Here is a 72,089-nt window from a genome sequence, read left to right on the forward strand (position 1 = left end):
TAAATTCAGAAAGGAGTTTTGCAAAAATAAAAAATGATAGCTTTCTGTTTTCTCAATGACATTCAATTCAGCAATGAAAAAGGTGCAAGTTTAAATTTGTTCCACCTGAGCGAGTCTGACCACAAGTCAAAGACCACTATGATAACACACCAAATGCTTTTGATGGATCCTTTTTGTCTTCTTCTAATGCCTCTTAAGGGGAAAGTTATCCAAAAGTAACTGAAAGTAATCAGATTCCGTTACTGAGTTTGGGTAACTAGTAACTGTAACGGACTACATTTAGAAAGTAACCTTCCCAAGCCTGTGTGTGCGCACGTGTGTGCAGGTGTGTTTTTGTGTTGGAGAGGTCTGCGTGTGCCTGAGAGCCTCTTGAAACCTTTTTTGTTTGTTGAGCATTTGCACACCCATTGTGTAATAAAGTATTTACTAAAAGAATAACGTTTCCTTTCGTTTTTCACAGTATGTAAAAACATGACTATTACAGCCCCCTCCCACAGGAATTTGGGGGCTAAGGAATGTGCTATCTTATTGTTTGTAACAAGTACTAAGATTAATTAAGGTGTTATACAGTATGTGGGGTTGTTTGTGAATGGAAATTTGAACGGGTTAACTCTGCTTCAGCTATGAGAATTTAGAGAATGGATCTGAGAATGTATCTTTTGCAATCCATCTTGACACACCATGCAGATAGCCTACATTGGTAAAGACACTCCTCCTGTGTTTTTACGTTACAGACGTATTGTGGCTCTGTTGATTAAACAAAACATCTGGTAAAAATGTTTGAATTATGCAAAATGTAAATCAATATGAGCCCTTATTGTTTGTTTTCATTTAAGGAGATTATTCTGTTCCACAAAATTATGTATAAAAAAATGGCGTACTGTATTCACATGATTTTGAAATAAATCTAACCATTAATGTTCCTAAAGACATATTAGGAGGAAATAACCATACCGGTTGCTTGTACATAATGTTAACTCGCAGGCCTTACAAAATGTGAGCGGTGGCTGTATTAAATTCAAATAATAGCTCTATAGGAGCAAGCAAATAAAATTATTCTAAAGTTTAAATGTTGACTGAAGTGGTCTTACTGAATATTGTTACACCTGGAGAAAACAGAACCAATTCCCTTGAAATGATTCCCAGTTCAATACATAATAACTTTAAATATATCTGTCACGATCGTTGTAATGAGCGGACCAAGGCGCATCATGAGTATAGTTACACATATTTTTAATCTCCGTGAAACAAACAAAACAATAAAGAAACAACGAAACGTGACGTCATGACGTTCACACGGGCAACTAAACACAAACAATATCCCACAAAACACAGGTGGGGAAATGGCTACCTAAATATTTTCCCCAATCAGAGGCACTGATAAACAGCTGCCTCTAATTGGGAACCATATTAGCACCAACATAGAAATAGACATGCTAGAACACCCCCTAGTCACGCCCTGACCTACTACACCATAGAGAACTAAGGGCTCTCTATGGTCAGGGCGTGACAACATCAACACCAGTGAAGGCTCCTCAGAGGAGGACCATCCTACTCAGTGAATTTCAGGCTAATTCAACTAGAGAAATATTTTTAAAGTAATCCTTTTTAGATAAAAATATACTAAATATGTGCATATGTCACCAAACAATATACTAAAACACGCTGTTTTGCAATGAAGGACTACAGTAGACTTCACTGCACTCTCTGGGGAGGCACCATGGTGTAGCTGGAGGACAGCTAGTTTCCATCCTCCTCAGGTCACATTGACCTCAATGCAAAACCTAGGAGGCTCATGGTTCTCACCCCCTTCCATAGACTTACACAGTAATTATGACAACTTCCGGAGGATGTCCTCCAATCTATCAGAGCTCTTGCAGCATGAACTGAGATGTTGTCCACCCAATCAAAGGATCTGAGAATGAATCTACTTCTGAAAGCATATACTCCAGTTAGCTAGCAATACAGTGCATACAATGTGATGAGTGGTTAACTCAAAGAGAGATTTCTAGTAGCTATGTTTACTATGATATTAGCTAATATGGTAATAATGATGTAGGCTATGTGTAGCGGTTAGCGGTTATGGTATGAAGGTTTAGCTTTTAGAGGTGTTTTTGTCTGGTCACAGACAGTTACAACAGTGCATTGAAGTCCACAAGCAAAGGGAAAAGGTGAGAGGATGAATTATACAAGGAGCAAAGTGATGATGCTGTTTGAATGTGGCTGCTATGAAAGTAAACTGTGTGTGTGGGTGATCAGGGGTGTATTCATTCTGCTGATTCTGTTGGAAAAAAAAGTTTAAAAAACTGAAGCAAAAGGAACAAATCCGGGATAGACCTACCTGAATTTGTCCAATAGAAACTCTCCTCAAAATGGAACGTTTTGCAACAGTTTGGACTAATGATTACACCCCAGATCAGCTAGATGCAGGCAGGAGTGAGCAAGGCCGTATTGAATGTTTTACTGCTGTCACCTTGATCACTCCAACTTGTCTCTTGACATGTGCACCTACATTATAAACTTTAATTTGTAGGCTAGGTTGAAGCAACCTCATGATGGGTAAAGGGAAAATGTGAGTATCATGTACACACAGTGCAGTGCTATTGAATTTGACATGAAATTATCACCATTAAACTATTGATCTTACAGTATCCAGTATTCATCGATGTACAGTCGGATATTCATCACCATTTACATTTGATTTACCAAGAGTTGTGGACATGGTGTTTAGAGAGTTTAACTGCATAATTTATTCTCACGTGTTGAGAGGAGTGCAGAAGGAGGGGGGCATCCAGCCAGGGTGGAGGTTATCAAGTTCCTCCTGTTCTGCCACATGAGTCTGGGGTCTGTCCCAAGCCTGCACATCCCCCAATCTGCGCAGACTTTTCACTTATCCCTAAACGTTTTTGATGCCAGAATACATGCAGGATCAAAGGTTCTGTAGTGGATTGTGAGGTCACTTAATGTCACAGAACACATACTGTGTACGTTTTGATTAATGAACAGGGAGCTGCAAATGACTTGACTGAACTCTGCAACTGAACAACAGCTGGATGTGTGTGACCTAAAGGTAAGAAGCTTATTATTGCTCCATCTTAGAAACTGTGGGGGAAATTATGTTTAAAAATATATATTTTTTCAAAGCTTTTTACTGTGTGTATTAATTCCCATTGATTGTTTTTCAAACATTTGTAGCGACGCAGCCAAGAGTCTTTGACGTTCTAGTAGCCTATTGGAGCTTTCACCGATGATGATGAGAACGAGACGTATTCTATCAGAACAAAATGTAACAAAGTCTCCAAAATGGTTGATTCTGCTGAACCGTTGCATGTTTACTGATTCACAAGTGTTGTATTATATAAACTGTAGATTATTGCAGTCTTTAAGACAACACAAATAACAAAAAGAGAAAGGAACTTCATGGGTCAGTGTGTTTGACACGTTTCCCCGCTCCATGTTTTTCAGAACTGTTGCATCTGTTGCATCAAGTTTGTTTAAAAAAACTATTTTCTACATTGTAGAATAATAGTGAAGACATCACAACTATGAAATAACACAAATTATGTAGTAACCAAAAAAGTGTTAAACAAATCAAATTAAATGTTACATTTGTGGTTCTTCAAATAGCCACCCTTTGCCTTGATGACAGCTTTGCACAGTCTTGGCATTCTCTCAACCAGCTTCATGAGGTTGTCACCTGGAATGCATTTGAATTAAGAGGTGTGCCTTCTAAAAAATAATTGTGGAATTTCTTTCCTTAATACGTTTGAGCAAATCAGTTGTGTTGTGACAAGGTAGGGGGTATACAGAAGATAGCCCTATTTGGTAAAAGACCAAGTCCATATTATGGCAAGAACAGCTCAAATAATCAAAGAGAAACGACAGTCCATCATTACTTTAAGACATGAAGGTCAGTCTATACGGAACATTTCAAGAACTTTTAAAGTTTCTTCAATTGCAGTTGCGAAAACCATCAAGCTCTATGACGGAACTGTCTCTCAGGAGGACAACCACAGTAATGGAAGACCTCGAGTTACCTCTGCTGCAGAGGATATGTTCATTAGAGTTACCAGCCTCAGAAGTTCAAGTAACAGACACATCTCAACATCAACTGTTCAGAGGAGTCTGTGTGACTCAGGCCTTCATGGTCGATTTGCTGCAAAGAAACCACTACTAAAGGATACCAATAATAAGAAGAGACTTGCTTGGGCCAAGAAACATGAGCAATGGACATTAGACTGGTGGAAATGTGTCCTTTGTTCTGGATTCCAAATTGGAGCTTTTTGGTTCCAACTGCCTTGTCTTTGTGAGATGCAGTGTGGATGAATGGATGATCTCCGTGTATATTTCCCACCGTAAAGCATGGAGGAGGTGTTATGGTATGGGGGTGCTTTGCTGTTGACACTGTCTGTGATTTATTTAGAATTCATAGCACACTTAACCAGCATGGCTACCACAACATTCTGCAGCGATACACCATCCCATCTGGGTTGGGTTTAGTGGGACAATCAAATGTAACTAGGCAAGTCAGTTAAGAACAAATTCTTATTTACAATGACGGCCTACCCTGGCCAAACCCGGATGACGCTGGGCCAATTGTGCACCGTGCTATGGGACTCCCAATCACAGCCAGATGTGATACAGCCTGGATTTGAACCAGGGGCTATATTGACACCTTTTATACTGAGATGCAGTGCCTTAGACTGCTGTGCCACTTGAGAGCCCAGGAAGGATTGTGATGAAGTGCTGCATCAAATGACCTGGCCTCCACAATCCCCCGACCTCAACCAAATTGGGATGGTTTGGGATGAGTTGGACAGCGGAGTGAAGGAAAAGCAGCCAACAAGTGCTCAGCATATGTGGGAACTCCTTCAAGATGGCTGGAAAAGCATTCCAGGTGAAGTTAGTTGAGAGAATGCCAAGAGTGTGCAAAGCTGTCATCAAGGCAAAGGGTGGCTATTTGAAGAATCTCAAATATAAAATATGTTTTGATTTGTTTAACACTTTTTTGGTTACTACATGATTCCATATGTGTTATTTCATAGTTTTGATGTCTTCGCTATTATTCTACAATGTAGAAAATAGTAAAAAAAAAATAAAGAAAAATCCTTAAATGAGAAGGTGTTCTAAAGTTTTTGCCCGGAAGTGTGTATTCACGTATATATTTCAAGAGCAATATTGAATGTTCAGACATCTCCTGAACTTGATATCCTACTCAAAACTTTGCTGACTACATGTCTTAAGGTCAACAAAACAATGATAAACCAGCAAGGCATGAAATTATCGTCTTTTATGATTAAATCAGCTAAATTTAGATGGACAGTTTCTCCACTGTAGGCTATGTAAGATCGCGTTATAGTTGGGATTTAATGAACTCTAAGGGATATCGGATTTTCCTTTCTCTGCTGTGCAATAATGTAGCGGTGGCCTTGGTGAACCAGCAGCCTGGTCTCATAGACTAGATGTAACATGGTAAACGTAATTCTGAGATACTTAAATTAGTATGATATGTAACGTTTGATATCATGTGAACGTCTGGCAACCCAAAGATTGTGTACTCGAATCTCATCATGGACAACTTCATGATTTTAGCTTATTAACAACTTTGCAATTACATACTACTTTTGAACTACTTTTCAACCACTTACCATATTAGCTAACCCTTCCACTAACCATAACCCTTTAACGTAACCCCTAACCCTAATATCTGGCCTAGCTAACGTTAGACACCTAGCTAACATTAGCATTAGCCACCTAGTTAACGTTAGCCTCAAGAAATTGTAATGTGTAACATATCATACATTTGGCAAATTTGTAACATATTATATGAATTTCAAATCATAACATATTGTACGAATTACAATTCCTAACGTACTATAATAGTAATTGTAATTTTTAACATGTCATACAAAATGGATGATGGATATCCACAAATTAATACAAACTACACGAAATGTCACATATCATACTTACATTTACTATCTTACGTTTACCCCTTAGTCCAGTTTGGAACCAGACATGTGGCTGACATGGGCTCAGCAGCTGGAACAATGAAACTATACAATTAGCCTTTATGGAGTCAAACAATTATGCAACTTTATATCCTCCACATTCTTAGTTTAAAAAGTTATTTATTTATTTAGTTTCCATACAAAGATATCATAGATATAGTGTGTTTGGTATCAGACTGAAATTCTAATTTAAAGGAAAATAACACTGGTATTTTCTTCATTATTACATTGTTGATACAGTCGCAACATGTTTTGCTTGTCAGCAGTCCAGTTTTCATGATATAGAATTTTCAAGATGCAAAGTGATGATGATGCATTTTGCATCATGTGGTTGGTGACCAAAAAAAACAACCAAAATATAGTTTGTGTGGATTTTTCTTTTACATACTGACATTAACTGACATGCATCAATCAAAACATGATTGCCGTTTGTTGCTACATGCTTATTAAGTACATTTCATAGAATTGCTGTTAAACTAATGGAGGGTAGCCAAGTCAAGTGCCTAATGGAACCAAAGCTGCAGAGATGTGTTTCTATAGGAAGTGTTTTAGAGCAGCACATGCCACGGGCTCAGAGAGGTCACAAAAGCAGACGGCAGTTAGGGTCTGAAGTTAATATTGTAATCGTCCCGAGTTATCCCTGACACCCTGGAAGTAAACACATCCTCTCATGGACTCCTATGTCAATAACCCTGTCACCTCACTGTTCTGCTTGGGCCGGGGGAGTAAAGTATTTCAACACACACATCAGCAGTGATTAGTCTTGTTTGTAGGCTGAGTCCTCAACAAATGCTGAATGGGCTGGACACGTTTCAGACCCAGACCCAGAGAAGATGTCTGAGGTGTTTTTGTTGATGCCTGTTAATGATTCCGAGCCACCTTTTGACTTATTCATAGTCTTAGCTAGTATATGTGCTTCTCCCTGTTTTCTACAACAGTGAACTGAACAGCCTCTTCAACAACCAGTGCAATCCCATGCTGGGTGTGACTGTGTCAGGCTGTCTGTCTGCGAGGTGTACCTGGGTCTTAACTGAGAACAGGAGAAAAACAGAGGGAACAGAAAAAGGATCTAAGCATGGTTCATGCTGCGGCTATGGCTCAGGGGAAAAAGAGACCAGCAGTCCCCCCTCCTGATGGGGGCTGGGGCTGGATGATTGTGGCCGGCTGCTTCTTGGTCACTGTCTGCACACGTGCCGTCACCAGGTAAGTCTGTCAGGAAGACAGGGTCATGGAGTTCCCCTAGCTTGGTCCTGACACAACTCTGAGAACTGTGGAGTGATAAGCCTGTGTGTTTATTTTACAGTATAAGTGGGCGTACCATCAAATCAGATTATTAGCATTTGTTTTTACATGTTTAAGTACAGTTACGTTTGTGGGACATGTTATAATGTCAAACAAAACTTAACCATACTATCAGGTATGAAGGTAAGACCCAGATGCAGACCATGTCGAATAAACAATAGTTTAATATTCCAACAGGGGCAGGCAATAGACAGGACAAGGCAGGTAGGGGTCAGTAAACCAGAGGTGGGGCAATGATACCGGGTGGTAGGCAGGCTCAGGCTCAGGGTAAGGCAGAGGTCGGTAATCCAGAGGGGGGCAAAGGCAGGATCAGGGGCAGACAGAGTGGTCAGGCAGGTGGGCTCGGAATCAGGACAGGCAAGGTTCAAAACCAGGAGGGCGAGAAAAGAGAGACTGAAAATAGTAGGAGCTGAGACACAAAACGCTGGTTGACTTGAACAAACAAGACAAACTGGCAGACAAACAGAGAACACAGGTATAAATACACAGGGGATAATGGGGAAGATGGGTGACACCTGGAGGAGGGTGGGGACAATCACAAAGACAGGTGAAACAGATCAGGGTGTGACAGTACCACCACCTGGCGTCCTACCAGGGCACATACCTGGATGACCGGGGTGTCAGCGCTGAAAATCCGCAATGTGGCCTGTGTCCAGGATGTCCCTGGCATCATCCCAGAAACCCTCCCAGTCAACAAGATACTGGAACCCCCAGCCCCGATGTCGAACCTTCAGGAGACGCATCACGGTGTAAGCCGGTTGGCCGTCGATGAGATGGGGGAAAGAGTTGGACCTGGAAACGGGAGACAAAGGGCTGTGAGACATGGGTTTGACTCTGGACACATGAACGGTGTGATGTATACGAAGGGTACGGGGAAACAGAAGATGAACACCCGAGTGGCTAACGATCTTGGAGATGGGGAAAGGGCCGATAAACCGGGGGGAGAGTTTGGGGATTCCACTCGGAGGGGCAAATCCCGTATGGATAGCCATACCTTCTGCTCGAGACGATACCGGGGAACCGGGGTCCGATGGTGATCCGCTTGTCGTCTATACCTGGAGGTGGTCTTGAGGAGGGCTGACCGGGCTCTCCTCCATGCATGGCGACAGTGGCAAACAAACATCTGGGCAGAAGGTATGCCGACCTCCTCTTCTTGCTCAGGGAAGAGCGGGGGCTGATACCCCAGGGAACACTCAAACGATGATATGCCCGTGGCAGACCAGGGAAGGGTGTTGCGGGCATGTTCCACCCACACCAGCTGCTGGCTCCAGGTGGTGGGGTTTGGTGGAGACCAGGCAGCTCAGGGTGGTCTCGAGGTCCTGGTTGAGGTCCTGCTCCAACTGTCCATTAGACTGGGTGTGGACCCCTGTGGACAGGCTGGCCAACGACCCAATGAGGGTGCAGAACGCCTTCCAGAACCAGGATGAGAACTGAGGGCTGCGGTCAGAGACCATGTCCACGGGCAGTCCATGGATCCGGAAGATGTGTCGCACCATGAGCTTGGAGAGAGGAATGAATGAAGTGGATGGCCTTGGAAAAGCGATCCACCATGGTCAGGATGGTGATGTGCCATCAGACGGGGGGAGACCTGTGACAAAGTCCAGGGAGATGTGAGACCAGGGGTTTTGAGGGACGGGCAGAGGAGGCCAGCTGGAGCTTGTCGAGGGGTCTTGTTCCGTGCACAGACCGTGCAGGTGGCGACAAAGGCGGTGACGTCCGAAAACATGGTAGGCCACCAAAAGCGTCTGCCGGGAGCCCGGGTGGCAGGCAAGCCTGGAGGAATGGGCCCACTCCAGGACCGCGAAGTGGACAGCGTCAGGCACGAACATCCGGTTATCTGGCCCCCCGCTGCGCTTCCCGAACCTGTTTCCCAATACCCCAGCTGAGTGCCGGCGCCAGGCACGAGGTGGGAAGGATGGTCTCAGTCTCTGGGGTGGTAGCCGTGGGGTTATAGCGGCGAGACAGGGCATCCGGCTTGACGTTCTTGGACCCCGGCTGGTAGGAGAGGGAAAAGTTGAACCGGGAAAACAGCATGGCCCATCTCGCCTGCCTGGAGTTTTTATGGTTGGTCCACACAATGATGGGAAGGGATGAAGCAGGACCTGAGCCGTGTTGAAGCGGTGGTTAAGGTCCCGGAACGCCCAGTCCATGGCCGTGGCCCACGTGAACAGAACCTTGGTAGAGGTGAGGGCAGGGGGAGGCCAGGGTTCTGTAACCCTGGATAAAGCATCGGTAAAAGTGGGTAACTGTGGGTAACTCCCGAGCTGCAAGCTCGTCCTTAACCTCCTCCGAGATGCCATGCAGGAACATGTCAAAGAGTGCTTCCGGGTTCCACGCACTCTTCTCTGCCTACGTACGGAAATCCACCGCATAGTCGGCCACAGTGCGGGAATCCTACAGGAGCTGGATTAGCTTCAGGGCAGCTTCTCTCTCGGCGACCGAGGCATCAAAGACCTTCCTCACCATGAACACCTCCAGGCTCGCGCATATGGTCGGCTCCTGTTCCCATACGACGGTAGCCCAGGAGAGAGCCCTTCCAGACATCAGCGTGATGAGGTAGGCTATTTTGGAGCGATTAGAGGGGAAGGTGGGGGCTGAAGCTTGAAAATGAGGGCACACTGAGCTAGAAACGCCCAAAACGTGCTCGGCTCTACATTAAAGCATTCCGGCTCCCGGGAAGGTGAAGTGGCCAGTGGGGCGGCACTGCTAACGGCCGAGTTGCTGAGGGGTGGTGGGGTTACCACCGTGGGAGGCTGCCCCCAGACGACCCGCGGAATTGCTCCAGCAGCATGTCCAAATCAAATCACATTTTATTAGTCACATGCGCCGAATACAAGGTATAGACCTTACAGTGAAATGCTTACTTACCCCTAAACAACAGTGCAGTTTTAAAAATATAGATAAGAATAAGAGATCAAAGTAACAAGTAATTAAAGAGGAGCAGTAAAAAATAACAATATATTCAGGGGGGTGCCGGTTCAGAGTCAATGTGCGGGGGCACCGGTTAGCTGAGGTAGTATGTACATGTAGGTAGAGTTAATTAAAGTGACAATGCATAGATGAGGGGGGCAATGTGAATAGTCTGGGTAGCCATTTGACCAGATGTTCAGGAGTCTTATGGCTTGGGAGTAGAAGCTGTTTAGAAGCCTCTTGGACCTAGACTTGGCTCTCCGGTACCACTTGCCATGTGGTAGCAGAGAGAACAGTCTATGACTGGGGTGGCTGGAGTCTTTGACAATTTTCAGGGCCTTCCTCTGACACCACCTGGTATAGAGGTCCTGAATGGCAGGAAGCTTGGCCCCAGTGATGTACTGGGTCATTCGCACTACCCTCTGTAGTGCCTTGCGGCCGGAGGTCGAGCAGTTGCCATACCAGGCAGTTATGCAACCAGTCAGGATGCTCTCGATGGTGTAGCTGGAGAACCTTTTGAGGATCTGAGGACCCATGCCAAATCTTTTCAGTCTCCTGAGGGGGAATAGGTTTTGTCACGCCCGCTTCACGACTGTCATGGTGTGCTTGGACCATGTTAGTTTGTTGGTGATGTGGACACCAAGGAACTTGAAGCTCTCAACCTGCTCCACCGCAGCCCCGTTGATGAGAATGGGGGTGTGTTCGGTCATCCTTTTCCTGTAGTCCACAATCATCTCCTTTGTCTTGATCATGTTGAGGGAGAGGTTGTTGTCCTGGCAATACACACGGCCAGCTCTCTGACCTCCTCCTTATAGGCTGTCTCTTTGTTGTCGGTGATCAGGCAACAAACACAACACACTGTTGTGTCATCGGCAAATTGAATGATGGTGTTGGGAGTCGTGCCTGGCCGCGCTGTCATGAGTGAACAGGGCGTACGGGAGGGGGCTGAGCACGTACCCCTAAGGGGACCCTGTGTTGAGGATCAGCGTGGCGGATGTGTTGTTACCTACCCTTACTACCTGGGGGCGGCCCGTCAGGAAGTGCAGGTTCCAGTTGCTGCAGAGGGAGATGTTTAGTCCTAGGGTCCTTAGCTTATTGTTGAGCTTTGAGGGCACTATTTTGTTAAATGCTGAGCTGTAGTCAATGAATAGCATTCTCACATAGGTGTTCCTTCAGTCCAGGTGGGAAAGGGCAGTGTGGAGTGCAATAGAGACTGCATCATCTGTGGATCTGTTGGGGTGGTATGCAAATTGAAGTGGGTCTAGGGTTTCTGGGATGATCATGTTGATGTGAGCCATGACCAGCATTTCAAAGCACGTCATGGCTACAGACGTGAGTGCTACGGGTCTGTAGTCATTTAGGCAGGTTACCTTAGTGTTCTTGGGCACAGGCACTATGGTGGTCTGCTTAAAACATGTTGGTATTACAGACTCGGACAGGGAGAGGTTGAAAATATCAGCGAAGACACTTGCTTGGTAATCCGTCTGACCCTGCAGCCTTGCGAATGTTGACCTGTCTAAAGATCTTCCGGTACTGCTGGTGCTCTCATGCATGTTTCAGTGTTATTTGCCTCGAAGCGAGCTTAGAAGTTGTTTAGCTCTTCCGGTAGGCTCGTGTCACTGGGCAGCTCTTGGCTGTGCTTCCCTTTGTAGTCTGTAATGGTTTTCCGGCCCTGCCACATCTGACGAGTGTCAGAGCCGGTGTAGTACGACTCGATCTTAGTCCTATATTGACGCTATGCCTGTTTGATGGTTCATCGGAGGGCATAGCGGGATTTCTTATAAGCTTCCGGGTTAGAGTCCTACTCTTTGAAAGCGGCAGCTCTAGCCTTTAGCTCAGTGCGGATGCTGCCTGTAATCCATGGTTTCTGGTTGGGGTATGTACGTATGGTCACTGTGGGGACGACGTCATCAATGCACTTATTGATGAAGCAAATGACAGATGTGGTGTACTCCTCAATGCCATTGGAGGAATCCTGGAACATATTCCAGTCTGTGCTAGCAAAACAGTCCTGTAGCTTAGCATCTGCTTCATCTGACCACTTTTTTATTTATCTAGTCACTGGTGCTTCCTGCTTTAATTTTTGCTTGTAAGCAGGAATCAGTAGGATAGAGGTCAGATTTTGCCAAATGGAGGGTGAGGGAGAGCTTTGTATGCATCTCTGTGTGTGGAATATAGGTGGTCCAGAGTTATTTTCCCTCTGGTTGCAAATTTAACATGTTGATAGAAATTAGGTAAAACTGATTAAAGTTTCCCTGCATTAAAGTCCCTGGCTACTAGGCGCGCCGTCTCTGGGTTCGCGTTTTTTTGTTTGCTTTGAGGAATCAAGCTCATTCAATGCGATCTTGGTGCCAGCCTCTGACTGTGGTGAGATGTAAACAGCTACAAAGAATATAGATGAAAACTCTCTCGGTAGGTAATGTGGTCTGCAGCTTATCATGAGATACTCTACCTCAGGCGAGCAATGGCTCAAGACTTCCTTATATATCATGTACCAGCTGTTGTTTACAAAAATACATAGACCACTGCCCCTTGTCTTTACCAGATGCCTCTGTTCTATCCTGCCGGTATGTCATATAACCAGCCAGCTGTATGTTGATATTGTCATTGTTCAGCCACGACTCCGTGAAGCATAAGATGTTACAGTTTTTAACATCCCATTGGTATTTAAATCTTCCTAATACCTCATCCATTTTATTATCCCAAGATTGCATGTTTGCGAGCAGAATTGAGGGCAGTGGAGGTTTATTTGATCGCCTCCTACTCCTCAGGAGGCAGCCCGCCTTCCGGCCTATCTTTCTCCACATCCTCTTCACGCAGATCACTGGGGGTCAGGGCCTGTTCCCGAAGGAGCCGTATATCCTCGGACTCATCAGAGTCGTGAAAGAAGAAAAAGGATTCTGCTAGTCCGTGGTGAGTAATCACAGTCCTGATGTCTAGAAGTTATTTTCAGTCATAAGAGACTGTAACAGCAACATTATGTAAAAAAATAGTAAAATAATACATTACAAACCACGCAGATAAACAAACAAAAAAACACAATCAGTTGGGGACACGTAAAACGTCTACCTTCTGCTCCGGCGCCCGGTCATGGTGCTCAGCCAACGTTTGGACCCATCCATCAGCCCACGAAGCAATTTCTTGTGCCTACCAATGGAGGCTCCTTGGGAGGAGATGGCGTTGTGCAGCTGGCCCGGGTCTGCTGGGTCAGTCATGGCCAGTTCATACTCTCAGGTATGAAGGTAAGTCCCAGATGCAGACCGCGTCGAATAAACAATGGTTTAATATTCCAACAGGGACAGGCAATAGACAGGACAAGGTAAACCAGAGGTGGGGCAACGGTATCGGGCAGCGGGCAGGCTCAGGGTCAGGGTAAGGCAGAGGTCGGTAATCCAGAGGGGGGCAAAGGTACAGGTCGGCAGGCAGGATCAGGGGCAGGGGCAGACAGAGTGGTCAGGCAGGTGGGCTTGGAGTCAGAACATGCGACGATCAAAACCTGGAGGGCGAGAAAAGAGAGACTAGAAAAGCAGGAGCTGAGACACAAAACGCTGGTTGATTTGAACAAACAGGACGAACGGCAACAGACAAACCTTGATCAAAGGAATAAATACAGAGGGGATAATGGGGAAGATGAGTGACACCTGGAGGGGGGTGGAGACAATCACAAAGACAGGTGAAACAGATCAGGGTGTGACACAAACTTGATGTAGGCTATCCATCCATTCTATAATGGTGGGCTATGTATTTAGTGTATGAGGTGAAAAGTGTTCAAAAATCTGTATTATCTTACACAGAAACATTGTACATCCTTTTCAATACAATTTTTTTTAACAATAGCACGGTTATAGTATGATACAAATGTTATTACATATGATGTAATGTTTATTCTATATGATGTGGGTCTGGAGAAAAAAATGCTTGTTACGTAAAGAACGTTATAAACCATTTCTAATACTTTCAAAATAACGGTTCTGTTCGGGAACAGTAAAGATCACTTTTGTTTCTGGTTCTGTTCCCTGAACCGGTTCCAAACTGTGTATGTAATATACATTACCAGTCAAAAGTTTTGATACACCTACTTATTCAATGTTTTTTCGACATTTCTGAAATATTAATGAAGACATCAAACCATATGGAATCATGTAGTAACCAAAAAAGTGTTAAACAAATCAAAATATACAGTGGGTCAAAAAATTATTTAGTCAGCCACCAATTGTGCAAGTTCTCCCACTTAAAAAGATGAACGAGGCCTGTAATTTTCATCATAGGTACACTTCAACTATGACAGACAAAATGAGGGGAAAAAATCCAGAAAATCACATTGTAGAATTTTTTATGAATTTATTTGCAAATTATGGTGGAAAATAAGTATTTGGTCACCTACAAACAAGCAAGATTTCTGGCTCTCACAGACCTGTAACTTCTTCTTTAAGAGGCTCCTCTGTCCTCCACTCGTTACCTGTATACCTGTTTGAACTTGTTATCAGTATAAAATATACCTGTCCACAACCTCAAACAGTCACACTCCAAACTCCACTATGGTCAAGAGCAAAGAGCTGTCAAAGGACACCAGAAACAAAATTGTAGACCTGCACCAGGCTGGGAAGACTGAATCTGCAATAGGTAAGCAGCTTGGTTTGAAGAAATCAACTGTGGGAGCAATTATTAGGAAATGGAAGACATACAAGACCACTGATAATCTCCCTCGATCTGGGGCTCCATGCAAGATCTCACCCCGTGGGGTCAAAATGATCACAAGAACGGTGAGCAAAAATCCCAGAACCACACGGGGGGACCTAGTGAATGACCTGCAGAGAGCTGGGACCAAAGTAACAAAGCCTACCATCAGTAACACACTACGCCGCCAGGGACTCAAATCCTGCAGTGCCAGACGTGTCCCCCTGCTTAAGCCAGTACATGTCCAGGCCCGTCTGAAGTTTGCTAGAGAGCATTTGGATGACCCAGAAGAAGATTGGGAGAATGTCATATGGTCAGATGAAACCAAAATATAACTTTTTGGTAAAAACTCAACTCGTCGTGTTTGGAGGACAAAGAATGCTGAGTTGCATCCAAAGAACACCATACCTACTGTGAAGCATAGGGGTGAAAAGCATCATGCTTTGGGGCTGTTTTTCTGCAAAAGGACCAGGACGACTGATCCGTGTAAAGGAAAGAATGAATGGGGCCATGTATCGTGAGATTTTGAGTGAAAACCTCCTTCCATCAGCAAGGGCATTGAAGATGAAACGTGGCTGGGTCTTTCATCATGACAATGATCCCAAACCCACCGCCCGGGCAACAAAGGAGTGGCTTCGTAAGAAGCATTTCAAGGTCCTGGAGTGGCCTAGCCAGTCTCCAGATCTCAACCCCATAGAACATCTTTGGAGGGAGTTGAAAGTCCGTGTTGCCCAGCAACAGCCCCAAAACATCACTGCTCTAGAGGAGATCTACATGGAGGAATGGGCCAAAATACCAGCAACAGTGTGTGAAAACCTTGTGAAGACTTACAGGAAATGTTTGACCTTTGTCATTGCCAACAAAGGGCATATAACAAAGTATTGAGATACATTTTTGTTATTGACCAAATACTTATTTTCCACCATAATTTGCAAATAAATTCATTCAAAATCCTACAATGTGATTTTCTGGAATTTGTTTTCTCATTTTGTCTGTCATAGTTGAAGTGTACCTATGAGGAAAATCTCTCATCTTTTTAAGTGGGAGAACTTGCACAATTGGTGGCTGACTAAATACTTTTTTGCCCCACTGTATGTTATATTTGAGATTCTTCAAAGTAGCCACCCTTTGCCTTGATAAAAGCTTTGCATACTCTTGACATTCTCTCAACCAGCTTCATGAGGTAGTCACCTGGAATGTATTTCAATGATCAGGTGTGCCTGTTAAAGGCAAAGGGTGGCTACTTTGAAGAATCTCAAATATAAAATATTTGTTTAACACTTTCTTGGTTACTTCATGATTCCATATGTGTTATTTCATAGTTTTGATGTTTTCACTATTATTCTATAATAATAGAAAAAAGTTAAAATAAAGAAAACCCTTGAATGAGTAGGTGTGTCCCAAACTTTTGACTGGTACTGTAGGTCAACTCTATATATAGTGCAACTTGGACTGAGTATGACATGAGAACAAGATTTACTAAAGTGACAAGAGGTATCTTCTGCCATCACACTCTCCAGTTCAGGTTACACTGGGTGCCTAGTAAACAACCTGCAGGTCAGTAGCAGGTCTTCAGTATAGGACTACAGTGAAGCACTACAGACCCTGACTGAGGATGGTTGTGTTTGAACATTTCCTCTAAAATGTAGTTTTTCAAGGTTTCACAATGTTTCAAGTTTTGTTACCGAGTGTACCCTCTAGAGTCTAAGCCCTGTCTAAGCTGGGGGAGGAGGGTTCTAAGCTAACATGTGGAATTATTTTAAGATGGCCATACCAAAGATCATTTAGCTATTTGATTTTGAATTTTAAAACCCCTTAAGGTATAAAAACAAATTTACAAAAAGTATTGAATGAAACATTGAATTTGGCATTTCTGCTATTAACCAATATAAACCCATTGAATAACAGATTCACTACATGGACGTTTGTTCTGAAGTGTCTGCCTTATATAGATATAAGAATGAGAGGACTGATTTTCGGGATGTTTCATGGACTGAAAAACATGCTCTAGCTCTGCAACCTTTAATTGCAGATGCTGAAGGGCAATATTGGTGTCACGTTCTGACCATCGTTCGTATGTGTTTTCCTTGTTTTAGTGTTGGTCAGGACGTGAGCTGGGTGGGCATTCTATGTTGTGTATCTGGTTTGTCTATTTCTATGTTTGGCCTGATATGGTTCTCAATCAGAGGCAGGTGTTAGTCATTGTCTCTGATTGGGAACCATATTTAGGTAGCCTGTTTTGTGTTGGGTTTTGTGGGTGATTGTTCCTGTCTCTGTGTTTGCACCAGATAGGACTGTTTAGGTTTTCACTTTTCTTGTTTTGTTTAGTCTGTTCATGTATAGTCGTCTTTATTAAAAACATGAATAACCACCACGCTGCATTTTGGTCCGCCTCTCTTTCACCAGAAGAAAACCCTTACAGAATCACCAACCAAGGACCAAGCGGCATGGTAAACAGAGGCAGCAGTAACAGCAGCAGCAGGAGAAGTGACAGGTGCAGCAGGAGCAACAGCAGCAGCAGCAAAGGCAGCAGCAGGAGAAGCAACAGAGGCAGCAGCAGCAGCAGCAGCAGCAGTGGGAGAGGCTGCACTATTTGGAGAAATGGACTTGGGAGGAGATCCTTGACGGGAAAGGACCCTGGGCAGAGCCAGGGGAATATTGCCGCCCCAAAGCCGAGCTGGAGGCAGCGAAGGCAGAGAGGCGGCATTATGAGGAACTAGCACGGCAGAGCGGCTGGAAGCCCGAGAGGCACCCCAAAAAGATTATTGGGGGGGGCACAGGGAGAGTGTGGCAGAGTCAGGAGCCAGACCTGAGCCAACTCCCCCTGTTTACCGTAAGGAGCCATGGATGTTATCAGAGCTATCGGCGAAGCTGAGAGCTGAGTCTGAGAGGGTCGAGGAGTTATTGGACAGAATGGAGGAGAGTGAACGGATGGGAGATGAGGAGACACTCGAGGAGGTGTTAATAGAATTGGGGGAGTGTGAAGAGAGAGAGCGAGCAGTTGATTTGGCGAAGTATGCAAGGCATTCGCCCTGAGGTGTGTGTCCCCAGCCCGGTACCACCAGTGCCGGCACCCCGCACCAGGCTGTCTCTCCGTCCCATCAACACAGGTGTTCCCGCCTGTCCGGCGCTACCAGAGTTTCCCGCCTGTCCGGCGCTGCCAGAGGCGCCAGCGCTCCTCAGTCCAGAGGCGCCAGAGCCCCTCATTCCAGAGGCGCCAGAGCTCCTCAGTCCAGCACTGCCAGAGCCTTTCTCTCCAGCGCCGTCTGAGCTACCAGTCTGCCCAGCGCCGCCAGTCTGCCCAGCGCCGCCAGTGCCGTCAGTCTGCCCAGCGCCGCCAGTGCCGTCAGTCTGCCCAGTGCCGCCAGTCAGCCCAGCGCCGCCAGTGCCGCCAGTCAGCCAGGAGCCGCCAGTCAGCCAGGAGCCGCCAGTGCCGCCAGTCAGCCGGGAGCCGCCAGTCAGCCGGGAGCCGCCAGTCAGCCGGGAGCCGCCAGTCAGCCGGGAGCCGCCAGTCAGCCGGGAGCCGCCAGTCAGCCGGGAGCCGCCAGTCAGCCGGGAGCCGCCAGTCTGCCGGGATCTGCCATTCAGCCAGGGTCTGCCAGTCTGCCAGGATCTGCCAGTCAGCCAGGATCTGCCAGAACCACCAGCCAGCCAGGATCTGCTAGATCCATCAACCTGCCGGAGCTTCCCCTCAGTCCCGAGCTTCCCCTCAGTCCCGAGCTTCCCCTCAGTCCCGAGCTTCCCCTCAGTCCCGAGCTTCCCCTCAGTCCCGAGCTGCCCCTCAGTCCCGAGCTGCCCCTCAGTCCCGAGCTTCCCCTCAGTCCCGAGCTACCCCTCAGTCCCGAGCTGCCCCTCAGTCCAGTGGGGCCCGTTGTTAGGTTTCCTAGGCCAAGGTTAGCGGCGAGGGTCGCCACTCAAGGGACGCTAAGGAGGTGGACTAAGACAATTATGGAGTGGGGTCCACGTCCAGCGCCAGAGCCGCCACCGCGGACAGATGCCCACCCAGACCCTCCCCTATAGGTTTAGGTTGTGTGTTCGGAGTCCGCACCTTGGGGGGGGGGGTTCTGTCACGTTCTGACCATCGTTCGTATGTGTTTTCCTTGTTTTAGTGTTGGTCCGGACGTGAGCTGGGTGGGCATTCTATGTTGTGTGTCTGGTTTGTCTATTTCTATGTTTGGCCTGATATGGTTCTCAATCAGAGGCAGGTGTTAGTCACTGTCTCTGATTGGGAACCATATTTAGGTAGCCTGTTTTGTGTTGGGTTTTGTGGGTGATTGTTCCTGTCTCTGTGTTTGCACCAGATAGGACTGTTTAGGTTTTCACTTTTCTTGTTTTGTTTAGTCTGTTCATGTATAGTCGTCTTTATTAAAAACATGAATAACCACCACGCTGCATTTTGGTCCGCCTCTCTTTCACCAGAAGAAAACCCTTACAATTGGCGGATGCAGTAGATTGAGATGCAGCAAAAAAACACATATCTCTAGTTAAACAGACGGATTTTGATGGGGACATGTTGTATTATGTTAATTGGATTTCCTCGGGAGCGCGACCATTACAGGCCAAGGGTTAAATGGGGTTTAATGAATTGCATTACTGAAAAAACGAGTTCAGTCAGGTTGCCTGTTGGGTGAGGGATAAAGGAGATTATAGTCTCACATTTCCATCACGCAATCCTTTATGTAGAATATAATTAGAAAACAATCAAACAAGGAAGAGCATGTTTGTCCCTCCAACATTATTCAATAATTTGTAAACTGATTTTGCCAGCTCAGATTGTCACCTTGAGCTAAAGTAGTAATTGGTCAGAATTGGAAGGAATGGGGAAAATTCCACCAAGGGTTTGAAAGTAACCCAAGGTAATCAATCTAGGCAGTGAACTCTTGTTCCTCTGCTTTCTCGATATGCATCAGTGATCCTGAGGTTCTTTTAGGTCTAGTGAGTTTAAACCCCTAAAACAGCTGTAGCAGACAGGGTGCGTACACTTTTTTGTGTGTGCGCGTGTGAGGAAACAGCAGGCTGACTGAGGCCTGCAGTGCGATAGGGGCCTGCCGTGCGATAGGTCCCCCATGTGTGTTCTCTGGCCAGTGCTGGAGAGGACATGAAGATCAGATGGCTGTCACATTCACAGTGAGTGATTTGTCTCTTATCGTCTGCATGGTGCTAGTCCTGTACAGTTTGTACAGGTGCAGCCTTGCTGCAGACTCGGACGGAGGAGCTTGTGGCTCATTAACGCCCAAGCATGCGTTCTTCCCACACATCAAACACTTTTTACAGCTCTCCCCCCAGCTCCATGATTACACAATTCATTACAATTGCATCACTCCCTCTGACCACTCAGGTCATCACCATGTCTAGCTGGAGAAGAGTAATTACATAATTGAAGAAACCTCAGTGTGTTCTGAGAACATGTGTTGTATACACTCAGAAGTGTGTGTGTGTGTACCACAGGAGGTTGGTGGCACCTTAATTGGGGAGGACAGACTAGTGGTAATGAATGTGGCAGAATCAGTGGAATGGTATCAAATACATGAAACACATGGTTTCCAGATGTTTGATGCCATTCCATTTTCTCCGTTATGGCCATTATTATGAGCCGTTCTCCCCTCAGCAGTCTCCAATGGTGTGTGTGTGTGTGTGTGCAACGTTGTATCATGTCAAATTTGTGTCAAAACAAACCACTAGGAAAAATATACCTATTTGAAATGTGCAAGATGGTTATTTGTCATGATTTTGCTTCATCTTGAGCCTTTTCTTCTGTTCCAGATGCATCTCCATCTTCTTTGTGGAGTTTCAGATGCACTTTGGAGCGGACTATTCAGGGACAGCCTGGATCCACAGTCTGGTGGACTGCACCACTATGCTGTGCGGTAAGTCATCATGGCCCTCAGTCAAGTGCTGCTTCAGCAACAGTGATCTGGCTTCACGCTGGGCCTGGCATTGGCTTGCTCAATGCCCAGGGTAGTGATCAAATGAATTTGGTTCATTGGATGTAAACATAAAAGCTGTTAAAGGACTAAGGAGAAGTTAACTCAGTTTGACAACTAAAACAACTAGGTGTGATATTTGGTGCATCATTTCACTTCCAATTAGGACACATGATCAATCAAATGTATTTATAAAGCCCTTATTATATCAGCTGATGTCACAAAGTGCTGTACAGAACCCAGCCTAAAACCCCAAAGAGCAAGCAATGCAGTCGTTGAAGCACGGTGGCTAGGAAAAACTCCCTAGAAAGGCCAAAACCTAGGAAGAAAACTAGAGAGGAACCAGGCTATGAGGGGTGGCCAGTCCTCTTCTGGCTGTGCCGGGTGGAGATTATAACAGAACATGGCCAAGATGTTAAAATGTTCACAGATGACCAGCAGGGTCAAATAATAATAATCACAGTGGTTGTAGAGGGTGCAACAGGTCAGCACCTCAGGAGTAAATGTCAGTTGGCTTTTCATAGCCGATCACTCAGAGTATCTCTACCGCTCCTGCTGTCTCTAGAGAGTTGAAAACAACAGGTCCGGGACAAGGTAGCACGTCCGGTGAACAGGTCAGGGTTCCATAGCCGCAGGCAGAACAGTTGAAACTGGAGCAGCAGTGCGACCAGGTGTATTGGGGACAGCAAGGAGTCATCAGGCAGGCCAGGTAGTCCTGAGGCATGGTCCTAGGGCTCAGGTCCTCTGAGAGAAAGAGAGAGAGAGAGAGAGAAAGGAGAAAAAGAGAGAGAATTAGAGAGAGCATACTTAATTTCACACAGGACACTGGATAAGACAGGAGAAATACTCCAGATATAAGACTGAAGACAATGTCATGTAAATGTGCTTTTTTACAATCACACAGCAAAGTTACGGTATGCTTCAGTTGATAAAGTCACAAGCCGCTGACTGGCAGTGTGTAACTCAGTCAACCCATCGGTCAGTTTTTGCTGCTTCTCTTAGATTGGGATGTTTAACCCCTCTTACATAGGAAAGTAGGGATGTTTTGGCTATTTTAGTTAGTCTCACCCAACTCTCCAGGATACACTGCTTTCTCTCATCTCCACCATGGAGATCTTCCTTGGATCTTTTGGACATGTTGATTGCCCTTTAAAAACCTTTTTGGTTGAAGGCATAGGATTGTTTCTTGTTAGTATGTACACATTAGTGAGGTAGTATTTAAGAACAAAGTACTGACAACCCCTTGTCTGACTAAAGTAGACAGAGAGAGGAGGTTGCTTCTTTCTCTGTCGATTTAGCTCTTGAGAGAACAATGTTAGCAACACACAGACGTTAGCGACACACAGAGAACATCTTGAAATACCAAAACAGTGTTACAACCCTATGACCCCAACACATACGGAGTTTGTTTATTTTGCTTGCACCCAGTGAAATGTCACACTATGATAGAGATGGTAAAGGCATGTAAAAATAGACCTTTATGCTGACTCGTATCAGCCTTTATCAAGACTGACTTAGGTAACATGTTTAGGTAGGCGTATGCCAAGGCTAGTCAGCATGGGTCACAGAGGACTGCTGCGGATCACAAACCCCTCTCATGGGCTTGTATTAACTCACAGTATCAATGGTCCAAAGTGACACACATTTCAGTAAATGTTAACTTGCAACTATTTAATATGTGTTGAAATTAGCAGTGGGGTATCTTTTTGGAGCTGAACTTTTTGCTGAATTGGTGTTACTCCCTCTGTTCCTGAATCTGTATGTGTTTGTTCATGTCGAGGTGTGAGAGCTGTGGTAAAAGTCAAGAACTGGTTTGTCCTCATATTACCCCCTGCGCAATGACACATAAGCTTTGCAGTTATCAACCTGGATGTGTATTTTCCCCCTGCTCTTTTTTACTCAGCATATGACTCATCATATTTGTCAAATCAGAGTACAAGATGTACTTGGCATTGTACACCAACCACAAATCAATCATGATACACCTGTCTTTGGCAGAGGTAAAACAACTAAGAACAGACTGTACTGAGTTTTGTAAGACTGTGTTCCGAAAAATATGTGCTTGGATCCAGTAACTCTAGGGGTGTGAAACATTATATTCACAGTTTGCAATGTAACAATTTGAATAAGAGCGTTCAGAGTTAAATCCATGACTCCTCCTCATTAATTATCCTACTGCCCAAAAAACCCATGATTGTGAAAACACAGAGTTTTAGCCCGAGCCTGATATTCTGAGAATTGATTAGGGCAGCCGGGACTTGGTAGACGATGTGGCAGTTGCCGTGGTGAAACAGAAAGAGAACGTGCATCTGTAGCCTATCCTTTTCTCTGCTCTGATAGACAACATGCAACTCTCTCCATCCTTGCACTTTAACATTTATCTCAAATGATTTAATATGCCTTTTAGTTGTCTTTTTTTTTCTTGTAGGATTGTTCTGGTATGTAACATTATTTGCGGTTGAATATATGACACGTTGTTGGCGGTAGAAGGCTGGCCTATAGAGCGCAGACGGGAACGCATCTGCGGTTTGATAAACAGACAGTGGCCCATTTAAGCCACCACATTGAAAATCAACTGAAATCTGTTCGGGAACATCAATATTGTCGATATAGTCTACCCTAACCAATCCTTACAGTATATGCATAATAATGCAGTCCACAGTCAAAGATGATAGGCCTGCTAGAGTTTGTTTCACTAGCCTAGACCAATTATTTACCAAATTATTCAAAGACCTCTTAAAAGTGTGCTTTTATGTTTAGTTGCCGTGCGTAATATGCGGTAGGACAATATATTGTACAAACGTTAGGGCACAATCATGTTTTGTAATTTAGGCTTGGGCTCATAAAATATTTTTTCATGTAGGGCTCTGGTAGGGTCTCATAAAATATTTTTTTTTATGTAGGGCTCTGGTAGGGTCTCATAAATTTTTTTTTATGTAGGGCTCTGGTAGGGTCTCATAAAATATTTTTATGTAGGGCTCTGGTAGGGTCTCATAAAATATTTTTTATGTAGGGCTCTGGTAGGGTCTCATAAAATATTTTTTATGTAGGGCTCTGGTAGGGTCTCAAAAATATTTTTATGTAGGGCTCTGTAGGGTCTCAAAATATTTTTTATGTAGGGCTCTGGTAGGGTCTCATAAAATATTTTTTATTTAGGGCTCTGGTAGGGTCTCATAAAATATTTTTTATGTAGGGCTCTGGTAGGGTCTCATAAAATATTTTTTTATGTAGGGCTCTGGTAGGGTCGGGCTTGAATTGTCCGACCAGATCAAAGCTCTTTGCCTATGGCATTTTTTTTCTCATGCCTTCCAGTACCTCAGACCCACCAAGCCATCCCTTCTCACGAGCACTGACTGTACTACTGTAGTGCAGCAGACAATCCCATATTAACGTGTACTTTGTTGTGATTGACAGCTCCTCTAGGCAGCTTCATTGGGAACCGTCTGTCGTGCCGCATTGCTGTGATCCTTGGTGGCTTTCTGTCCTCTATCGGCCTGGTCCTCAGCTCTTTCGCTACCAGCCTGGAGTACCTGTACCTCACCCTGGGGGTCCTCACAGGTGGGTCCCCCCCAATGACTGTACAGTGCATTCGGAAAGTATTCAGACCCCTTGAGTTTTTCCACGGTACAGTCCTATTCTAAAATGTATCAAATTGTTTTTTCCCCTCATCAGTCTACACACAATACCTCATAATGACAAAGCAAACACATTTTTTGTGTGTTTTTTGTGTGCAAATGTATCATTTGAAAAAAACTGAAATATCACATTAACATAAGTATTCAGATCCTTTACACAGTACATTGTAGAAGCACCTTTGGCAGCGATTACAGCCTCGAGTCTTCTTGAGTATGACACCACAAGCTTGGCACACCTGTATTTGGGGAGTTTCTCCCATTCCTCTCTGCAGATCCTCTCAAGCTCTGTCAGGTTGGATGGGGAATGTCGCTGCACAGCTATTTTCAGGTCTCTCCAGAGATATTCATCCGGGCTCTGGCTGGGTCACTCAAGGACATTCAGAGACTTGTCCCGAAGCCAGTCCTGCATTGTCTTGGCTGTGTGCTTAGGGTCGTTGTCCTGTTGGAAGGTGAACCTTCGACCCCGTCTCAGGTCCTGGGCGCTCTGGAGCAGGTTTTCATCTAGGATTCTCTCTGTTCTTTGCTCCGTTCATCTTTCCCTTGATCCTGACTAGTCTCCAAGTCCCTGCCACTGAAAAACATCCCCACAGCATGATGCTCCCACCACCATACTTCACCATAGGGATGGTATTGGCCAGGTGATGAGCGGTGCCTGGTTTCCTTCAGACGTGAAGCTTGGCATTCAGGCCAAAGAGTTCAATCTTGATTTCATCAGACCAGAGAATCTTGTTTCTCATGGTCTGAGAGTCCTTTAGGTGCCTTTTGGCAAACTCCAAAAGTTTGGCCGGGTGGCCAGCTCTAGGAAGAGTCTTGGTGGTTCCAAACTTCTTCCATTTAAGAATGATGGAGGCCACTGTTTTGTTGGGGAACTTCAATGCTGCAGACATTTTTTGGTACCCTTCCCCAGATATGTGTCTAATTTAATCAATTTTAGAATAAGGCTGTAATGTAACAAAATGTGGAAAATGTGAAGGGGTCTGAATACTTTCCCGAATGCACTATATATACATATATATATATATATGAATGGCCAAAGCCATCAAACATGTGACACCATTCATTCCTATGTGAAGACTCAATAGCGCATTTGAAGCCAAGGAAGTCGGTTGAGATGGCGTCTCATGTAGGAGATTTCTGTGGACACAACATGCACAGTTTGAGCTAATCCAGGAAGTGATGTTGCTGGCTAGCTCAGTGCTGTCCCCTTTATGGCACTTTAAATCCAATGTATTATTATTATTATTAATATCATTAGGGCCCCTATACATCATGCAAATAATGTAATTCAGGGACAAAAGGAATGCCCTAGTATGTCTCATAGAAAAACAACAACAACCTTATCGTCTTTGAATTTACAGGTATTGGATTTGCCCTCTGCTACACCCCTGCCATAGCCATGGTGGGCTCATATTTCTGTGAGAGGAAAGCCCTGGCATATGGGATCGCCATGTCAGGAAGTGGCATCGGGACCTTCATCCTGGCCCCTGCCGTCCAGATACTCATAGAGCACTACTCATGGCGTGGGGCCCTGCTCATCCTAGGGGGTGTTGTGGCCAACCTGTGTGTTTGTGGGGCATTACTGCGCCCTATCACCCTGAAAGAAGAAGAGGAGGCTCATGGTCCAGACCCGTTGGACACCGAGTGTGGATATGGGGTGAAAGCTCCGGTGGTTAGCATGTTAGAGGAATCACTGGCGAACAACAACAACAACAACAACAGCCACCGCTGCTTCTGCTTCCAGTCCATGCAGGAGTACTGCTTCCTGCTCATACCTGACTTCCTGATGCTGGCAGTGAGCTTCTTGTTCCTAGCCAGTGGCTGCAGCCTACCCTTCGTCTACCTGGTTCCGTATGCACTGGACGTGGGTGTGAGCCACCACCAGGCTACCTTCCTCATGTCCATCCTGGGGGTCATTGACATCGTGGGGAACATCACCTTCGGCTGGCTCGTAGACAGGAGGTAAGCCAAAGTTTTAAAGATGTTGTTCCATTGAGTATGCCAACACAATATAGGTATTTTCATTCCACGAATCACCCTTGCTCTTTAATAGGCTGGCCTTCCTTTATTCGGACCAGAAGACAGATTCAAAACGTACCTTTATTAGGACCGGAAGACAGGTTCAAAACATTCCTTTATTTGGACCGGAAGACAGGTTCAAAACATACCTTTATTAAGACCAGAAGACAGGTTCAAAACATACCTTTATTAGGAACGGAAGACAGGTTCAAAACGTACCTTTATTAGGACCGGAAGACAGGTTCAAAACGTACCTTTATTAGGACCGGAAGACAGGTTCAAAACGTACCTTTTATTAGGACCGGAAGACAGGTTCAAAACGTACCTTTATTAGGCCTGGAAGACAGGTTCAAAACGTACCTTTATTAGGACCGGAAGACAGGTTCAAAACGTACCTTTATTAGGACCGGAAGACATGTTCAAAACGTACCTTTATTAGGACCGGAAGACAGGTTCAAAACGTATTTATTAGGACCGGAAGACAGGTTCAAAACGACATTAGGACCGTTCAAAACGTACCTTTATTAGGACCGGAAGACAGGTTCAAAACGTACCTTTATTAGGACCGGAAGACAGGTTCAAAACGTACCTTTATTAGGACCGAAGACAGGTTCAAAACGTACCTTTATTAGGACCGGAAGACAGGTTCAAAACGTACCTTTATTAGGACCGGAAGACAGGTTCAAAACGTACCTTTATTAGGACCGAAGACAGGTTCAAAACGTACCTTTATTAGGACCGGAAGACAGGTTCAAAACGTACCTTTATTAGGACCGGAAGACAGGTTCAAAACGTTCCTTTATTAGGACCGGAAGACAGGTTCAAAACGTTCCTTTATTAGGACCGGAAGACAGGTTCAAAACGTACCTTTATTAGGACCGGAAGACAGGTTCAAAACGTAATTAGGACCGGAAGACAGGTTCAAAACGTACCTTTATTAGGACCGGAAGACATGTTCAAAACGTACCTTTATTAGGACCGGAAGACAGGTTCAAAACGTACCTTTATTAGGACCGGAAGACAGGTTCAAAACGTACCTTTATTAGGACCGGAAGACAGGTTCAAAACGTACCTTTATTAGGACCGGAAGACAGGTTCAAAACGTACCTTTATTAGGACCGGAAGACAGGTTCAAAACGTACCTTTATTAGGTACGGGAAGACAGGTTCAAAACGTACCTTTATTAGGACCGGAAGACATGTTCAAAACGTACCTTTATTAGGACCGGAAGACAGGTTCAAAACGTACCTTTATTAGGACCGGAAGACAGGTTCAAAACGTACCTTTATTAGGACCGGAAGACAGGTTCAAACGTACCTTTATTAGGACCGGAAGACAGGTTCAAAATGTACCTTTATTAGGACCGGAAGACAGGTTCAAAACGTACCTTTATTAGGTACCAGGTTCAAAACGACAGGTTCAAAACGTACCTTTATTAGGACCGGAAGACAGGTTCAAAACGTACCTTTATTAGGACCGGAAGACAGGTTCAAAACGTACCTTTATTAGGCCGGAAGACAGGTTCAAAACGTACCTTTATTAGGACCGAAGACAGGTTCAAAACGTAATTAGACCGAAGACAGGTTCAAAACGTACCTTTATTAGGACCGGAAGACAGGTTCAAAACGTACCTTTATTCGGACCGGAAGACAGGTTCAAAACGTACCTTTATTCGGACCGGAAGACAGGTTCAAAACGTACCTTTATGCGGACCGGAAGACAGGTTCAAAACGTACCTTTTATTCGGACCGGAAGACAGGTTCAAAACGTACCTTTATTCGGAACGGAAGACAGGTTCAAAACGTACCTTTATTCGGAACGGAAGACAGGTTCAAAACGTACCTTTATTCGGAACGGAAGACAGGTTCAAAACGTACCTTTATTCGGAACGGAAGACAGGTTCAAAACGTACCTTTATTCGGACCGGAAGACAGGTTCAAAACGTACCTTTATTCGGACCGGAAGACAGGTTCAAAACGTACCTTTATTCGGACCGGAAGACAGGTTCAACCTTAATTAGGACCGGAAGACAGGTTCAAAACGTACCTTTATTCGGACTGGAAGACAGGTTCAAAACGTACCTTTATTCGGACCGGAAGACAGGTTCAAAACGTACCTTTAGTCGGACCGGAAGACAGGTTCAACCTTAATTAGGACCGGAAGACAGGTTCAAAATGTACCTTTATTAGGACCGGAAGACAGGTTCAAAACGTACCTTTATTCGGACCGGAAGACAGGTTCAACCTTAATTAGGACCGGAAGACAGGTTCAAAACGTACCTTTATTAGGACCGGAAGACAGGTTCAAAACGTACCTTTATTCGGACCGGAAGACAGGTTCAACCTTAATTAGGACCGGAAGACAGGTTCAAAACGTACCTTTATTCGGACCGGAAGACAGGTTCAACCTTAATTAGGACCGGAAGACAGGTTTAAAACGTACCTTTATTCGGACCGGAAGACAGGTTCAACCTTAATTAGGACCGGAAGACAGGTTCAAAACGTACCTTTATTCACACCAGAAGACAGGTTCAAAATGTACCTTAATTTGTTGCGTTGTCTCTTTCTTTAGGTCTTTGTGTGAAAATGAGAAGCTATGCATTAACATAGATATGGGTCCAGCCTTTTCTTATCCAGTAAAGATTCATATTCAGAGTGTTTTACAGTCACATGTCAAGTTTTCAGTCGTTTCTTGTAATCTCACCTTTTAGTGAACTGTTTGTCACCCAGTTTTACTCTAACGAAATGGAGCTGTTACCCAATTGTATCTTGAAGATAAAGCTGGTTTCCTCTGACAAGCCATTGGATGTTAAGCCGCCAATCGTTCAGATGGTCAACATGAAAAATCTGTGTTTTTAGACTGATTGTGTCCACTGTTTTTCTCACCCCCAGGTGCCTGAAGAAGTATCGTAATGTGTGCTACATGATAGCAGTGGGCATGGAGGGGGTGTGCTGCCTCTTCATCCCTCTCCTGCGGACGTTCGCCCTGCTGGTGCCTTTCTCTGTGTTTTATGGGTACTTTGATGGCGCCTACATTGCCCTCATACCTGTGGTGACCTCGGACATTGTGGGGACACATAACCTCTCCTCCGCCCTAGGGATAGTCTACTTCCTACATGCCATTCCTTACCTGCTCAGCCCTCCAATAGGAGGTAAGTACTAACCAATCGTAGAACAGGTGGTGTACAAAAGAGATAGCGGTAAATGTCTCCACGTTGTTTGCTGATCGCAAAAGTGGTCTTTATGAAAGCTTTTAGTGGTACAAGGCCACATTTGCAAGTTGTAAACAATTAGTAGACATTTAACTTCTTCCTGGGCCTCCCATATACTCCCTCTGATCAAGTAGAGTAAGCCTGCTGGTCTCTTTGAACTAATTCAACAGAAAACAATCTCACTTACAGTAACCTTATGTAATTCTAAATTGACCCAATTATTCAGTCCTGATTCTGAAATGATTTGTAGTTGCTGACTAAACCTATTCCTGGACTAAAAATCTATTTCAATAGAGAACTTCCATCTGTGTCTGGAAACTGGCCTGAAGAGTACACCATTGATGTTTCATTGGTCAATTAATGACCAATGTTGCAAAAGTTTACCTTTGGATGATAATGTTTTGTCAAGGATGTATCTTGGTATGAACAATACCCCATCAATGCTTGATTGGTCAATTAATGACAAAAGTTGCAAATGTTCACGTGACGTTACTTTGAAAATATTGTTTCATAAGTGCAGCAATAGTTTGTTAAATTACCCACCAGTGTACGTTTACTGAATAAAATGATTAATTATGAATGTATTAACACATGCATTAGTCAGGAAGTCCACAAAACATGCGTTTTTTTTCTTCCATCAAGTGAAAGCCAAAGTGAATGTTCATACCTCATTCCTCCTCCTCCTCCCTCTGCAGGCTGGCTGGTTGACACCACAGGCACCTACACCGCCACCTTCTTCCTCAGTGGCTTTGCCCTCATCTCCAGCTCCCTGGTCATCAGCACGGTGACGGGGATACGCCACTGTCGCAGGACCCAAAAGCACAGAAACAAAAATAAAAACACAGATCCCAAACAGGAGCCTTGCCGATCAGACTTCTACACAGCCTCAAGTAAAGATGTGAACCCTTTAGTCAACACAGCAAATTCTTAACATTGGACGCTTTTGTGTGATTATGCATTTGTTTTGTTAGAATACCAAAGTACATTGAAGATTATGAGAAACGGTCATGAATTGGTACACATAATCTAGCGTGATAGTTCAGAATTGGGAATGACTTCCCTCAGATGCTAAATGGAAGGTAAATAATTCTGCCGTAACCAGATTAACTTTAGCCAAAATATGGACTTTAAATAATCTCTCTATCATGCCTGCGATGTTATTGCACATTTTATGTGCCTTTCTTTTTCAGGGTTGACATGACTGCCAATTGAAATGTAACTAAGGAAGTTGATAAATGTTAATATCACTGAAGATTCTGACAGGGTTATAGTGCCTTTCTGTAATAGATTATTTCTGAAGTGGACAGTCTTCATGTTGTTTCGTAATATCTTATTGTGACAAGAGAGGGCAGTCATGATCCAAGGCCAGTGTGGGATGGCTCCTTTGTAAAAGTCTATTCACAGCTGAAGGCGTTTTTTTTCTTGAGCAGATGGTCAGGGAAGACCAAAGAGATAGTATTTGACTCAAACAGAATCATTTCGAACCTTGATTACAATACAAATGATTACACAAATACATATGCCACTCTATGCGTGGGAATACTTGGGAATAGATTTCATCAATTAAAATGACTTTCAGCTGATTTCCTGGTGATTTTACAGTCTTTTATGTCCAACAACATTTTTTTAAACATTGTATATATACAGTACCATTCAAAAGTTTGGAGACACATACTCATTCAAGGGTTTTTCTTTATTTTGACAATTTTCTACATTGTAGAATAATTTTGAAGACATCAAATATATGAAATAACACATACGGAATCATGTAGTAACCAAAAAAAGTGATAGGCAAATCAAAATATATTTTATATTTGAGATTCTTCAAAGTAGCCACCCTTTCCCTTGATGACAGCTTTGCACACTCCTGGCATTCTCTCAACCAGTTTCACCAGGAATTATTTTTCCAACAGTCTTGAAGGAGTTCCCAAATATGTTGAGCACTTGTTGGCTGCTTTCAACTCATCCCAAACAATCTCAGTTGGGTTGAGGTCGGGTGATTGTGGAGGCCAGGTCATCTGATGCAGCACTACCTCACTCTCCTTCTTGGTCAAATAGCCCTTACACAGCCTGGAGGTGTGTTGGGTCATTGTTCTGTTGAAAAACAAATGCCAACCAGATGGGATGGCGTATCACTGCAGAATACTGTTGTAGCCATGCTGGTTAAGTGTGCCTTGAATCCTAAATAAATCACAGACAGTGTCACCAGCAAAGCACCACCACACCACATCACACCTCCTCCTCCATGCTTCACGGTGAGAACCACACATGCAGAGATCATCCATTCACCTACTCTGCGTCTCACAAATACATGGTGGTTGGAACCAAAAATCTCTAATTTGGACTCATTAGACCAAAGGATAGATTTCCACTGAGGTAATATCCATTGCTCGTGTTTCTTGGTCCAAGCAAGTCTCTTCTTCTTATTGGTGTCCTTTAGTAGTGGTTTCTTTGCAGCAATTTGACCATGAAGGCCTGCTACACACAGTCTCCTCTGAACAGTTGATGTTGAGACGTGTCTGTTACTTGAACTCTGTGAAGCATTTATTTGGGCTGCAGTTTCTGAGGCTGATAACTCTAATGAACTGCGGCAGAGGTAACTCTGGGTCTTCCTTTTCATTGGCGGTCCTCATGAGAGCCAGTTTCATCAAAGCGCTTGATGCTTTTTCGACTGCACTTGAAGGAACTTTAAAAGTTCTTGAAATTTTCCGGATTGACTGACCTTCATGTCTTAAAGTTAGGATGGACAGTGATTTCTCTTTGCTTATTTGAGCTGTTCTTGCCGTAATATGGACTTGGTCTTTACCAAATAGGGCTATTTTCTGTATTCCACCCCTACCTTGTCACAACACAACTGCTTGATTCAAACGCATTAAGAAGGAAAGAAATTGCACAAATTAGCTTTCAATAACAAGGCACACCTGTTCATTAAAATGCATTCCAGGTGATAACCTCATGAAGCTGGTTGAGAGAATGCCAAGAGTGTGCAAAGCTGTCATCAATGCAAAGGGTGGCTACTTTGAAGAATCTCATATATAAAATATATTTTGATCACTACATGATTCCATATGTGTTATTTCATAGCTTTGTTGTCTTCACTACTATTCTACAACGTAGAAAATAGTCAAAAATAAATAAAAACCATTGAATGAGTAGGTGTGCTCAAACATTTGACTTGTACTGTATATATAAGGCAGCATATGCGCAAAACTGAAAGCATGAACCATTGCTTTTAATCACAGCAGTCAACATGAGTAAAACATTGAAACGTGTTAACCCTCGCAAGGCTGCCGGCCCAGACGGCATCCCCAGCCACGTCCTCAGATCATGTGCAGACCAGCTGGCAGGTGTGTTTACGGACATATTCAATCAATCCTTTTCTCAGTCTGCTGTTCCAACATGCTTCAAGAGGGCCACCAATGTTCCTGTTCCCAAGAAAGCGAACGTAACTGAGCTAAATGACTATCGCCCCGTAGCACTCAGTTCCGTCATCATGAAGTGCTTTGAGAGACTAGTCGAGGACCATATCACCTCCACCCTACCTGACACCCTAGACCCAATTTGCTTACCGCCCCAATAGGTCCACAGACAAAGCAATCGCAATCACACTGCACACTGCCCTAACCCATCTGGACAAGAAGAATACCTATGTAAGAATGCTGTTCATCAACTACAGCTCAGCATTTAACACCATAGTACCCTCCAAACCTGGGTCTCGACCCCGCCTTGTGCAACTGGGTCCTAGACTTCCTGACGGGCCGCCCACAGGTGGTGAGTGTAGGTAATCCTCAACACCGGGGCCCCACAAGGGTGCGTTCTCAGCCCTCTCATATACTCCCTGTTCACCCATGACTGTGTGGCCATGCACGCCTCCAACTCAATCATCAAGTTTGCAGACGATACTACAGTGATAGGCTTGATTACCAACAACGATGAGACGGCCTACAGGGAGGAAAGAAACGGGCAACATTGAGGACCGTAGACACAGTGGTCGGCCAAGGAAACTTACCGCAGCAGATGAAAGACACATCATGCTTACGTCCATCCCTTCACAATCGGAAGATGTCCTGCAGTGCCATCAGCTCAGAATTGGCAGAAAACAGTGGGATGCTGGTACACCCATCTACTGTCCTGAGAAGTCTGGTCAAAAGTGGCCTTGCGGCCAAAAAGCCATGCCTCCAACATGGACACAAGGCCAAGCGACTCAAATATGCACGAAAACACAGGAACTGGGATGTAGAAAAATGGCAGCAGATGTTCTGGACTGATGAGTCAAAATTTGAAATATATGGCTATAGCAGAAGGGAGTTTGTTCGCCGAAGGGCTGGAGAGCAGTACATGAATGAGTGTCTGCAGGCAACAGTGAAGCATGGTGGAGGTTCCTTGCAAGTTTGGGGCTGCATTTCTGCAAATGGACTTCGGGATTTGGTCAGAATGAATGGTCTCCTCAATGCTGAGAGGTATAGGCAGATACTTATCCATCATGCAATACCATCAGGGAGGCATCTGATTGGCCCCAAATGTATTCTGCAGCATGAAAACGACCCCAAACATACAGCGAAAGTTGTTAAAGAACTATCTTCAGCGTAAAGAACAAGGAGTCCTGGAAGTGATGGTATGGCCCCCACAGAGCCCCGATCTCAACATCATCAAGTCTGTCTGGGATTACATGAAGAGAGAGAAGCACCTGAGGCTGCATAAATCCACAGAAGAACTGGGGTTAGTTCTCCAAGATGTTTGGGTAAACCTACCTGCCGAGTTCCTTCAAAAACTGTGTGCAAGTGTACCTAGAAGAATTGATTGTTTTGAAGGCAAAGGGTGGTCACACCAAATATTGATTTGATGTAGCTTTTTCTTCTGTTCACTCACTTTGCATTTTGTTAATTGATAAACATAAACTATTAACATGTCTATTTTTGAAAGCATTCTTACTTTACAGCATTTTTCACACAGGACTAAATATTTTGCACAGCACTGTATATACTACCGCTCAAAAGTTTGGGGTCACTTAGAAATGTCCTTGTTATGAAAGAAAAGCCCCCAAAAAATGTTCATTAAAATAACATCAAATTGATCAGAAATACAGTGTCGACATTGTTAATATTCTAAAGACAAAGCCATATCTCAGACTGGCCAATAAAAATAAAAGATTAAGATGGGCAAAAGAACACAGACACTGGACAGAGGAACACTGCCTAGAAGGCCAGCATCCCGGGGGCGCCTCTTCACTGTTTGCGTTGAGACTGGTGCTTTGCGGGTACTATTTAATGAAGCTGCCAGTTGAGGACTTGTAAGACGGCTGTTTCTTAATAAACTAGACACTAATGTACTTGTCCTCTTGCTCAGTTGTGCACCGGGGCCTCCCACTCCTCTTTCTATCCTGGTTATAGCCAGTTTGCGCTGTTCTGTGAAGGGAGTAGTACACCGCGTTGTACGAGATCTTCAGTTTCTTGGAGATTTCTCACATTAAATAGCCTTCATTGCTCAGAACAAGAATATACTGATGAATTTCAGAAGAAAGATCTTTGTTTCTGGCCATTTTGGGCCTGTAATCGAACCCACAAATGCTGATGCTCCAGATACTCAACTAGTCTAAAGAAGGCCAGTTTCATTGCTTCTTTATACAGAACAACAGTTTTCAGCTGTGCTAACATAATTGCGAAAAGGTTTTCTAATGATCAGTTAGCCTTTTAAAACGAGAAACTTGGATTAGCTAACACACAAAGGGGGAAGCTTGCAAGCCGAAAAACACCATCCCAACCGTGAAGCACGAGGGTGGCAGCATCATGTTGTGGGGGTGCTTTACTGCAGGAGAGACTGGTGCACTTCACAAAATAGATGGCATCATGAGGGAGGAAAATTATGTATATATATTGAAGCAACATCTCAAGACATCAGTCAGGAAGTTAAAGCTTGGTCGCAAATGGTTCTTCCAAATGGACAATGACCCCAAGCATACTTCCAAAGTTGTGGCAAAATGGCTTAAGGACAACAAATTCAAGGTATTGGAGGGGCCATCACAAAGCCCTGACCTCAATCGTATAGAAAATGTGTGAGGAGAACTGAAAAAGTGTGTGCTAGCAAGGAGGCCTACAAACCTAACTCAGTTACACCAGCTCTGTCAGGAGGAAAGGGCCAAAATTCACCCAACTTGTTGTGTGAAGCTTGTGGAAGGCTATCCGAAACTTTTGACCCAAGTTCAACAATTTAAAGGCAATGCTACCAAGTACTAATTGAGTGTATGTAAACTTCTGACCCACTGGGAATGTGATGAATGAAAAAAAAGCTGAAATAAATAATTCTCTCTACTATTATTCTGATATTTCACATTCTTAAATAAAGTGGTGATCCTACTTGACCTAAAACAGGGAATATTTACTAGGATTATATGTCAGGAATTGTGAAAAACTGAGTTTAAATGTATTTGGCTAAGGTGTATGTAAACCTCCGACTTCAACTGTAGATATTCCATTAAAAATCAGCCGTTTCCGGCTACAATAGTCATTTACAACATTAACAATGTCTACACTGTATTTCTGATCAATTTTATGTTATTTTAATTGACAAAAAAAATGCTTTTAATTCAAAAACAAGGACATTTTTAAGTGACCCCAAACTTTTGAACGGTAGTGTATGTGTGTATGTATATATACATATATGTCATTTTTTTGCTCAGCAAACGTGGGGTGGGGACAAATAAAACCACCTACTTACCTGTTGGGCCATGGTCTATGATTTATCAAAAGGGATGATAATGGACACCTCTTTATGACTGGAACTATTTACGAGTTAATGATGAATTAATTATTCATTTATAAAGGTTGGTGATGTACATTTTCATACCAATTTCATATACAGTAATTGATGCCGTTAAATACCGGATGATTTTGTCTTTATACTGTACGGTAGTGGACATCAAATTGCATAGTTGCGTAAAGATATACAACATTGATTATTACATGCAGCATGTTACAGTGTAGTTAAGTCAGAGGGCTAGGAGGACAATTCTCTTGTTCTATATTAGAACAACCCTTGTTGGACCTTTCTGAGCTTGGAATTAAAGGTGTACTCAGCCATATGACATCATACTGAATGGGTAATGTCATATTTGTTGATTCTACCCATAATGGATTAAGATGAAAGGGGAGGTGTCCTGGCACCCTTGGTTTAATTGCATGAGCACCACTGTCATTGACAATGTACATTTAGACTCTGTAAAGCCCTGAAAGCTGTTACAACTTCAAGAAGACTCAGACTATGCAATGGTTTTCCTCCTCTTCATCTGAAGAGGAGAGGCGAGAAGGATCGGAGGACCAATATGCGGCGTGGTAAGTGTCCATGGTTGTTTATTTAAACACATAAACTGACCACTCCATACAAAAACAATAAACGTAAACAACCGAAACCGAAACCAGTACCTTGTGGCGTAAAACACAGAAACAATCACCCACAAAACCACAGTGAAACCCAGGCTACCTAAGTATGATTCTCAATCAGAGACAACTAACGAGACCTGCCTCTTATTGAGAACCATTACTAGGCAGAACACAGAAAAACAACCTAGAAACACAAAACATAGAATGCCCACCCAACTCACGTCCTGACCAACTAAAACAAACAATTAACACAATAACTAGGGTCAGAACGTGACAGACTAGCACTAAGAATTTTGATGTTGATTGTTTTTTCTTTCAATTATTTTTTGTCATACGGTAGTGGAAATAATAACTTTTATTTGTTTATTAAAGCGTATTGTAAAGACCATATGTTTATTCAAAATGTCTTACTTCAGGTTGCTCAAGCACCACCAGGATGGCTACTGGCTGGAGGAAATATTTATTTTTCTTTAGATTCAGTTCTTGATATGTCCTCTGATAAACCCTCCCCTCGTACCAAAGCTGCTAAGCTCACCATGTCATTCTTGAAGGATCTCAATTTACTAGACATCTGGAGACAGATGCACCCACAGGATCAGGACTACTCTTTTTATTCACTCCCACACAACAAACACACACACATACTGTAGATAACTTTTTGCTATCAACCCAACTGCTTCATAGAGTGTGAGATACCGATTATCTTCCCAGCTTGCTTAGTGACCATTCTCCTCTGGTATTATCAATCTCCATTCCTACCAAGGTAAATGGAGCATATAGATGGAGACTAAATTCTACACTCCTGAAGAAACCTGAATTTTGTGCATTCATCATAGAGCTGATTAATAGATTTTAATTTGACAAACAAACCCTCTGCTCCTGACAGTTTCATTCTTTGGGACGCATTGAAAGCCTATCTGAGGGGACAGATCATTGCCTATACTAAAGGGCTGAAGAGAAAACACAGTGCCGAACTGAATGCCCTTGAATCTGAAATATCTGAACTAGAGAAAACCTACCAAAGAGGCCCAACTAAAGACCTATAAAGGCTTTTGGTAAATAATAAACTGAAATATAATACCCTGAACACTTATCAAGCTGAGAGGGCCATCACTAAATCAAAACAGCGTTACTACGAGCTTGGAGAGAAAGAACACAACGAATTGGCATGGCAACTGAAAGCAGAGGAAAGTAAGAGGACTATTAACGCTATAGAAACTCTTACTAACAAGATATCTTTCGACCCTACAGAAATGAATGATACTTTTAAGAAATATTACGAGGACCTCTATACTTCCCAATCAAGCTATGATCTATCACTCCTTTCTCTCCTCTCTCAACTGCCCATGCCTGTCAGAGGGCACCTGAGTGAACAGTTCTCAGTCCCTGAATTGTTGGAGGCCATTAAATCTTTCCCTTCTAATAAATCTCCTGGAGAGGATGGCTTCCCTCCAGAGTTTTATAAATAATTTAAGGAGCTGTTGGTACCCTACCTTATGGGGGTACTTAAAAAAGCTGGGGAGGACTACTGCTTCCGAGGGTCTTTCTCTCAAACTGTGATTACGGTAATTACTAAGAAATCTAAAAACCCACTAAAGTGCACCTCCTATAGACCAATCTGGAGTCATGTCTCCCCCTGTTGGTCAACCCAGATCAGACTGGCTTCATAATTAATAGATTGTCCTCCAATAATCTCAGAAGGTTCTTTGATATAATTCACCTTGCTAACAAAAACAAAATACCTAGTGTCGCAGTCTCCCTCGACGCCGAAAAGGCCTTTGATAGGGTCAAATGGCTATACCTCTTTCACATCTTGGAAATGTTTGGTTTAGACAGCTAGGATTGCTACCAATGGGATTACTTCGTCCTCTTTCCCTCTCTATAGGGGGAACAGACAAGGTTGCCCAAATAGCCCCCACCATCGAACAGTTGGCTGAGGCCATTAGAACATGTGCTGACATACATGGCTTTGAGGTAGGCCACCATACCCATAAGTTATCACTTTTTGGGGATGATCTTATTTCTAACAAACCCAGAACATTCTCTCTCTCACTTACAGAACCTATTACAGTATTATAGTTATATCTCTGGATATAAGATCAATTTTGATAAAAGAGAAATCTTAACATTGTCTGTATTTGACCATCATACCATCGAGCATACGTTTCCTTTTAGATGGTCGCCTGTGGGCTTCACATATTTGGGCATAATGGTGGATGGTAACCTGAACAACCTCTATAAACTCAATCTGGACAGTTTGTTGCAAAAGGTGGAGGGTGACCTGTGTAAATGGACGGATTTACCTCTCACTGTACTTGGTAGAATTAATATAATTAAAATGAATGTTCTATATTTGTTTCAATCTCTCCACATCCCTGTGTCCGCAGCATTCTTTTCCTCTTTCGACAAGCTGACCAGACAGTTTATCTGGCACAGCAAAACCCTTATGGTTAGTCTGGACAAACTGACCCTTTGTCAGACCCTGATCTGTTTCACCTGTTTTAGTGATTGTCTCCACCCCCCTCAAGGGTTGTTCCTGTTTTCTAGTTTTCCGGGTGTTTACCTTTTCTGCCTGCCCTGAGCCTGCCAGACATCCTGTACCTTTGCCCCACCTATCTGGATTTCTGACCGCTGCCTGCCCTTAACCTCTCTTTTGCCTGCCCCTGTTGGATTAATAAACTGTTGTTACTTCTGGATCTTACCTGAAACGTGATACCCTTGATTATGGTCAAGGGGGCTTAAACCTCCCCAATTTCAGAATGTATTACTGGCAGTCTAGATATCTGGGTCAGAGGTTTAACAATGGTCCTTCTCCCTCATGGTTGAACATTGAAAAGTTTGATGTACATGAGGACACGGGCAGAATTGTTTAACAAATGGTACATGAAATCTATAAAAACTATCACAGACAACCCTTTAATTACACATTCTGCTTGGCATGGTGCAAACTGCATGAGCTGTAAAGACGAGAGGAATTTTGTTCCCCTAAAACCCCTCTACGGAACAATAGATTGATTCTTGTGTTTTTCCAGAATAGTAACTTTAGACCATAGTCGAATAAGGATTTCACTTTTCTGGAACATTGCTATGAGGAGGGAATTCTTATGTCCTTCAAACAGCTGACACAGAAATACCACCTGTCTAACAAGGACTTCTTAAATTCCTACAACTACAACATTTTATTAGGGTGAATCTCAAGGGCCAAGGGAACCTGCCTAAGATGTCACCCAATGAACAACTCTGCCATGCAGACCAACCACTGTTTAGGACCATTTCCCGTGTCTACAATGCTCTTAACTAGATAAACGCCGACTTAGATGGGAAAAAGACCTGGGTATTAATCTTGATTAGGGACTATGGAGTGACCTATGCAGGGATGGTGTTATATCCACATTGAACTCCAGATACAGACTGATCCAGTTTAATTTCCTCCATCAGCTCTATATCACCCCATCTAGACTGCACAAGTTCAACCCTGATATCTCCTCTCTCAGTTTAAGATGTGGCTCAGATGAAGGAACATTCCTTGGCAGTGTTCAAAACTACACCGTTTCTGGCAACGGGTATGCAATACCATTTCCTCAATTCATGGGGATGCATTCTGTCACGTTCTTAGTAGTTCTTGTGTGTTTTCCTTGTTTTAGTGTTGGTCAGGACGTGAGCTGGGTGGGCATTCTATGTTGTGTGTCTAGTTTGTCTGTTTCTGTGTTTGGCCTGATATGGTTCTCAATCAGAGGCAGGTGTTAGTCATTGTCTCTGATTGGGAACCATATTTAGGTAGCTTGTTTTGTGTTGGGTTTTGTGGGTGATTGTTTCCTGTCTTTGTGTCTATGCACCAGATAGGACTGTTTTTGGGTTTCACATTTGTTGTTTTGTAATTTGAAGTGTTCAGTTGGGATTCATTATTAAAGAAGATGAACACTCACCATGCTGCGCTTTGGTCCTCTCTTTCCCAGGAAGAAAGCCATTACACATTCCCTTTAGACCCGAAGATCTGTCTACTGGGTAACTTTACTAATTGCAATCTTAGGCCACGTCATACTATAAAGCTAACAGAAATATTGCTAGCGATTGCCAAGAAATGTATTGCATTGAAATGGAAATCGGATTCCTCCCTGCCAGTTGTAATGTTGCTATCTGAAGTTAATAGTTTTATCCCACTGGAGAAAATGACTTACTGCTTGAGGAATAATTTGGAGACATTTGACAACCTTTAATTGTTTATATGGAAAATCTCCCCTTACATCACATTTGATTGCATCTCTATATATTCCTCACGTAATGTTTCACACTTAATGTATAATAGGAAGCTTACGGCCAATGTCTTATTCTTTAAAAAATATATATTTCACCCACATTCTTGTCTGTCGTCTTGAAAGGTTATTGTCACTTTGTTATATTGTTGTCCAAGATGTTGAAGATACATTTTTGTTTTGAATGTTCTTAATCGGAAAATGCAAAAATAAACAACAGTGTGTTGTGAATAAAAGTGCAGTAAATTCCTGTAAACCTAAAAGCGCATGTAGAATACAATAATATATTTCAATTTCATAACTATATCTTCAAATGACCCAAACCATATTTCCACAAACAAACATATCAATTCATTTTTTTTGTTACTATGCTAAATCATATCAATCTTGAATCAGGGAGAATTTAAACTAAGTCTAACAAAGATTTAAGTGGAGGCATGCACACTTTCAGGCTTTATTGCTAGATTACAGAGTGCAGATTCATGTTTGACTCCGGAGTATTATTGCTGAAGAGACAGGCGAAGTTCACAGAGTGCAGAGAGGTATTTGTCATTGCAATCATGCACAACAGCCTTATCATACCACTGTACGGCCTGTTCTTTCTTCCCCTGCATTCTATAGACAAACCCCAGAATACCACAGGCCTCTCCATCCATGGGGTCTTGGGAGATGCGCCTCTCTGCGATCATCTTTAGTTTCTGGGCACAACTCTTCCCATCAGCAGTGTCTTTCTGTAGTTCCAAACCTTCTGTGTAGTGCTTGATAGCCAGAGGTTCACATTTGTTGTGATACTGCTGGAACTGGCCATAGTTGAAGTTGACCACCTGCAGACTGTCATTCTTAGCTAGGGCTTTCTCAAAGGTTTTCTTGAACAGTTCCTCTGCCTTGGTGATGTCTTTATCCTCTCCGTAGAGCAGTGCCAGCTCAGCCATGGCATAGATGAAGGAAGGCTTCAGTGAAGTAGCCATCTCCAGATGTTGAATGCACTTACGGAGTAGCTGCTGGATCTCAGCCCCCTTACCATGAAAGCTTCCACTCTTGCATACTGAGATCTTTTTCCTCTTGTAGCAGAGAGCCAATTGATGGTGTATTATGGCAGACTGGCTTGTACGCTTTAGTGCTCTGTGCAACAGAGCAATGGACTTGTCAACGTGCCCCTGCTGTCGGAGAAACTTCCCTACATAACGTGTCACGTGCGGACAGTCTGGGGACATATCCAGAGCTTTCTCCACCAACTCCTCTGCCTCCCCAAATATTTTATAGACAGCCAGTTTCAGGCCCAGAAGGACCATGAGGACCGCGTCTTGTGGGTTAATCTCTATGGCACGTCTCAGTTGTTTAATAGCTGGTGAGTCATTAACACTTGAGAGCTCTTTTTCTGTACGATACAATGCAATGGCGTAACCTGCATTCCACTCTCTCTCCTCAAACTCCAGCTCAAGAGCTTTCTTGAAGCATTCTAGTGCTTTGTCATAGTATTTATAGGAGAACTTGAGGAAGGTCCAACCCTTCTCACCATAGACCTCAGGATGGAGGACAGATGTGGAACTAGTTGGAAACTTCTCTTTCATCTCCTCCAGTTTCTCTAAGTAACTCTGGCACTTGATGTAATCACCCACATGGTAATGTAACCAGGAAAGGTCTCCATAGGGGACAATGAGATGTTTCTCACAGTCCTCACCATGGTACTCTCTCGTGAGCTCCTCAGCCTTTAACAAGTTAGCCATTGCCTCTTCTGGGTAACCCTTCAGGTATTTGATGTAGGCCAGATTGCTGAATGTCCGTGCAACCCCTGCCTCTTTCCCGAGACCTAACTCAATCTGGTCCTTGAGCCTGGTCTGTAGATTATCAATATCCATGTCATCTTGCCTCAAATCCCAGGTGAAGCGGCACTCCAGTTGAAGTAGTTTGGTTAAAATGGAGCTGAAAATAATATATTTTAGTGACTACGTTATTGACAATTTTACACAGCTCATTATTTCAAAATCATAGATTTCGGCATGTGTTCATTCAGAATCTAATTTTGTTCACTGTGTTACCATGTGCTTAGTAAAGTAGTCATACAAAGATATAAGATGGCAAACTTACCTCATTTCAATAGTTGTAAAGTTGCACCAGCACATAAAGCAACAATGCTCAGGTGGCCACACTGATAATGAACACCTTGTGTGCTGGCCTGCTGTCACACCATGCGCGTTACCTGCTCAGCTATAATATTTGTTAATATTACGCGCGTTCCCTGCCCAGGTACAATAATTGTTAGTATTAAGCATAAGTATAAAGTAGCCTACGGAAGTTGACACATTTACAACAACAGTACCAGTTGGCGTCCCTATATGAAGCGAAAGGATCAGTATCGTCACTCTGGAATACTAGTACAGTAGCCTAAGTTTCGTTTCTTCTCAGCCAGTGAACGATTACCTCACGTGGGAGTGTCCTTGAATGGATGACGCGCGCGGCCTCAGTGAGAGTGCTGTGCGCAATAGACATAACACGGCACATATTTTGTGTTTGTATTTATTATGGATTCCCATTAGCTGCTGCCAAGGTAGCAGCTACTCTTCCTGGGTTCCGGCAAAATTATGGCAGTTTATACAATTTTAAAAACATTACAATACATTCACAAACTGTGTGCCCTCAAGCCCCTACTCCACCACTAGCACATACAGTACAAAATCCACGTGTACCTGTGTATAGTGCGTATGCTATCGTGTGTATGTATGCGTCTGTGCCTCTGTTTGTGTTGCTTCACAGTCCCCGCTGTTCCATAAGGTGTTTTTTATCTGTTTTTTAAATCTAATTTTACTGCTTGCCTGAGTTACTTGATGTGGAATAGAGTTCTATGTAGTCATGGCTCTATTTACCACTGTGTGCCTTCCACAGTCTGTTCTGGACTTGGGGACTGTGAAGAGACCTCTTGGGGCATGTCTTGTGGGGTATGCATGGGTGTCTGAGCTATGTGCCAGTAGTTCAAACAGACAGCTTGGTGCATTCAACATGTCAATACCTCTCATAAATACAAGCAGTGACAAAGTCAATCTCTCCTCCACTTTGAGCCTGGAGAGATTGACATGCATATGATTAATATTAGCTCTCTGTGTACATCCAAGGGCCAGCAGTGCTGCCCTGTTCTGAACCAATTGCAATTTTCCTAAGTCCTTTTTTTGTGGCACCTGACCACACGACTGAACAGTGGTCTAGGTGCGACAAAACTAGGGCCTGTAGGACCTGTCTTGTTGACAGTACCGTCAAGAAGGTAGAGCAGTGCATTATCATGGACATACTTCTCCCCATCTTAGCTACTGTTGTATAAATATACTTTGACCATGACAGTTAATCACTGCTTGGAGTTACCCTGCTCCACATAAATTCTGTTTTAGAGATATTATGAAGAAAATATATCTTAAATTTTAAATAAATGGCATTGTAAAACTTCAGAAAGTAAATGTCAATTTAATAACAGTTGAGTGCAGGTCATTCATCCAAACCTCGAGATATAGAGACAGACCATATTTTACTCTGGTATATTACTACTGTACTGAGAGTTTCCTATTCTCTGACAATGATGTTCCAGTCCGCTTATAAGCCACCAGATACAGTGCACGTCAGATGCAGGTAACTGCCAAAATAACGGAAACACTTAAGTAGATAAGAGATACAAAGTATATTGAAAGCAGGTGCTTCCACACAGGTGTGGTTCCTGAGTTAATTAAGCAATTAACATCCCATCATGCTTAGGGTCATGTATAAAAATGCTGGGCAGGCCATTATTTAGGCCATTATTTTGACTATCATGACTATGCCCCCATAGGATCACAATGGGAACACGAGTGGTCACTGAATGATTGATGAGCATGAAAATGATGTAAACCATATGGCATGGCCGTCTCAGTCACCAGAGTTCAACTCTTATGGGAGATTCTGGATTGAGCTCTGCTACCCGACCTGAGCCCGACATAATACATCGGGTCAGGGCCAGGTAGGGCCTGATTTTTTTAAATCAATAACTAGGGTACTAGGGCAGTACCTTTTATTTAACTAGGCAACTCAGTTAAGAACAAATTCTTATTGATGTCCTAGGAACAGTGGGTTAACTGCCTTGTTCAGGGGCAGAACAACAGATTTGTACCTTGTTAGCTCAGGGATTTGAACTTGCAACCTTTCGGTTACTAGCCCAACGCTCTAACCACTAGGCTACCTTACCCTAAGAGGGTAGTCTCATACTACCCTAAGAGCCACCATGAGCAGAGCTCATAGAGAGTGAGCAAGTGACAGACAGAGAGGAGCAGCTCATAGATTTAGTAACGGAGGAAGTTATTTCTGGTTTCGGTCAAGCCCGGGCCAGACCTTAGATTTGGCAGAAGCAATTGGGTCTGGGTAGGGTAGGACCTGAACGTCGTGGGAATGGGTAGGACCTGAACGTCGTGGGAATGGGTAGGACCTGAACGTCGTGGGAATGGGTAGGACCTGAACGTCGTGGGAATGGGTAGGACCTGAACATCGTGGGAATGGGTAGGACCTGAACATCACGGGAATGGGTAGGACCTGAACGTCGCGGGAATGGCTAGGACCTGAACATCACGGGAATGGGTAGGACCTGAACGTCGTGGGAATGGGTAGAACCTGAACGTCGTGGGAATGGGTAGGGCCTGAACGTCGTGGGAATGGGTAGGACCTGAACATCACGGGAATGGGTAGGACCTGAACGTCGCGGGAATGGGAAGGACATGAACGTGGGTAGGACCTGAACGGTGGGAATGGGTAGGACCTGAACGTTGTGGGAATGGGTAGGACCTGGACATCGTGGGAATGGGTAGGGCCTGAACGTCGTGGGAATGGGTAGGGATTAAAATTCATGCAAGACTCAAATTCTGGAGCGACGCCTGAGACAGTGTTTTCCATCAACAAAACACCAATAGATGGAATTTCTCATGAAAGAATGGTATCTCATCCCTCCAATAGAGTTACAGATACTTGTAGAATCTTTGCCAAGGTGCATTGAAACTGTTTTGGCTCGTGGTGGCCCAACGGCCTATTAAGACACTTTATTTTAGTGTTTCCTTTATTTTGGCAGTTACCTGTATTTTATAACGAAAACGGAAGAGCAGAATATTGGTGTGCAAAGTAGATATTGTTATAGCAGACCAACCATAGGCCTAAAACTAAGACTGTAGCCAAATTAGGGCCTTTTAACCCGTTGTTGGCCAATAAACATTAGTTTATTGAATCGCTGCTTTGAGTTGCTTTTCAAAGTTGCATTTCCTCTGACAATGTCATCAGGTAATGAATGATTATAACTAGGCATAGGGTTTACTGAGGACAGGCTTTTAACTGTAAATACCTATAGGCTTACTGTTCCATACGGACAAGTTGAGGCCCATTCCTTCAAACTGCCACACAGATTTATCTCATTTTCATCAAAGCTCATGTTTCAGGAAATGTGATGATGGATCCATTTTCATTTGAGATACTGTAGCCTGTGTATCTTCAACATGGTAGAGCTGCATTTGATGAATACTTAACCATGTAATAAGTCATAACATTTTATTATAATATAAAAATTACGTTGGCCATAATACAGAAGCTGTCTTCGGGTAATTATAGTCAGCATACAAATGTCACTGTTACGAGAGCCTTATTTTCCCTGTCTGACTGCATTACACACAATAGTTCTGTAATAAAAATAAATGTCATGCAGTCAAGACATACACAGGCAATGTTGACTAATCAAGTAGAAAATAATGTTAACACGCTCAAAGATGTTGGTAATATGTTCTCTACACAATGTTAATGTCAGTTACAAGAGCTACTGCAGTTGAATGGTCATATCTAATTAACTTGACATGGGACACATCCAAAGACATAGAAACATGTTTTCCATAGGTAATATAGTCTAACTCTATATTTATTTTGAAATCAAACTTAAAAAACGTACACCCTACTTGAAGTTAGTTACAGAAACACATTTAAATGCATACAGCAGTATTTCAATGTAACACATGTTGTGTTACAGTAAGGTTTAGCATGTGTCAAATACAACAGGTGTAAACTTTACCGGGAATAGCTTAGTTACAAATCCGTTAAAAAAACTTAACCAACAATGCAGTTCAATAAATAGAGTTCAGAAAATATTTACTAAATAAAATAAAGTAAAAATATAAAATAAAATAAAAAGCAACACATAAAATAACAACAACGAGGCTATATACAGGGGGTACCGGTACAGAGTCAATGTGCAGGGGTACAGGTTAGTCAAAGTAATTTGTGCATGTAGGTAGGGGTAAAGTGGCTTGCAAAGTGAATCTTAGCTCTCCTGGTGTACTCCTCAGCCTTCCTCTTTGTCCTCAGTGACGAGGAACGCCAAAATCTCAAAGGCTTCGCAGACTCTCTTCTTGAGTACACCACGAAGAGAGTCTTGGTGGCAGATCCCTGTGATCCGCTTCATCCTCTTCCTAGCCTGCTTCCTGTCCCAACTCTGTCTGAATCTGGTAGGCCTTTTTGAAGTATGTCACAGCGCCATCCTGGTGTTTCTTCTTGAAGAACAAAAACAGGCCGAAGCCCGAGTAGCAGCGCTGCTTTTCTGAGTCACTGCGGGAATCATCCTCTAACAGGACAGTGAACATCATCGGAAGTTGCTTTATGGCCTACATACAACATGCAAGTAGGGGCATTTTCAGCCAGTTGGTTATATCCCAACAGTATTTTCAAACCCAAATCTAAAATAAATGGAATAATTTGAATAATCTGTCTTCAGATGGTGATAGTCAGCACTACAATATCTGTCACCAGAGCCATGGCCTACCCCTTTATATACAGCTGTCACAGGCCGGCTCATAGCCTGTGGCAAAAATGAGGGGACACGAACAACAGGTATAGGCCAATCAAAAAGGTTCATTATAAACCAAAAACGATTAACTTTAAACATGGAAAAAGGAATGAGGTGTGAAAGTATCATAGGGTGTATGTAAAGGGTGTATGTAGGGTGTATGTAAAGTGCAGGGATGTGTGAATCTGTGTGTGTGAATATGACTGAGTGACAACTTGTAAAACTACAAAGGAACAAAGAAAACAGGATCATAGCTGGAGGAGCAGAGAGAGAGACAAGAGTGGTTAGTGAAACAGTTTAAATACCCTGAGCCCAGGTGGCTCCAATCACTAACGACCCTCCTCTGCCTGCAGGAGGAACCGCCCCTGCAATGCAGAGGAAGGGCCGTGACACAGCCTACTCACTACACGTACTAATATCTGTCATGAAATATGTTTTATTTAGTTCAGAAATGTATCTTTAAAGGTGAACAATGTCAAAATATTGTCTTACTGTTCCTTTTCGACTAAATGAAAGGTCAACTCACTGTCAAACTTGCAGCGACTCCCTCCAAACGTCTGGCAAAGTGCCAGCATGAAAATACTTAGAGGGAACAATAAGAAGATTTAATATTTGGCCTTTAGATTGGTTTTTGGAGCAAAGTAGAAAGAAGCACGTTAACAAGCTCAAAGATCATCAAGTTTATGGCAGAATGTTTTATTATCTCTTTCACAATGTTAATGCCAGTTACAAGAGCAACAACAGTTGAACGGTCGGTGAAGATATCTAATCAACTACCTGAAAGGAGACACATCCAAAGACATAAAAACATGTTTTCCTAAAGTAATACATTCTAATTAATTTTTTGTTGTTGCAATAAAAAATATAAAAAATTAACATAAGAAACATGCATGCAACTTGAAGTTAATGTTACACTTTACGATTAAAACCATTCAAATGCATGTAGCAGTATTCCTATAAGCCATGCACTGTGTAACAGTAAGATAGGGGTAGTTGGTTGTCACACTTTTTACTCTTGTGTGTATTTCTCAGCACCAGTATATCTTACAAGACTCGTTTTGATGTTAGGAGAAAGAACAAGGTCAAGGGTTGAAATCCGTGGTGGACAAAGTACCCAATTGTGATACTTGAGTAAAAGTATCTATACATTAATAGAGTAAAGTAAAAACAAGTAAAAATGTAAGTCACCCAGTAAAATACTATTTGAGTAAAAGTCAAAGTATTTGGTTCTAAATATACTTTAAGTATCAAAAGTGAATGTATTTGGTAATATATACTTAAGTATCAAAAGTAAAAGTATACATCATTTCAAATTCTTTATATTAAGCAAAGCAGATGCCACAATTTTCTTGTTTTTAAAATGTACAGATAGCCAGGGGCACACTCCAACATTCAGACACCATTTACAAATTATGCATTTGTGTTGAGTGAATCCGCCAGATCAGAGGCAGTGGGGATGGCCATGTGTTCTCTTGATAAGTGTGCAAATTGGATCAGCATTCAAAATGTAACGTGTACTTTTGGGTGTCAGGGAAAATGTATGGAGTAAAAAGTCAAACAAATTCTGTAGGAATGTAGTGAATAAAAGTAAAAGCTGAGAAAAAAATGAATAGTAAAGTAAAATACAGATACTCCAAAAAACAAATTAAATACTACATTGAAGTACACTACCGGTCAAAAGTTTTAGAACGCCTACTCATTCAAGGGTTTTTCTTTATTTTGACTATATTCTACATTGTAGAATAATAGTGATGACATCAAAACTATGAAATAACACATTTGGAATCATGTAGCATCCAAAAACACATTTTTGGTTCCTACTTGATTCCATATGTGTTATTTCATAGCTTTGATGTTGTCACTATTATTCTACAATGTGGAAAATAGTAAAAAATAAAGAAAAACCCTTGAATGAGTAGGCGTTCTAAAACTTTTGACCGGTAGTATATTTTTACTGAACAAATGTTACATTACTGAGCAACAAGACTTCAACAAACAATCACCCACTGTGTTTTGTGTTTAGTGTGAAGACTCAAAACTGAGCTTAAAAATGTCCCTAAAACAATTGTAGAGGATATTTTGTATGAGTAAAAAGTAAAGTACTTTATACCACTGGTTGAAATGGGGACCCTTTTCATTCTCTTATCTTATCCCAACATGGAGTTATAATCCCTCAAACACACTCTGTCCACTTGTGACAACCAGCCCCATTGCGGGGTTGGATGTCATACTGCATGGGGTTCGTTGTCACAATGTTTGCTAGTAGCTTATTCCTTTCTTTGATTGAACGATATTCCTAACAAAATTCAGCCTTTTATGCCGTGAGGGTAACATATGACATTTATAGTGGATTTTTATGTGTATGCGTGCTTGCACATGCATGTGTGTCCGTGCGTGTTTGTGTGTGACAGAAAACATATGTGAGAGAGAGACAAATAAGGGAGCTCTTTATATTACACAAACAAAATAGCTTGGGATTTATTGTAACGGTATTCGTCGTCTGAAGAAGAGGAATCATCGGAACAAAGCGCAGCATGGTAAGTGTTCATGCTTGTTTTATTAAAACTGAACACTATAACAAAAATAAACAAGAGAATAACTGAAACAGTCCTGTAAGGTGAAAACACTAAACAGAAATTAACTACCCACAAAAACCCTGTGGGAAAAAGCTCCCCAGGTATGGTTCCCAATCAGAGACAATGATAGACAGCTGTCCCTGATTGGGAACCATACCCGGCCAAAACAAAGAAATACAAGAACTTAGAAAAAGGAACATAGAATGCCCACCCAAATCACACCCTGACCAAACCAAAATAGAGACATAAAAAGCTCTAAGGTCAGGGCGTGACATTTATTGTATACTGGCAGTTGCAATGTTGAAAGTGACAACCAACCCCGTATTCCATGTGACAACCATCCCCAACGATCCTCCCAATGCTAATTAAGATGCTAGTTAGCTTGACCTAGGAATTGGTTTGAAATATATATTTCTCTCTTTCCTCTTTTCAACAAACATTGTTCATGGATACTCCGATATATCAAACATTTACAGAGATTTTTAAATATTTTTTAAACTTTTAACTAAGAAAAAAAACGAAATTCCGCTCATCCCAATGTTTTGTCGTTCTGAAATGGATTGTTATTTCAAATCATTCACAAATTTTAACCTTCCAATTATTACACAGCGCCATTTCAATAGGGAGTAATTAGCACTGTGACAACCATCACCGGTCTCCCCTATATCATATCAGTTTCATTCCTTTGCCTGGGGCATCTGTAAGGTCATCTGTGTCTGAAGAGTGCACCTCGGCTCTCCTTGGCTCTTCAGCATTCCTGCCTTTTTTGTCTTCAGTGGCAAGGAATTCCAAAATCTCAGAGGCCTCGCCAACTCTCTTCTGGTTAGCGATCTGCTTCAGCCTCTTCCTAGCCTTATTCCTGTCCCAACTCTCAATCGGAATCTGGTAGGCCTTTTTGAACTGGGTCACAGCACCATCCATGTCTTTCTTCCTGAAGAACAGAAACAGGCCGAAACCGGAGTAGCATTGCTGCTTGTCTGAGTCACTAAGGGACTCATCTTTCAGCAGGTTGGTGAAGATCTTCATCGCCTCCTCCAGCTGGTAGTTGTCTCCGTAAGCCTCAGCCAGGTTCAACCTGAATTGGACGTTGGATGGCTTCAGTTCCACAGCTCTGGAGAAGTGATGGATGCAGAGCTCCATCTTCTCTTTTATCTGGCGTGCTTTGATCCAACTCCCTTCCCTCTTCTGCTCAGACATCTGGTTGAACTGACTTTTGTGACACCGGCCGATTTGGTAATGCATGAAAGAGGAGTGTGGAGACAGTTTCACAGCTTTCTTCAGAACCTCCAGGGTCTCATTGATGCCCTCGTGACTGAAAAACTCAGCCACGTAACGAATGACAAGAGGTACGTCAGGAGACAGTCTGAGGGCCTCTTTGATGAGTTTCATGGACTCATGTCTACTTTGCTTTTGAAGCTGCAGGGCTAACAGGACCATGATTTCATTGTTATCGGGCTCTAAGGATAAGGCTTTGTTGTCGTTGTTATCAGCCATCATCATCCTCATCATCATCACAACAGCATGGACAGTACCAGTCAAAGGTTTGGACACACCTACTCATTCAAGGGTTTTTCTTTATTTTACTTTTTTCTACATTGTAGAATAATAGTGAAGACATCAAAACTATGAAATAACACAAATGGAATCATGTAGTAACCAAAAACGTTTTAAACATATCAAAATATATTTTATATTTGAGATTCTGCAAAGTAGTCACCCTTTGCCTTCATGACAGCTTTGCACACGCTTGGCATTCTCTCAAACAGCTTCATGAGGTAGTCACCAGGAATGCATTTCAATTACCACGTGTTAATTAAAAAGTTAACTTGTGGAATTTCTTTCCTTCTTAATGCATTTGAGCCAATCAGTTGTGTTGTTACAAGGTAGCGGTGGTTTACAGAAGATAGCCCTATTTGGTTAAAGCTAAAATATATATATATTTTTTTTAAATCAAAAGCTCAAATAAGCAAAGAGAAATGACAGTACATCATTACCTTCAGACATGAAGGTCAGTCGATACAAAACATTTCAAGAACTTTGAAAGTTTCTTCAAGTGCAGTCGAAAAACCATCAAGCGCTATGATGAAACTGGCTCTTATGAGGATCGCCACAGGAATGGAAGACCCAGAGTTACCTCTGCTGCAGAGAATATGTTTATTAAAGTTAACTGCACCTCAGGTTGCAGCCCAAATAAGTAACAGACACATCGCAACATCAACTGTTCAGAGGAGACCTTCATGCCTTCATGGACTAATTGCTGTATAGAAACCACTAATAAAATAAAATAATAATAATAAGAGACATGCTTGGGCCAAGAAACATGAGCAATGGACATTAGACTGGTGGAAATCTGTCCCTTGGTCTGATGAGTCCAAATGTGAGATTTTTGGTTCCAACCACCGTGACTTTGTGAGACGCAAAAGGTGAACAGATGATCTCCTCATGTATAGTTCCCACCGTGAAGCATGGAGGAGGTGTGATTTTCTTCCTTATTTTCCTCTAACCCTTCCACCCCTCCCCTAATTGGAGTAAACTAATGGCCAACAACACTTAAGCTTCTATTTCCAGCTTATACATACTATATACATTTTTCGGACACAATGTATTTTACAATAGTTATCTTTTGTTTGTTTTGAACCCCATCCTTCAGCTACTCTTACCCCCCAAACTGTTGCCAGTTTGCTTTGTTCGTCTAGCCTACCAGTGTTTTCCCCCTTGCTCCTGTCTGGATCTAGTTCCTGTTTCCCGGTTTTACCATTCTGCCTGCTCTGACTCTAAGACTGTCTGCCCGTTCTGTACCTTTTGGACTCTGATCTGGATTACTGACCTCTGCCTGCCCTTGACCTGTTGTTTTGCCTGCCCCCTGTTCTAGTAATAAACCTTTGTTACTTCGACACTGTCTGTATCTGGGTCTTCCCTAAAACGTGATAGGCAAGGCTATAAGCAAATCGGTAAACCGGGATATGACTAAAGAGTTAATCAGGGTGATTTTTCATAAAAATAGACAGGTATTTTCCTTTCCATGGTAGCAAGATCTTATCTGTTTTTTCTAACATTATATGAACATGTACTGTAGGGAGATCATTTCTTTCTTTCAGGATATGAATACCGCGTTTGTCCACATTTTATTTTTATTTATCCTTTATTTAACTAGGCAAGTCAGTTAAGAAAAAAAATCTTATTTACAATGACTGCCTACCCCGGACAAACACTAACCCGGGCGACGCTGGGCCAATTGTGCACCACCCTATGGGATTCCCAATCACGGTCTGTTGTTATACAGCCTGGAATCGAACCAGGGTCTGTAGTGATGCCTCTAGCACTGAGATGCAGTGCCTTAGACTGCTGCGCCACTCTGGAGCAGTGTATGACCATTTTATACTAAACGGTAATGTAAAAGTTGTATTATTTTGTGATCCCTTATGTAATATAGTACACATAATTTGTTTGTAATCCAGAGAGGTTAGAAAAAGTATCTAGATCCATCTATGAGGCTGTGCAGGGATACAAATTGTGGATTTAAACAAAACATGAATCATCAGCGTACAATGACACCTTTGTTTTTAAGCCCTGGATTTCTAGCTTCGGCTTTGTAGGACCAACCCTGCCAGGCAGGCTCAGAATCTTGAGGGGGCAGTGCTGCTCTAGTTGGTCTCTGACCATATTTATCTTTATGTCTTGGCTGCGTATAGGCTACTTGCAGTAAGCCTATAAAACAGATAAGGACTTCTCCTTACTGTATGGATCACTCAGGTGGGTGTCGAGGGTTGGGGACTGTTCCATCATGATAGGACAATAAATAAACTATATTTAGAATTTATTTAACGTCTATATCTCATATCTGCACAAAATTGAAAGCTCTCTCTGTCACAACTCCTGCGCAGACACACATGGGCTATGACATTTGCAACCAATATACCAGCACATACCCACATGCTGTGCCTTCTATGTCTTCTGTTTGCTGTGTTTTGTCCATACCATGTTGATTCCTACCTAATTTCAGGTTTTTCAGTACTTTTGTGTTCCAGTTCCTGATATTTGAAGATGTATTATTTCAATAATGATGCTTTCTTCTCATGCTGTCTTATATATTTATAGATAGAACGTCGAATACTAATTATTTGACAACATTCCCTATCTTGAAAGGTATAGCGTATTTGTAGTTTATTTTTTTAATCAATTGTAGTATTTTATTCTATTTTTATTTTTTATTACAATCCCTACCATGGATAGTATTGGGTGTTCCATTATTCGACTACTCTATGGGAACGTTGAAATATTTAGAATAACCATGGAGTAGTCTTGGTGTCTCGGGAACAATTGGTTATCAATATACAGTTTATCGACTATGAGAGCTACACGTTTCCCTTGTATTTATTACACCGTTCTACAATTTCCTTCGGGAACTGATGATTCATGCCTATTTTCGTGCCAGCGAGTATTTCACCCAGGCTTTTAACCATTATTTCATCCTTAAAGAATGAAAATCTGGTAGTGATTGTGCGCTCATATCTCTGTCCGAAACTGTAAACGTTCGAGTTTGATTTTGTCGACAGTATCGCCTTGGATCAGTAGCACTGTAAAGAAATCATTATTTCACCACACTTTCAGGATCTTCATCCTCTTTTTCTTGGATAACATTTAGTAGCAGACTTTCTCTCATAAACCTAGTCTTTATTTCAAGTAAGGCTTCTCTCAGAAATATGTTCTCCCTTTTAAGTTCTTTGACGTCCGTTTGAATCGTATTGACTGTTTCTTTCTTTCTCCATGGTCTCAACTTTTTCGTCACTCATCTCGAGTTCGTTACTAATTAGTTCAAGTATGCCCAGTTTATAATTTATCGATTTAGGCAAGTCGGTTTCCACACTTACCATTCCCGGTGGTGAAAAGCATAAATCGTCTGTGTCCGTCGTTTTCTTTTGGGGATTGGTTATCCATGCTTACTTTCCAACATGTTAGGGTGTTGATTGTATTGGTAATATTGGTCGACACATTTCTCTAGCCTTGTAATTCGTTTTGTGTTATCCAGATTGAAGGTTATTGCACACGAGTAGATGGAGTGAAGTGCTAATATTTAGTCAATTTTCCAGATATTAAATAGTCCGTTTTTATCTTGAGTGGTTCTGCAGCGCTGTGTTCAGTCCGCATTGACCTCTCTCTCTCTTGCTCTCTCCTAACACAACAACATGGTTTATTATTGTGTTATATTAAGTACATTAGAGAGAGAGATTATGTATGTGCATGTCATTCAATTACGTTATCATTTCTGTAAGAATCTTACCTCATTTTACAGTCGGTGGCAGATAAGGCAGGCTACAGTATCGAGATGATAAAAGTCAGAGACACTACCTACTTCCAGGTATATCAAAGAGTTATATTTAGCAGAAACGAAAACGAAACTGATACAGGTACGTGCTTGCCATATATGTCCATCCTGCCAACAAGCTGTGAATGAAGGACAACAGTATCATCAACAACCGAATCAAAATGTATCTAGGATGTGCACGCACCATCCCAACGGTATGCATCTTTTTTTCATGACTCGTTTTAACCAATAAATGGCGATTTGAAGCTAACGTTACACTCAAACAAAATGCTGGGTTCAAAACAACCCAATTTGGTTTATTTGGTAACCCAGCGCTGGGTATATATTGGACAGAACACACGCTGAGTAATGTTGACCCAGCCAGCTGGGTTGTGTGAATAACCCTGTTGTAAATGGAAGCAGAGCAGAAACTGTCTTGTATCTTTTGTTTTGACCCGTTTCAGAAGTAAATGATCTTGGCAAACTTTTACCAGTTGATGTACTTTAGAGAGAGAGCTGGCCAAAAGTTGGCTAACATTAGCTATTATTTTTGCCTCAATCACACTAAGCCTGAATCAAACATGAAACCATCAGCCAAACGATTTAAGATTGATTATGTGACGTTTTTTCAGTGCAATGAGAGTTGTATTAGTCAGTAAGGTTATTGATCTGTCAGTTTCCCTAGCTAATTCTCTACTTTTCACACTGACACAGTAATTGGATGCAGTCTATCACAGTGCCATCCGTTTCGTAACCAAAGCCCCATATACTGCGACCTGTATGCTCTCGTTGGCTGGCCCTCGCTTCATATTCCTCGTCAAACCCACTGGTGCCAGGTCATCTATAAGTCTTTGCTAGGTAAATCCCTGCCTTATCTCGGCTCACTGGTCACCATAGCAGCACCCACCAGTAACACGCGCTACAGCAGGTATATTTCACTGGTCACCCCCAAAGCCAATTCCTCTTTTGGCCGCATTTCCTTCCAGTTCTCTGCTGCCAATGACTGGAACGAATTGCAACAATCACTGAAGCTGGAGACTCATATCTCCCTCACTAACTTTAAGCATCAGCTATCAGAGCAGCTTACAGATCATTGCACCTGTACATAGTCCCATCTGTAAATAGCCCATCCAACTACCTCATCCCCATATTGTTATTTATTTATATTTTGCTCCTTTGCACCCTAGTATCTCAACTTGCACATCAGTACACTCCAGTGTTTAATTGCTAAATTGTAATGATTTCGCCACTACTACCTATTTATTGCCGTACCTCCCTAATTTTACCTCATTTGCACACAATGTATATAGACTTTTCTGTTGTGTTATTGACTGTATGTTTGTTTATTCCATGTGTAACTCTGTGTTGTTGTTTGTGTCGCACTGCTTTGCTTTATCTTGGCCAGGTCACAGTTGTAAATGAGAACTTGTTCTCAACTGGCCTACCTGGTTAAATAAATGTGAAATAGAAAATATAAACAGCTCTAATGTTACAGGCTTCACTCTCATGGTGCATTGTAAAAGTCTGCGCAGGACCAATTTCTTCATCCCTCTCCAGTTCTTCCCTGTTGGGTTTCTGTCAGACTGACTCCTGCCCGCTACTGCAAGAACTGTATGGAATCAATATCATGTCAAATGTATTGTGAACACACAGCAGGCATTTTGTAGAGAAAGACTTGCACTTTCTCTTGAGCTATACCCTTTACCAGATGGAGGATTTTCGGACAGAGAAATAATGGGTGACCAATATTTAGGCCTATTTCTAGGCAATGTAGTAAACTATAGCCTAATCATAGGCCTATTTAGGCAGTACATTTCCCTGGAAAGATAACTACCCCGTGCTTCTTTGCACATGCATAGGCTATAGCCTACTGTATTTAATAGAGACCACCTGTTCTCGTGAACTGGAAGCAGCAAGAATGATGACAACGACATCTGCTACGTTTTTCATAGTCCTATAGGTAATAGCCTACCTCTTAGGAGGACGATTTGCAGGCAGAGACAAATATATTAGTAATCAATACTTATTGAAAATGAAAAGGCGATCGCTCACCATAGTAGCCTAACCGATGTGCGCTTTGAGCCTTTTCCTTTTCAAGGATGATTACATTTTTTCATTGCACATGGTTGAGCGCCCTCCACTTTCCATTATCAATATTTATTTACAGACACTGTAATAAACTACAGTCGAATCACATTTAAATTAATTTCATATTCAAGTTAACTGCCACATGATTCTCCGCACATGTAGGCAGCCTACTCTATATCAATGAGACCACACATACTAGGCGCACTTGAACTCTCATGCCTAGCTAGGAGTAGTAGGCTACTGAAGTTGATGCAGCAAAAAATATGTGCTTTTAATACAATAGGTAGGCTAATGCATACAATGCAGAAAGAGGACCGTTTCCAAATAATCGATGGGACAACAAAACTAGTTTCCTCCCGAAGTTGTCTGTCTGAATGCCAGCTCCCGCCCACTGCGCCACAATGATCTCTGTCAGGACCTGCAGGTCCCGCAGGCTCGCCGCAGGAATGCAGCCCTCTAGTGCAGTCAACACTATGCTCATCATGTCTTAGCACGATTAGATGGTGACAGCAGGGTCAGACAGCCAGGGAAGATCAGTCTACGGAGCTCAGGTGAAATTTGCAATATATTAACAATACCATTGAATGATACAATGTTCCATCTTGAATTGATAGGTAGTTACAGGACAGCAGTTTAAGCTTAAAGCTACAGTCTGGGATCTGGAAATAATGGTCATTTCAATTATTGAACCATTTATTCTATTCTTGGATACTATAATGTATAAATGTACTCCAAGGTAATTATTTGTCATTTTAGGAGGATCAGATGGTGACTGGGGTCTCAGCAGGGTCAGGTAGCCAGGGAAGACCAGCAGATACTTCACTTTATTCACTCTGTGCAGCAAACACTGGACAAACCTGATGCTATTTTAAGGCAGTCTGCCAAACCTCAAGTTGATTTCCAAACTGTACCAAGGGTTGATAGAGGCTTTTCCAGAATAACACTTAACATGTAAAACTAAATTTTGAGGAAGACCTGGTAGAAGCTATTGATGATGATGATGATGAATGGATACAGATTTGATTTAATGCTCAGTCATATTCATATAATCTCAGACATAAATTACTGCATTTTAAGGCCATCCATAGAACATACTATATGTCAGTGAAACTGAATATCACGCAAATAGCTGAAATGCAATACCTCTGCTGGAGGTGTAAAACACAAAAGGGGACATATTTGCACATGTTATGGTCTCGTGAAGGCAGAATGAATTCTGGCAAAGAGTATGTTCTTTCATCTCAGCATGTCTACATATTCTCTTTTCTCCCTGTTTTTGTTTTCTTGGGAATATTGATACTGGAGGCATTTAACAGTGCATTCAGAAAGTATTCAGACCCCTTCCCCTTTTCCTTATTTTGTTACATTACAGCCTTATTCTAAAATTAATTCAATTGTTTTTCCCCCTCATCAATCTACACACAATGCCCCATAATGACAAAGCAAAAACAGGTTTTTAGAAAATTTTGCAAAAGTATAAACCCCCCCACCCCTCTGGAAATATTACATTTACATAAGTATTCAGACCCTTTACTCAGTACTTTGTTAAAGCACCTTTGGCAGTGATTACAGCCTCGAGTCTTCTTGGGTATGACGCTACAAATTTGGCACACCTGTATTTGGGGAATTTCTCCCATTCTTCTCTGCATATCCTCTGAAGCTCTGTCAGGTTGTATGAGGAGCGTTGCTGCTCAGCTATTTTCAGATCTCTCCAGAGATGTTAGACTGAGTTCAAGTCAAATCAAACCAAATCAAATTTTATTTGTCACGTGTTATTGTGGGTATAGCGAAATGCTTGTGTTTCTAGTTCTAACAGTGCAGTAATATCTAACAGTAATATCTAACCATTTCACAACAATACACACAAATCTAAAGTAAATCTAAAACAGTCTCTAATGTGATAGTGATGAATGGTTGTTGCTAATATGACTAGAATGACGTTGTAAGTAACAGCCAACTTTCCAGGACATATGCAGGTCTTAAATGTGCAGAAAGCTTAAATTCCTGTTAAACTAACTGCACTGTCCAATCAATTTTTATATTCTAATGTAGGAACTAGTTTCTACAGTTTAAACCCCTGCTGTCAGATCCTTAACAGCCTGATGGCCTTTAGATAGAAGCTATTTTTCAGTCTCTCGGTCCCTGCTTTGATGCACATGTACTGACCTCAACTTCTGGATGATAGCAGAGTGAACAGGCAGTGGCTCAGGTGGTTGTTGTCCTTGATGATCTTTTTGGCCTTCCTGTGACATCGGGTGCTGTAGGTGTCCTGGAGGGCAGGTATTTTGCCCCCGGTGATGCATTGGGTAGACCGCACCGCCCTCTGGAGAGCCCTGCGGTTGTGGGCGGTGCAGTTCCCGTACCAGACGGTGATACAGCCCGACAAGATGCTCTAAATTGTGCATCTGTAAAAGTTTGTGAGGGTTTTAGGTGCCAAGCCAAATTTCTTTAGCCTCCTGAGGTTGAAGAGATGCTTTTGTGCCTTCTTCACCACACTATCTTTGTGGGTGGACCATTTCAGTTTGTCAGTGATATGTACGCTGAGGAAGTTGAAGCTTTCCACCTTCTCCACTGCTGTCCCATCGATGTGGACACGGGGTTGCTCCCTCTGCCCTTTCCTGAAGTCCACAATCTACTGTTTTGTTTTGTTGATGTTGGGTGAGAGGTTAATTTCCTGGCACCACACTCCCAGGGCCCTATCCTCCTCCCTGTAGGCTGTCTCATCATTGTTGGTAATCAGGCCTACTACTGTTGTGTTGTCTGCAAACTTAATGATTGAGTTGGAGGGAGTACAGGAAGGAGCTGAGCATGCATCCTTGTGGGGCCCCAGTGTTGAGTATCAGCGAAGTGGAGGTGTTTTTTTCCTACCTTCACCACCTGGTGGCGGCCCATCAGGAAGTCCAGGACCCAATTGTACAGGGCGCTGTTCAGACCCAGTGCCTTAAGCTTAATGATGAGCTTGGAGGGTACTATGGTACAGACAATTCCTTCAACCTCATGGCTTGGTTTTTGCTCTAATATGCACTGTCAACTTTGGGACCATGTCCAATCAACTGAATTTACCACAGGTTGACTCCAATAAAGTTGTAGAAACATCTCAAGGATGATCAATGGAAACAGGATGCACCTGAGCTCAATTTCGGGTCTCATAGCAATGGGTCTGAATACTTACACAACCGGTCAAACGTTTTAGAACACCTTCTCATTCAGTGGTTTTTCTTTATTTTTACTATGTTCTACATTGTAGAATAATAGTGAAGACATCACAACTATGAAATAACATGTATGGGTTTATGTATTAACCAAAAAAGTGTTAAACAAATCAAAATAAATGTTATATTTGTGGTTCTTCGAATAGCCACCCTTTGCCTTGATGACAGCTTTGCACACTCTTGACATTCTCTCAACCAGCTTCATGAGGTGGCTGCCTCTCAGGCTTCCTTGCCAGCCGTGTTCCCACATACCGCTGGTTCCTTTCTCCGGCTGCCTCTGCTCTCCTAGCTGCCTCCACCTGTTCCCATGGAAGGCGATCCCTTCCCGCCAGGATCTCCTCCCATGTGTAGACTCCCTTGCCATCCAGAACATCCTCCCATGTCCAGGAGTCCACTTTAACATGCTGCTTGGTCCGTTGGTGGTGGGAAGTTCTGTCACGGCTGGCTGAAGGACTGGACCAAGGTGCAGCATGGTAAGCGTACATTTTCTCTTTATTCAAAAATGACACCGACAAAACAAAGAACAAAAACCAAACCGTGACGCTTTGGGCTTTGTGCCCTGAACAAAGACAAAGTTAACTTCCCACAAAACAGGTGGGGGAAAAGGGTACCTAAGTATGGCTCTCAATCAGAGACAACGATAGACAGCTGTCCCTGATTGAGAACCAAACCAGGCCAAGACATAGAAATATAACATAGAAAAAGAACATAGACTACCCACCCCAACTCACGCCCTGACCAACCTAACACAAAGACATAAAAATAAACTAAGGTCAGAACATGACAGTGAGATACATTTTATGGCGGATTTGCTGTTTCTGTGTGTTAATGTACTTTATATTTGAGGTGTATGTGTTTCTTTAATGATTTTTTTTGTTTCCAATTTTAAAAATGAATGTTGTGAACAGGTAAGGAAATTGTGTTGCGAGGGAGTTGAGTTATTGACTAAACTGGTGGGGGTTGGGCGTGCAGGCGGCTAGGGCTGGCTGGTCGGTCTGGGAGAAATTTTATATAGAGAGTTCTAATAAAGACAATCAAAAGTCTTTGTATTTTTTTCAAGAGTTGTTCAGTTGTTAGGCTCTTGGTCAAGGGTGCAACACAATATTTATTATTGAATTACCTTTGGACTAGTTCAGTCTTATTAATCACGTAAGCATTTTGAATAATGATCTCTTACCTAGCTTGATGACTGTGGGTATTTTTGCTTACTTTTTGTTCTAAATGGAGACAGCATATTGGATTGTGTAAAAATCTTTAAATTACCTATAGATGCTCGACAAATTCTAGGGGAGGACCCCCAGACACACTGCCAGGTTAAGGAACTTTTAGGGAACTCGTACTCTTCTGTAAGCGTCAATGAAACTACAACATGATCAATGTTCGACCTTAACATTTGATAACTATACAACAGAACAGATGAATAGGAATGACAGTTACTCTCATTGATGGCTAAAAATAACTATCTGAAAGCCACACCCCTAATAAACTACACCTCCAGTGTTCTGATCTCAATAACCAATCAGCGACAACCTAGCACCCAGCATCAATAATCCAACAGTTTTTAAAGAGAACAACCCAACTAAGTGACCCATCACCTGCAAACCAGCAGTTGGGTCAACCAAACAACCCAGTATGTTTTGGTGTAGAGGGGCAAAGCTATTGAGATGTAAAAACATACAGTGTGCTTAAAGTTTGGGCTCCATCCGTGGCAAATGCTCAGTCAAAATAGAGCAGAAAACACAGCAGCATTCTACTTAGGATATTACGACGTTAAGAGACTGATTCATGATCTCTCACTTTGACTTTTTAATCTGAAGCAAGCTTTCTTTTATTCGTGGCCTTGAAGAATTCGCAGGGAAATTGCATTAGGCCTACATAGCCTATCCAATCACTACACTTGTTAATATCTGTAATGAAATATGTTTAATTTAGTTAAGGAATGTATCTTTAAATGTGAACAACATCAAAATATTATTGTCTTATTTGACCCTTTCGACTAACTGGAAGGTCAAGTCACTGTCAGACTTCCAACGACTCCCCCCCAAACGTTTGTCAAAGTGCCAGCATGGAAATACTTAGAGGGAAAAATAAGAAGATTTAATATTTGGCCTTTAGATTGGTTTTTGGAGCAAAGTAGAAAGAAGCACGTTAACAAGCTCAAAGATCATCACGTTTATGGCAGAATGTTTTATTATCTCTTTCACAATGTTAATGTCAGTTACAAGAGCAACAACAGTTGAACGGTCGGTGAAGATATCTAATCAACTACCTGAAAGGAGACACATCCAAAGACATAAAAACATGTTTTCCTAAAGTAATACATTCTAATTTAAAAAAAATAAATGTTGCAATTTTACACAAAAAAATCGAACATAAGAAAAATGCACGCAACTTGAAGTTACTGTTACACTTTATGATTAAAACCATTTAAAATGCATGTAGCAGTACTCCAATAAGCCATGTGTTGTGTAACAATATGTGTATTTCTCAGCACCAGTATATCTTACAAGACTCTTTTCAATGTTAGGAGAAAGACCAAGGTCAAGGGTTGAAATGGGGACCTTTTTTTATCCTCTTATCTTATCCCAACATGGAGTTAAAAGCCATCAAACACACTCTGTCCACTTGTGACAACCAGTCCCATTGCGGGTTTGGATGTCACACAGTATGGGGTTGGGTGTCACAATATTTGCTTGTAGCTTATTCCTTTACTTGATCGAACAATATTTCTAACAAAATTCAGCATTTTATGCAGTGAGGATAACACGCGACATTTTCAGTGAATTTGTGTGTGTGTGTGCTGGCACATGCGTCTGTGTGTGTGTGTGCTTGCACATGCGTGTGTGGGTGTGTGTGCTTGCACATGCGTGTGTGGGTGTGTGTGTGTGCACATGCGTGTGTGTGCTTGCACATGCGTGTGTGGGTGTGTGACAGAAAACATGTGTGTTTGAGAGAAAAGCAACGAAGGGAGCTCTTTATATCACAAGAACAAAATAGCTTGCAATTTATTGTATACCGGGGTTGGCAATGTTGAAAGTGACAACCAACCCCGTATTCCATGTGACAACCATCCCCAACTACACCACCCCCCAATGCTAATTAAGATGTCAGTTACCACATGGCTTGACCTAGGAATTTAAATATCTCTCCCTTTCCTTTTTTCAACAAACATCATTGTTCATGGATACTCTGATAATTCAAACATTTACAAAGAAAATGTCATACATTTTTTTTTTACTTTTACCTATGAAAAACACATTCATCTCACCACAATGTTTTGTCATGCTGACATATGATGACCAGGTGGATGAGTTCTTTCAAATTCATACATTTTAACCTTCCAATTATTACACAGCGCCATTTCAATTGGGAGTAATTAGCACTGTGACAACCATCACTGGTCTCCCCTATATCATTTCAGTTTCATTCCTTTGCCTAGGGCATCTGTAAGGTCATCTGTGTCTGAAGAGTGCACCTCGACTCTCCTTGGCTCTTCAGCATTCCTGCCTTTTTTGTCTTCAATTGCGAGGAATTCCAAAATCTCAGAGGCATCACCAACTGTCTTCTTTTTAGTCTGACACCACTCTGCTATCTGCATCAGTATCTTCCTAGCCTTATTCCTGTGCCAACTCTCAATCGGAATCTGGTAGCCCTTTTTGAACTGGGTCACAGCACCATACACGTCTTTCTTAGCGTAGTACAGAAACCGTCCGAAACAGGAGTGGCATTGCTGCTTGTCTGAGTCACTAAGGGACTCATCTTTCAGCAGGTTGGTGAAGATCTTCATCGCCTCCTCCAGCTGGTAGTTGTCTCCGTAAGCCTCAGCCAGTTTCAATCTGAATTGGAAGTTGGATGGCTTCAGTTCCACAGCTCTGGAGAAGTGATGGATGCAGAGCTCCATCTTCTCTTTTATCTGGCGTGCTTTGATCCAACTCCCTTCCCTCTTCTGCTCAGACATCTGGTTGAACTGCTGTTTGTGACACAGGCCGATTTGGTAATGCATGAAGGGGGAGTTTACAGACAGTTTGACAGCTTCCTCCAAAACCTCCAGGGTCTCATTGATGTCCGCATGCCTGCAATACTCGGCCAAGTAATATGTGACGTGAGGCACGTCAGGAGACAGTCTGAGGGCCTCTTTGATGAGTTTCATGGACTCATGTCGACTTTGGTTTTGAAGCTGCACAGCTAGTAGGACCATGATTTCAGTGTTATCTGGCTCTAAGGATAAGGCTTTCCTTAGCTGAGTAGCACCTTCAGTATGCGCCAACCTCTCTGTTCCATCCATGGCTAATCCCTCCAACCTGTACAGGACCATGGCATAGCCCACGTTGAAGGATGCATTGTCTGGTTCTCCCTTAAGAGCTTTCTGAAAGCTCTCCTTTGCCCCCAAATAAAATAGCCCCCCAAGCCTTAGAAAACTCCAAGCCTTCTCACCATGTATTGAAGGTAAGCTGCCTTGAATAGCAGTCGTAACACCCTTATTGATGTTTTCCAGCTTTCCAATGTAGGCATCCACATCATTCATGTTCCCTGAGTGATAGTGAACCCATGCAAAGTTAGCATAGGTTACCAGTAACTCTGTATCATCCTGTCTATTCTTCAATGCACTCTCAGCCTTGTGGAGATACTCAAGAGCACTAACATTGTTTTCCTCCAGGTGGCTCAGAAAGGCTAGTAAGTTGAAATATATGGCATGGTTCAGAGTGCTGAACTTCATGATGCGATCCAGAAGTTTTTCAGGGAGGCTCTCCCGGTCCTTGATGTCATCCTTTTCTATTCCCCATGTAAAGTGACACTCAAATGCTTTCAGCTTCACTTCCATATCTGTTGTGACAGAAGCGCTATGAGAAAAAAGAAAAATACCCATTAGTATTTGTTATTATAACATTATTATTAGCCCATCATTGTTGTCGTTGTTATCAGCCATCATCATCCTCATCATCATCACAACAGCATGGACAGTACCAGTCAAAGGTTTGGACACACCTACTCATTCAAGGGTTTTTCTTTATTTTACTTTTTTCTACATTGTAGAATAATAGTGAAGACATCACAACTATGAAATAACATGTATGGGATTATGTATTAACCACAAACGTGTTAAACAAATCAAAATAAATGTTATATTTGTGGTTCTTCAAATAGCCACCCTTTGCTTTGAGGACAGCACTGCACACTCTTGGCATTCTCTCAACCAGCTTCACCTGGAATGCTTTTCCAACAGTCTTGAAGGAGTTCCCACATATGCTGAGCACTTGTTGGCAGTTGATGTTGAGATATGTCTGTTGCTTGAACTCTGTGATGCATTTATTTGGGCTGCTTTTTCTGTGGCTAGTAAATCTAATGAATATATCCTCTGCAGAAGAGGTAACTCTGAGTCTTCCATTCCTGTGGCGGTCGTCATGAGAGACAGTTTCATCATAGTGCTTGATGGTTTTTCGACTGCACTTGAAGAAGCTTTAAAAGTTATTGAAATGGTCCGTATTGACTGACCTTCATGTCTTAAGGTAATGATGGACTGTTGTTTCTCTTTGCTTATTTTTGCAGTTCTTGCCATAATATGGACTTGGTATTTTACCAAATGGGGCTATCTTCTGTATACCACCCCTACCTTGTTACAACACAACTGATTGGCTCAAACGCATTAAGAAAGAAAGAAATTCCAGAAATTAACAAGGCACACCTGTTAATTGAAATTCATTCCAGGTGACTACCTCATGATGCTCGTTGAGAGAATGTCAAGAGTGTGCAAAGCTCTCATCAAGGCAAAGGGTGGCTACTTTGAAGAATCTCAAATATAATATATATTGTTTTACACTGTTTGGTTACTACATGATTCCATATGTGTTATTTTATAGTTTGATGTAGTAAATAGTCAAAATAAAGAAAAACCCTGGAATGAGTAGGTGTGTCCAAACTTTTGACAGGTACTGTATATCTTTAAAAAATATATATATTTCTTTATTATTTTCCCCTAACCTTACCACTCTCCCATAATTGGAGTAAATTAATGGACGACAACACATAGGTTTCTACTTCCAGCTTATACGTACTTTATACACTTTACGGACACAATATATTTGACAAGTTATCTTTTGTTTGTTTTTCTTCATCTACCCTCAACCCCTCTGATCTATCTCTGAAGACCATCCAGTTAGATTTTAATTTGCCATATATTTTTAACTGTGCTGTTTCACAAAAGATCTGAACCTATGTACATTTTATGGACACAGTATATTTTACAATAGTTATCGAGGAGTTGTGTTTTCTTTTGGGGATTGGTTCACCATGCTTACTTTCCAACATGTTTGAGTGTTGATTATATTGGTAATATTGGTCGATACATTTCTCTAGCCTTACAATTTGTTTTGTGTTATCCAGATGGAAGGTTATTGCACACGAGTAGGTGGATTGAAGTGCTAATATTTAGTCAAATGTACAAATATTGAATATTCCGTCTTTATCTTGAGACGTTCTGCAGCAAAGTGTTCAGTCCACCATAACTCCACTCTCTCTTTCTCACTCATAACACAACAACATTGTTTATTATTGTGTTATATTAAGTACATTAGAGAGAGAGATTATGTATGTGCATGTCATTCAAATATGTTATAATTTTTGTAAAATTCTTACCTCATTTTACAGTCAATGGCAGAGAAGGAAGGCAACAGTATTGAGATAATAACACTCAGAAACAATACCCACATCCTGTGAAATCAAAGCTTTTCATTTAGCATAAAGGAAAACTAAACTGATACGTGCTTGCCATATACAGTGGGGAGAACAAGTATTTGATACACTGACGATTTTGCAGGTTTTCCTACTTACAAAGCATGTAGAGGTCTGTAATTTTTATCATAGGTACACTTCAACTGTGAGAGACGGAATCTAAAACAAAAATCCAGAAAATGACATTGTATGATTTTTAAGTCATTCATTTGCATTTTATTTCATGACATAAGTATTTGATCACCTACCAACCAGTAAGAATTCCGGCTCTCACAGACCTGTTACTTTTTCTTTAAGAAGCCCTCCTGTTCTCCACTCATTACCTGTATTAACTGCACCTGTTTGAACTCATGGATTAAAATCCTGCAGCGCACGCAAGGCCCCCCTGCTCAAGCCAGTGCATGGCCAGGCCCGTCTGAAGTTTGCCAATGATCATGGAAGTTTGCCAATGACCTCTGGAGACCCCTGCGGTTGCGGGCGGTGCAGTTCCCGTACCAGACGGTGATACAGCCCAACAAGATGCTCTCAATTGTGCATCTGTAGAAGTTTGTTAGGGTTTTAGGTGCCAAGCCAAATTTCTTTAGCCTCCTGAGGTTGAAGAGATGCTGTTGTGCCTTCTTCACCACACTATCTGTGTGGGTGGACCATTTCAGTTTGTCAGTGATATGTACGCTGAGGAACTTGAAGCTTTCCACCTTCTCCACTGCCATCCCATCGATGTGGACACGGGGTTGCTCCCTCTGCCCTTTCCTGAAGTCCACAATCTACTCTTTTGTTTTGTTGATGTTGGGTGAGAGGTTATTTTCCTGGCACCACACTCCCAAGGCCCTAACCTCCTCCCTGTAGGCTGTCTCATCATTGTTGGTAATCAGGCCTTCTACTGTTGTGTTGTCTGCAAACTTAATGATTGAGTTGGAGGGAGTACAGGAGGGGGCTGAGCACGCATCCTTGTGGGGCCCCAGTGTTGAGTATCAGCGAAGTGGAGGTGTTTTTTTCTACCTTCACCACCTGGTGGTGGCCCATCAGGAAGTCCAGGACCCAATTGCACAGGGCGGTGTTCAGACCCAGGGCCTTAAGATTAATGATGAGCTTGGAGGGTACTATGGTGTTGAATGCTGAGCTATAGTCAATGAACAGCATTCTTACATAGGTATTCCTCATGTCCAGGTGGGATAGGTCAACTTGCATTGCGATTGCATCATCTGTGGATCTATTGGGGCGGTAAGCAAATTGAAGTGGGTCTAGGGTGTCAGGCCGGGCTCTGTCTGGTCCACTCAAAGACTTGTCCCAAAGCCACTCCTGCGTTGTCTTGGCTGTGTGCTTATGGTCGTTCTGCTGTTGGATGGGGAAACTTTGCCCCTGTCTGAGATCCTGAGCGCTCTGGAGTAGGTTTTCATCAAGGACCTCAATTTACTTTGCTCCGTTCATCTTTCCCTCGATCCTGACTAGTCTCCCAGTCCCTGCCATTGAAAAACATCCACACAGCATTATGATGCTGCCATCACCATGCTTCACCGTAAGGATGATGTCAGGTTTCCTCCAGACATGACGCTTGGCATTCAGGCAAAAGAGTTCAATCTTGGTTTCATCAGATCAGAAAATCTTGTTTCTCATGGTTTGAGAGTCCGTTAGGTTCCTTTTGTCAAACTAAAAGCGGGCTGTCATGTGCCTTTACAGAGGAGTGGCTTCCTTCTGGCATCTCTACCATAAAGGACTGATTGGTCGAGTGCTGCAGAGATGGTAGTCCTTCTGGAAGGTTCTCCCATCTTTACAGAGGAACTCTGAAAGGCCGCTCTCCCCTGTTTGGCTGGACAGCCAGCTCAGGGAAGACTCTTAGTGGGTCCAAACTTCTTCCATTTAAGAATGATGGTGGCCATTGTGTTGTTGGGGACCTTCAGTGCTGCAGACATTTTTTTGGTACCCTTCCCCAGATCTGTAACTTGACACAATCCTTTCTCGGGGGTCTACAGACAATTCCTTCAACCTCATGGCTTGGTTTTTGCTCTGACATGCACTGTCAACTTTGGGACCATGTCCAATCAACTGAATTTACCACAGGTTGACTCCAATCAAGTTGTAGAAACATCTCAAGGATGATCAATGGAAACAGGATGCACCTGAGCTCAATTTCAGGTCTCATAGCAATGGGTCTGAATACTTACACTACCGGTCAAACATTTTGGAACACCTACTCATTCAGGGGTTTTTCTTTATTTTTTAAAACTATTTTCTACATTGTAGAATAACAGTGAAGACATCACAACTATGAAATAACATGTATGGGTTTATGTATTAACCACAAACGTGTTAAACAAATCAAAATAAATGTTATATTTGTGGTTCTTCAAATAGCCACCCTTTGCTTTGAGGACAGCACTGCACACTCTTGGCATTCTCTCAACCAGCTTCACCTGGAATGCTTTTCCAACAGTCTTGAAGGAGTTCCCACATATGCTGAGCACTTGTTGGCAGTTGATGTTGAGATATGTCTGTTGCTTGAACTCTGTGATGCATTTATTTGGGCTGCTTTTTCTGTGGCTAGTAAATCTAATGAATATATCCTCTGCAGAAGAGGTAACTCTGAGTCTTCCATTCCTGTGGCGGTCGTCATGAGAGACAGTTTCATCATAGTGCTTGATGGTTTTTCGACTGCACTTGAAGAAGCTTTAAAAGTTATTGAAATGGTCCGTATTGACTGACCTTCATGTCTTAAGGTAATGATGGACTGTCGTTTCTCTTTGCTTATTTTTGCAGTTTTTGCCATAATATGGACTTGGTATTTTACCAAATGGGGCTATCTTCTGTATACCACCCCTACCTTGTTACAACACAACTGATTGGCTCAAACGCATTAAGAAAGAAAGAAATTCCAGAAATTAACAAGGCACACCTGTTAATTGAAATTCATTCCAGGTGACTACCTCATGATGCTCGTTGAGAGAATGTCAAGAGTGTGCAAAGCTCTCATCAAGGCAAAGGGTGGCTACTTTGAAGAATCTCAAATATAATATATATTGTTTTACACTGTTTGGTTACTACATGATTCCATATGTGTTATTTTATAGTTTGATGTAGTAAATAGTCAAAATAAAGAAAAACCCTGGAATGAGTAGGTGTGTCCAAACTTTTGACAGGTACTGTATATCTTTAAAAAAAATATATATTTCTTTATTATTTTCCCCTAACCTTACCACTCTCCCATAATTGGAGTAAATTAATGGACGACAACACATAGGTTTCTACTTCCAGCTTATACGTACTTTATACACTTTACGGACACAATATATTTGACAATAGTTATCTTTTGTTTGTTTTTCTTCATCTACCCTCAACCCCTCTGATCTATCTCTGAAGACCATCCAGTTAGATTTTAATTTGCCATATATTTTTAACTGTGCTGTTTCACAAAAGATCTGAACCTATGTACATTTTATGGACACAGTATATTTTACAATAGTTATCGAGGAGTTGTGTTTTCTTTTGGGAATTGGTTCACCATGCTTACTTTCCAACATGTTTGAGTGTTGATTATATTGGTAATATTGGTCGATACATTTCTCTAGCCTTATAATTTGTTTTGTGTTATCCAGAAGGTTATTGCACACGAGTAGGTGGATTGAAGTGCTAATATTTAGTCAAATTTACAAAAATTGAATATTCCGTTTTTATCTTGAGACGTTCTGCAGCAGTGTTCAGTCCGCCATAACTCCACTCTCTCTTGCTCACTCATAACACAACAACATTGTTTATTATTGTGTTATATTAAGTACATTAGAGAGAGAGATTATGTATGTGCATGTCATTCAAATATGTTATAATTTTGTACAATTCTTACCTCATTTTATAGTCAATGGCAGAGAAGATAGGCTACAGTATTGAGATAATAACACTCAGAAACAATACCCACATCCTGTGAAATCAAAGCTTTTCATTTAGCAGAAAGGAAAACGAAACTGATACGTGCTTGCCATATACAGTGGGGAGAACAAGTATTTGATACACTGACGATTTTGCAGGTTTTCCTACTTACAAAGCATG

At 42.4% G+C, this 72,089-nt stretch overlaps 3 protein-coding genes across 5 annotated transcripts; 1 reads left to right on the forward strand and 2 right to left on the reverse strand.

Annotated features, from left to right (window-relative positions):
• Positions 1-6,737: 6,737 nt before the first annotated feature.
• Positions 6,738-31,262, forward strand: LOC112223452 (monocarboxylate transporter 12-B). The gene is made up of 6 exons (XM_024386467.1): positions 6,738-7,214; positions 20,664-20,767; positions 24,239-24,382; positions 25,818-26,418; positions 29,367-29,626; positions 30,382-31,262. The coding sequence occupies exons 1-6, from the start codon at positions 7,087-7,089 to the stop codon at positions 30,615-30,617; spliced, it is 1,473 nt and encodes a 490-aa protein (XP_024242235.1). The 5' UTR covers positions 6,738-7,086; the 3' UTR covers positions 30,618-31,262.
• Positions 31,263-41,270: 10,008 nt separating this feature from the next.
• LOC112223451 (interferon-induced protein with tetratricopeptide repeats 5) lies at positions 41,271-43,720 on the reverse strand. The gene is made up of 2 exons (XM_024386466.2): positions 43,404-43,720; positions 41,271-43,238 (listed from the first exon to the last, which is right to left on the reverse strand). The coding sequence occupies exons 1-2, from the start codon at positions 43,436-43,438 to the stop codon at positions 41,816-41,818; spliced, it is 1,458 nt and encodes a 485-aa protein (XP_024242234.1). The 5' UTR covers positions 43,439-43,720; the 3' UTR covers positions 41,271-41,815.
• A 7,160-nt stretch (positions 43,721-50,880) lies between these two features.
• Positions 50,881-71,975, reverse strand: LOC112223450 (interferon-induced protein with tetratricopeptide repeats 5). 3 transcript variants are annotated; one of them, XM_042305493.1, is made up of 3 exons: positions 67,956-68,059; positions 65,557-66,163; positions 50,881-52,190 (listed from the first exon to the last, which is right to left on the reverse strand). In XM_042305493.1, exons 1-3 carry the CDS (start codon positions 68,027-68,029, stop codon positions 51,384-51,386), a joined length of 1,488 nt encoding a protein of 495 aa, XP_042161427.1. In that variant the 5' UTR covers positions 68,030-68,059; the 3' UTR covers positions 50,881-51,383. The 3 variants fall into 3 exon arrangements, with proteins under 3 accessions (XP_042161427.1, XP_042161428.1, XP_024242233.2); XM_042305494.1 differs by lacking the exons at positions 50,881-52,190; positions 67,956-68,059 and adding an exon at positions 71,887-71,975 and having other exon boundaries at positions 63,490-66,163; XM_024386465.2 differs by lacking the exon at positions 50,881-52,190 and having other exon boundaries at positions 63,490-66,163; positions 67,956-68,067.
• Positions 71,976-72,089: the final 114 nt, after the last annotated feature.

Source organism: Oncorhynchus tshawytscha, linkage group LG24, assembly GCF_018296145.1.
Source record: "Oncorhynchus tshawytscha isolate Ot180627B linkage group LG24, Otsh_v2.0, whole genome shotgun sequence".
Lineage (NCBI taxonomy): Eukaryota > Metazoa > Chordata > Actinopteri > Salmoniformes > Salmonidae > Oncorhynchus > Oncorhynchus tshawytscha.

Coding starts and splice junctions, on each gene's coding strand:
- LOC112223452 (XM_024386467.1), top strand. CDS start 7,087: ATGGTTCATGCTGCGGCTATGGCTCAGGGGAAAAAGAGACCAGCAGTC. Junction 7,215..20,663: donor TGCACACGTGCCGTCACCAG/GTAAGTCTGTCA, acceptor CTTCTGTTCCAG/ATGCATCTCCATCTTCTTTG. Junction 26,419..29,366: donor GGCTGGCTCGTAGACAGGAG/GTAAGCCAAAGT, acceptor TCTCACCCCCAG/GTGCCTGAAGAAGTATCGTA.
- LOC112223451 (XM_024386466.2), bottom strand. CDS start 43,438: ATGTGCTGGTGCAACTTTACAACTATTGAAATGAG. Junction 43,239..43,403: donor TTTACAACTATTGAAATGAG/GTAAGTTTGCCA, acceptor TATTATTTTCAG/CTCCATTTTAACCAAACTAC.
- LOC112223450 (XM_024386465.2), bottom strand. CDS start 68,029: ATGTGGGTATTGTTTCTGAGTGTTATTATCTCAATACTGTTGCCTTCC. Junction 66,164..67,955: donor GCCATTGACTGTAAAATGAG/GTAAGAATTTTA, acceptor TTTTTCTCATAG/CGCTTCTGTCACAACAGATA.